Source organism: Erythranthe guttata, chromosome 5 (genome assembly GCF_056151865.1).
Source record: "Erythranthe guttata isolate IM_541 chromosome 5, IM_541, whole genome shotgun sequence".
NCBI classification, from domain to species: Eukaryota; Viridiplantae; Streptophyta; class Magnoliopsida; order Lamiales; family Phrymaceae; genus Erythranthe; species Erythranthe guttata.
In genome coordinates, this window is record NC_142537.1 from 10147952 (window position 1) to 10220040 (window position 72089).

Below are 72089 nucleotides of genomic sequence, written 5' to 3' on the forward strand. Positions count from 1 at the left end.
CCATGGAAAAATCCAAGAAGAGGTTCTAGCCAATGTCCCATAGAGCTCGTCTCTCGAAATCTATGTGTCCCCATACACCTATAGAAGTCGATGAGATGAAAAGGACACCACATGCTTCCGCCATAGGATGTATTATGCATGACATTCTATGTATTAGACCTGGTATTGCGTATGCTGTGAGTATCACAAGCAGATATCAGTCTGACCCCGATCCAGCTCACTAGAAGGCCGTAAAAGATATTCTCGAATAATTATGAAGGACTAGAGATATATATGGTCTATGAGGGTGTCGAGTTGAAATTAGATGGTTTCACCTACTCTAGTTTTCAATCAGATGTGGACAACTCAAAGTCGAACTCGGGATTTATATTCAAGCTTAATGGTGGTGTCGTGTGTTGTTAGAGTTCTAAGAAGATCACGACAGCCGATTCCACTACCAAAGCTTGCAACCTATAAATAAAGGGACATGGATACGAAAGTGTTGGGAATTGGCCATGTGTGCGCAATGGAATTTAAATATTTCATTTTACTATATTTATATAAACTATTTTATACAAACGAAATCACGTGTACATATACCAAGTAATTGCAACATACCTTGATTTTCGTGACGAGCATAAAATTATCGTGGATATGAGAACCAATTTGCAATATAGGAATTTCCAAAATTGGAAACTTCCCAATTTAGAAAATCCACTAAATTTTTGTTGATTTATTTTCTTCTACTTATTCTCATCCTTAATCAAGAATTACGAATGCTGGAATAAATCAGATTGACTTCAGATTAAGTTAAGGTTAACTAATTAATATTAACTTGATGCATTTAAGGATCTCATGTATACGAGAAGTGTGACCCTCGATGGTTCAGATGTAAGCTAGCCATGGGCCCACAACTTAAATGTCATTCGAACAAAAAATTGTTCTTACACGAACTTGTTTCTAAAGTTCTCATTAAGATGAAACACATTTCATGTTAACCACTGTTTCAACTAGGGGTGTAAACGAGCCGAGCTCGAGTTATTTTTTTTGGCTCGAGCACGAGCTCATTTTGATTTTTTTTTCAACTACTAATTTTTGTATTAAAAATCATTTATGGTATAATGAATAAAATTAGAAAATAAATAATGAATTGTGGTTATATTTTTATTTTAATTTTTTTTAATATTATTTTTATATTATTATGCATTATCTAAGTAATATAGATTTGTTTATATTTAAATACTAGTAATAATATATATAGCAACAGTTCGCGAGTTGTCGAACAACTGTATATTGGGCTCGAACTAGAGCTTGTCCAAAGCTCAAACTCAAGAGCTCGACTTCGAGCCGGCTCGACTCACTTACCACTCATAGTCTCAATAGTATATGCCTAATGAATCAAGATTGGCGCCTATCAACTACGCATCATGATTCCCAAGATAGAAATGAAGTGTCTGCAAGAATCGTATGATATAGTTCACCTAAAGTACGATCCAGTTGATACATATATCCCGATTGAACTACAGGCATTGGTTCACCGAGACCTCTTTTTGAGTTCAATAATTGCTTGGACGTTCTTGATTATATAAGAAGTTCGTGTTTAACTTAGAGAAACACATTTCTCTAATCACGACACTTTCGGTTGTGGCCACAGACTTCATGGATTATAAATCGTAAGAATACACAGGATATCCATGACTGAGCATGCGATTGAATCCCCTATTACAATGCATAAACTTCACACTAGATTTCGGACTGCACGAACAGTGGCTCTTGGGGCGGCGTTCGATGAGACTCAAGGACAAGTCACGATACAGCTGGTCCTCTAGTGAAGCAACGGTGATGTATTGGTCTCAACGATTAATGGTGTACAACTATATTATAGAAACCTCTACTCAGTAATGGGAACCAACTTAGAGATCTGCAGATTGAGGGAGTTTAGTGAACTCATCAACTTATGATCAGCCAGTTATGTATGACGATGTCACAACACCATTGACTAATGAGGCACAGTACCCATACACTAAGTGCTAGTCTCAAATGTGAAAGACCGATATCCTCATCAGTGGCGTAAGCCGTTGACTAAGAACTATGTTTAAGAGTTACTATACTTAAATAAATAATCTCATGATACTAATAGATCTATTTATAGTAATTAAGTAACTGTAAAGACTATATCTATGGAAAGACAGATAAATAAGCCAAAAGGTATTTATCATTAATATGAAATACATTATTTACCAGTAGTGTGATGGCTTATTGGTCATCTCCTCTAACAAGAAGTTCACTCAAGAGCTGGGTGTTGTTCTAAATGCAAATGATTCAGTACAGCTGTACGACGACAACACCGGAGCCGTAAGGACCCGAGATCTCATTAGAAGTCCAAGCATATTCTGAGGAAGTATCATGTGATCATAGAGATCATTGATAGAGGTGAAGTCAAGGTCAAACGAGTCATCTCGGAAGAAGATGTAGAATACCCCTTTACGAAGCCTCTGTCCTCACCGGTCCACGAGAAACAACGATAGTCGATGAGATTACGATTTATGGGTAGTTGACTTTCGGTCAAGTGGGAGAATATTAGAGTAGGTGACCAACAAGCCAACTTGTGTCTTTGGTATTTCTTTTATTATTGTAATAAACAATAAATTTTGTATGAATGATAAAATTTATTTTGGCATTCTATAGATTTCTCCCTTGCACGCACATAGATATAGTCCTTGCAGTTACTCTAATTATGATCTAGTTGAATCATGAGATATTTAAATAAGTAATATAACTGTTATATCTAGTTTCTAGTCAACGGGTTACACCATTAATGAAGATACTGGCCTTTCCCAATATAGACTAGCACTTAGTGTATGTGTATTGCGTCTCATCACTAAACAATATTGTGATATCTGCATACATGACTGGGTGTTCATATAGATGAGTTCACCGAAACTCCCCCATCCTAGAAATATCTAAGTGGTTCCCAATAATCGAGTAAGGGTTTCTATGATATAGTTGTACACCATTAATCCTTAAGACCCAGACATCACCATGACTTCACTAGAAGACCAGTTGTATCGTGTCTTGTCCCTAAGTCCCACGGAGGACCGCTCCATGAACCAATGTTCGTGTAGTCCGAAATCTAATGTGAAGTTTGTGCAATGTAGTAGGAGATTCGGTTTCTAGACTAGTCATGGATGTGTGTGTTCTTATAGTGTATAATCGACAGAGTCTCTGGCCAGAGCTGATTGTGTGACGATCAGGGAAATATGTTTCTCTGAGTCATACACAAATAGATTATATATCTCAGAATGTTCACACAACTACCAAAATTTAAATAGAGGTCTCGGTGGACCAATGCCTCTAGTTGAATTGGGACATATGTATCGAATGTATTGTACTGTACGTTAACTCTATCACCCAGTTCTTGCAAGCACTTTATTTGTATCTAGGGAATCATGATGCGTAGTTTCTAGACGTCAATCTTGATTCGTTGGGCAGTTAAGTTGAAACTAGATTCATCGTAATTATAACACTAGGGACGAGTTTAAACCACAATGTGTTGTTGGCCCACGACTAGCTACACTTGAACCATTGAGTGTCACACTTCTCTTGTACTTCAGATCCTTAAATGTAACGAGATAAAATAATTAGTTAATCTTACTGTAATTGGAAGTTAATGTGATTGAGTCCAACATTCGTAATCGTTAATTACGGATAATAACGAATAAAGGAAAAGAATTCAACGGAAATTTAGTGAACTTTCTAAATTGGGAAGTTTTTCGATTTGCCGGGTCATAAATTAGGGTTTCCAATTTCGAAAATTGGAAAATTGCAAAGTGGTACTCGTATCGATGACAATATTGTGCTTGTCACTAAAATATAATTGTTATATTTTTGCGAGCATCCGTTTATTAGAATCGAGCTGAGAAAGAGAGTTGGCTTAAGTTGTTGGACTTGGTCCAACTTAAGCCCTATATAAATAGTGTGTTAGTGGCTCATTAACACAATACCTAACCCTAGTCTCTCCTCTTCCATCAACCGCTCCACCCTGCAGCCGAAACCCTTCTTCCACCACCTGCCACCGCACCGCCGCATTGGCATCTTCTTTTCCCCTCGTTCTTCTTCGTTGTAACTAGCCTGTTATGTATCTAGTGTTGCGTGGATAGTGGATTGAATATACGGGGTGAAACCTAAGAGGAGGAGGAGTCTTCTGTCACCATTGGCGCCACCAGGGTATTCTCCACCGCCACAAGCTGGTGCTGGGAGAAGGTAATCCTGAAAATCTGTTCTCAGGTTTTTTGTGCAGTCTAGCAAGCAAATTCACCATAAATCAAGTGATGATTTAGAAAAAGCTTTGCAACTCATGGAGATACAATACCACATAGGGAACTGTCCACCAAATCAATATTCATGGAGATATTGAAATCGTAGCAGACCTGAAATTTCAAATTAGGAAACAGTTCCAACATATGCGTCGCTGCACCACCGTCGCCGGTCGGATCAGTAGGAGTGGGAAGAGTAGCTAACCATCTTCTCGAGTCTTTGTTCGATTTACACTCTAGAGTAAAAAATCGTTTTCCCTAATTAATTATTTTTTGTTAATTGAGATTAATGTATGTTAATTGATTATTGTCACATGAATCTATATGTTTGATTATGTGTTTATGTGAATCGTTCGCTGATCATGTTCATTATTTAAATTTATTGATGCAAGCATGCTACTTGATTTATTTAATGTAATTTAAAAAAAATATAAACGAGTATGTTTGTTGGTGATTGCAAGAAATCATATACGCAATTAATTGAAATTATGTGCACGTGTTTATTTATACAAATTAGTTTGTATAAATTAAATAAAAAAATTATTTTCCACTGCGTACACGTGCACGATTCCCAATACTAGATGGGCCACGTTGATGGAAGAGCCATCTTTAGAGCAGCCACTATTTGCAAGTGGCCTATAACCACATCAAAAGTCGCGCATACCGTAGCATGAACCTCTAAGAGGCAAACACCTCAACAGGATTATAAGTCCTAGCCACACACTTAATGGGGCCCAGGAGCAGGAATACATAACGTCATTCTTTGCCGAAAGAGAGGAAATGTCTATAGGCAGACGAAAAGATTATCATAGCTTTAATGAAAGATACAAAGTCCTACGAGCCTGTTATATAAGACTGCATACTTCATTAAATTGAAACATTTTTCGAGAAAGTGTGCACGACAACATACCAAGCAGGTAAACCCACGCGCCTGGAGCAATGAGTCGCGTACTTTGCTCACCATGCGCATTATCCAGCCAACAAGCTGGGGGAGTAATTACTCCAGAGCTCTCAGACAAACTTAGTTTTCCCAAACGGTGCCTTCTTCACCTGTCTAAGCGAACTGGGGAAATTTTTTTCATAACATAATTTGCTAAAAAAGACTTCATAATAGAATTCGCTCCAAGAAACTGTGTTTATGAGCGATTGGGGGGGGGGGGGGGGGTTAGTTGATACAATACTTGATACGGACTCATGTGCCTTAAACGGGCCGTCTAGGTACAAGTCACTGACAAAAACGCTAAGGCCCAAGCCCACAACAAGAGAGGCCACCGCCATGCCTCCTACGTCCAGAGCAGGCGGCTGGTGGCTTGGTGGCTGATAAGACCGCATGTGGGGCTACGACAAAGCGGAAAGCCTGCACTAACGTGACATGAATGTTCATGTCCATCCTAGGAAGAGCGAGCTCATCCTTAAACACTAACACTGCTCGTTGACCTTAAATCAAGCTCGCCCCTATAGGAAAACAATTCAGAGGAGTCATGTCAACCCCCATGTATGACATGGGTAAAGGGAATGGAGGGTCCCATTATCTTACCAACTGGACAGGTATAAATATCAACCAACTGGCGTTGAAACACAAGTTACATTTCTTAATACAATTTAAACTATATGTTTTGAACTCTCTTTGATTCCGACTAATTTAATTGTCAGAGTGCTAACGCCAGGAAACCACCCCCTGCCACTCAATTTTTGTAGGTCACATGGACTTGCTTTGAGCTTGCACGGAGTTTCCTTATATCCACTTTATTATTCTCTCATAGTGGCCATTTAGGTCACGTCAATACCACATACTCAAAAGCCACAAAATCCTAACCACAAAGTCACAAATAAAACAAACCCAAATTCTCATTTTGTTCATCCTCCAAAAACCACAAAAACCGCTCTCATTCATCTTCCACAAATCCGCAAAACCTCAACCTTCGAAAGTCTCAAAGAGAGAAAGTATGGATTTAATTAAAATTAAAATAGAAGATTCTACGGTCGAAGAACCGAAGGAGGTATGCATTTATGTGTTTTTGTAGCTAATTTACCATTTTTTTTCGTTTTTGAAAGTTTTTCCGCGGATACTAAAATCGACATTTGCGAGCCCATTTTACTGCCCAAAAATGACAGTAACGTGTTGAGCATTATGCAAGGAAATCGACATCCTCACATTGTCGATTTTTTTGTTTCATAATCGACACCTTGATGTCAATCGTGTGCAACAAAATCGACATGGTTTTGTTGTCGATCTTATGTGCATAGTTTCGACCCCTTTGTGTCGACATTTGACATTATTTTCGACACTGAGATGTCAAATAGTGTATGTCACAAATTTAATTTTTTCCCCCGTTTCTTGCAGATTGAAAAAAATGTGGAATTAGTAATGGATTACTCAAGTAAATTTTGTAATCACATTATATTTGCAACAAGAGATAAATTATTGAGTTGAATAAAAGAAGTGGCCTAATAGGCGTCTCAGAATGGTCATTACTAGGAATATGTAGCTCGTGGTCGTTCGCGATCAACTGAGGCAACCGTGCACAATCAAAGTCTGAATCGTCCTCTATACCAATCCATGTACTCATCTACAGTATCTGACTCACTAGGTACTGCTAAAATAGGCCTCGCTTGGGGTACAGGGACATGATCCACCCATCTCTCTAATAATATCATAAGAAGTGTCTCAAAATCTCTGTACGATGGGCCTCGCCTTGAAAAAGGCAAGAACTGCATAGCGGTTGTCATATATGGTCGATCCGGTATATACTGGTCCCTATCGAACTGCCTCAGAACCCTGTCTGGATGGTATGTCTGCAAGTACTCCATTGACCCGAGCATCCCACTAAATAACCTCTCCATGGGCATGGGGGAATTGGTCATGAAGACTCGAATATGGGTCTTAAATAACTTGTGAGAAACAACAAATCAATAATCACAATACAAAAGTTCAATTTTTTATTAAACATTTCATTATTATTATTTCATCATGTGATGTCAAATTGTCTTTACATTCAAGCAAATCCCAAGCTCGATCAGTCCTGGCCTCACAGCCGGCATAAAAAATGGAAAATGCTCGTATATCCAAGGTTGGAGTAGCGCCAAACAAGTACAAGAAATCTGCCTCGTAGCCACCTCAGATGCATCCGTCAATGAGCGTTATAAAAGACAAAACATAGTAGTTCCCCAAGTGTAAGTACCAACGCTTTCCAAATCCTAAAACAATCACAGCCAACGAATAAAAATTTTGGTGCCCGTCTTGTCAGCAAATTAAAGATCCTACATCCCAATAGATAAATGATATAAACCCTCTCGTAGCAGCTCTACGTCTGTCCTCATTGTCAGACGATGTCATGGAACGAAATTGATCATGCAACCACTCTAACCAAACCGTCTATTCTTTTGTCTTTGGATGAACATCGAGCATGCAAAGAACAAACCATTGTGTCAGTTTATGCTTCAGAATACGCGCCGGAGATACAGGATGTTCGAATACAGGGAGACCAATCAATGCACTAGCATCATCTAGGGTGATGGTCATCTCCCACAAATTGCAAATGAAACGTGCAATCGCCGGCTGCCATCTCTCTATGAATGCCCCCACACAAAAAAAAAAACATTAATATTCTTTTACGAACAACATACAAGGGGGACAGTTCAAACTTACCCATTAAGGGTAAAATAAATAGTTTTTAGCAATTTTCAACTCAATAAAAAAGGTTATGTCAAAATTTACACTGTAAGGAGGATACTGCAAACTCTTGGTTTTTTGCTAATTATAAATATGTGAATTTTTGTAAATTAATCTTAGTTAAAGAGATTTCTTGCAATTTATTGTTTTATTAAAATTAATTATGTAAAAATTGTCAAAGTAAGAACATTAAAAGATTAATTAAAAATAATTTGTATTAATACATACCATCAACTTACGTCCTTTAAAGTTTAAACTACATAAATCTTAAATCACCCCATGACTTATATTTTCTTTAATTATGCCATTTCTTTTTATTTATTTTTCAAGTTAAGCTATCTCCCTCTTTATTTAAAAAAAAATGATCCGATGCAAAATGTTTTCTCAAATAATTTTTATTTAGTTTGTTCTAATTGTAGAAATGATTTTGATGCTATTAACTTGTAGAAGAGAGCCATATATACCAATCGACCAAATAGTAAACTTTACTTCCACCATTCAACCAAACCAAAATTTTCTCAAAATTCCAATAATTTCAAAATTTTACAATATTATATATATATACCCTCTCTCTCTCCGACACAAACCACGCAAAAAAGATGTCTTTCCAAGAACAAGGCCATGCATTACCCCAATCCCATGACACGACACCCATTCTTAATTCAAGCCTATGCCCTTACGCCCCGTTGCTCGAATCCGCCGACGCCAACGCCGCCGCTGATGCCCCACTCCGGCAGCGTCGCCGGCGGAGGACCTCCTCCGTGGTCCTCCTCCTGCTGACGGGGCTATTGGGTGGCGCCATATTTGTGGCGGTGGTGTTGCTAAAAAATGGGAATAATGAGCCGAACGAAGAAATGGCGGTGCCATTGGTGAATGCGGTCCCGGTGGGTCGTGGCGTGGCGGAAGGAGTCTCGTCGAAATCGTTCCGCCCGTTGCTCAAAGCGCCTGTTTTTGCATGGACCGCCAAAATGCTGGCTTGGCACCGAACCGCTTTTCATTTCCAGCCAAGAAAAAATTGGATGAATGGTCAGTTCTATTTGCTATATTTGATTAATGAAGGGATATAATTAATTTTCCCTATTTGTTATATTTTTTCCTAATAATGTTTCCTTTTCTTTGTTTGGTGATGTGGTCGGGTTTCTCCTCCGGCGCTGTTTAAATCGGAAAATGGGTTTTGGATTCAGATCCTAATGGTGAGTCTAATGTTTATGTTCCGTTTAATTATTTATTTATTTTAAAATGTTTATTTAATTTAATATTAGTTGAATATTTGCAGTATCAGGCAAATTAATTCTCCTTTTATTATGCTTCATTATCTCGGTTTATACTATTGTACATCGGGTAAAATACACCCGGTAAATATTTATCATTCATAAGCACACAAATACATACACATTCATATTGATATGTGTAGATCAACGATAAAAATCCTCCTGCTGTAACTTTCACCGAGTGTAGCATAAAAAATACCTGTTTTCTCTTATTGATTTTCTTTCCTTTTTATTTTTTATTTTTATCTGCCTCCCTCTTTTCTTGGTGGAGAGGTGAAATGGATTTGAATTTAGACAAATGAGTTTTTTGCAATTTAATCAATGACAGCTACTAATTTGTTGTCCTATTGAGTTAAATTTGGAAATGCAGCTAATTGCATCGTTTTTACTGTATTCTTGTCATAATATATAAATCTAGAAAAATCAATACTCCTTCGTTTTAATTATACGCCCTTTTATGTCTTATAAACTCATTAACCAATATATTAATAGAATATTTTCCTAAATTCCTTTATTAGTCACATGTACTGACTAGTTTAATATTGTTCAAATACCTTAAACATCGCTTATTTTGAAATAAATGACATACTATATATCAATTCTCTTCTAAAAAAAATAGAAAATAAAATACTATCAATTTTCTTTCGGTTTTAAATTACTTATCTTTAGAGTTTCTATACAAATATTTGTTGAATGACCATCTCAACCAAAAGTTTAAGCTATTAGTGAAATGTATCATTTAATATTAATATCTCCAATAATATTACCCCATCCATTTAAGAATGTGTTGTTTTTCATACATATTAGAAAGTCATCAAATATAGTTAAATCTTGGAAAACGACATATAACGAGTGTGAAAATAACATTTACCTTCAAGTGAGACGACGATTCGAGAGAGTTAAACGTTTCTGTTTGGTTTCTGTTTCGGTTAGTAAAATGCATGTAGAAATATTTTTTTTAATTTTTTTTTTTAATAAATAAAATTTCTAAACAATTAATAACAATTATTATTATTATTATAGGTCCATTGATATACAAGGGATGGTACCATTTCTTCTACCAATACAACCCGTACGGTGCCGTATGGGGCAACATCGTGTGGGGCCACGCAGTTTCAAAGGACCTGATCCACTGGCGCCACCTCCCCATCGCTATGGTTCCCGATAATTGGTACGATATCAACGGTGTATGGACCGGCTCAGCCACCATTCTAGAAGACGGCCAATTAATCATGCTCTACACCGGATCCACCAATGAATCGGTCCAGGTACAAAACCTAGCGTACCCATCCGACCTGTCGGACCCGCTCCTCGTCGATTGGGTCAAGTACCCCGGCAACCCGGTACTGGGCCCGCCACCCGGCATTGCCCCCCAGGATTTCCGTGACCCCACCACCGCATGGCTGACACCCGAGGGCAAGTGGCGTTTCACCATTGGCTCGCAAATCAACAAGACGGGCATTTCGTTGGTGTACGACACTAAGGATTTCAAGACGTTTGAACTCCTTAACGGGGCGCTCCATCGGGTTGCGGGTACGGGTATGTGGGAGTGCGTCGACTTCTACCCGGTTTCCAAGGTTGTCGAGAATGGGCTGGACACGTCGGATAACGGGCCGGAGGTGAAGCATGTTGTCAAGACCAGCCTTGACGATGACCGAAATGACTATTATGCCATTGGGACATACGACGGTGCTTCGGGGAGCTGGATACCTGATGATCCAACCATTGATGTGGGAATTGGATTGAGATACGATTACGGTTATTTCTACGCGTCTAAATCATTTTATGATCAAGAAAAGAAAAGGAGGGTTTTGTGGGGTTGGATCAAAGAGACTGACAACGAAAAAACTGATTTACAAAAGGGCTGGGCATCCGTTCAGGTATATATATACACTCGTAGAAAAATGATTTTTTTATTATGAATTTTTTTGCTACGGTAAAAAGTCGTAATAAAGGGTACGATTTACCATGGGACAATCTTGGAGTCGTAGTAAATGCTAGGATTTACCAGAACAAAAAAGTATGTGCTACGTCCATTTATCGTAACAAAATTTTTGTCACATGGCAAATTCGTAGCAACTGCAGAGCAAAAGCCTTTTACTACGAATTTAGTATATTTTGCTACGGTTAATGGTCGTAGTAAAAATCCATTTTTCTAGTAGTGATTTTCACCATCTTTGTTCTTTATTAATTAATTCTTACCAATATTAATGATTTTATTTATTGCAAAAAAAAAACATAGGCTATTCCGAGGACGATAGTGTTCGACAAGAAAACAGGTAGCAACATAGTACAATGGCCAGTGGAAGAGATAAAAAGATTGAGAATGAATAAGAATATTTTCGAAAAGGTGGAGGCCGAACCTGGTTCCATTGTCTACATTGACGTGCCTTCTGCTTCTCAGGTCTGTAAGAAACAAGTTCGATTATATTATTAATAACCGTACACCATAATATAACTTGATCAACGTAATCCTCGTACTATATATTACAGGTAGACATTGTTGTGGAATTTGAATTGGATGAAGAGGCCTTGAAGAGTATAAACGGAACCGATGACGACGAGGCCTATAGTTGCATGACAAGCGGCGGTGCTGCCGAGAGAGGCGCACTAGGACCCTTCGGGTTATTGATTCACACGCACAAGAGCCTAACAGAGCAAACTCCGGTTTATTTCTACATTTCAAAGGACACTCAAGGCAATTTCAAGACTTTCTTTTGTGCTGATCATTCCAGGTCAAAACCTATACTTATAGCCTAATATATATCTATATATATATATATATATATATATATATATATATATATATATATATATATATATATTACACCGAATGCGTCGTTTGATCATATAATTTCCATTGAATTTGTAGGTCATCTGAAGCAAGTGAAGTGGACAAAGCAATCTACGGTAGCACAGTGCCGGTACTGAAAGGCGAAAAACTATCAATGAGAATACTTGTAAGTTCCATGTCCTTATTAAACTACATATTCGATCTCCAGGCAAATTTAGAGATGACAATGGTATTGGAGATATTAATATTAAATGATACATTTCACTAACAGCTTAAGCTTTTGGTTGAGATGATCATTCAACAAATTAAATGGATCCATGTTAATTTATCGGGTTTTTTCAGATAAAGAATTGGTCCGTTTCGGAATAATTTTATAGGAAACAACCAAAACTAATTGGTATCGTTCGTAATTTACAAGACGAACTTTTAGAGTTGCTATAGTTTCTCTCTTTTTTTTTTTTCATGTATTTCTATTTTTCACTATCTTTATTTGCATTTTCGCATCATCTCGATGTAAATACATTAATTTTATTATCTAATGGAAATGCAATAGGTGGATCACTCGATAGTGGAGAGCTTTGCACAGGGGGGAAGAACATGCATAACATCACGAATATATCCAACGAAAGCAATATACGAAGATGGACACATCTTCTTGTTCAACAATGCTACCGATGCAGCCATCACCGCTTCCCTTCAGATATGGCAAATGTCTTCTGCTTATGCACACTCTTAAGTCCTTAGTTAATTTCCTTATATATAATTAATTAGTCTAATTAATGTTGGATTTTGATCAAGACCTTTTTCTAGTTTGAAGATTTATTTTACATTCTTTTTGTACTGTTGTTGATTGTGGAGAGCGATTTTATACTCGGTTTTGCTTTTTTTCTTTTTTGTTTCTCTATGAATATTTTGTTTATAATCTGGTGATGATGTTGGTGTACAGACATGCAGTATTTCTGTATGTGTTTTTGCATTTCTTTTCGTCATTTTCGTTCTTGTTTGAACTTAATCTCTGGGGCACTAGTTATGCACTTGTGTATGCTATTGGACTAATATTTCTTTTTTTTTTTTTTTTTTTTTTTTTTTTGCATCATATCTTGTATATTTTTTTTTTGTCGAAAATAATAACATTTTATATTTAAAACATCCAATTACTGTCAAGTATTTATTACTAAGGTTGTTCATGGGTCGGGTCGGTTGATTATCGGCCGATTATCGGCCCGACCCGACCAACCGACTCTTACAAATATGTAAAACTATTATCAATCCGACTATTGTGAGTCGGGTAATGGTTGGCAACCAATTTTGTCGGTTGCCGAAACGGGTCGGTTGAAACTTATCGGCCAATATCGGGCACATTAATTAAAAAAAAAAATGTTATTCCTCTATCAAAATTCAGCAACAAACATTTCAATATTTTATGCCAAAAATCAAATTTCAACAATATCACATATAACAAATTAAATTCCAAAAACAATATAAAATACTAATATTCACAACACAAAATTTGAGAAACACAAAAACCGTTACGTTAGAGTTTATAAAGAAATAGAGACGGCTGAAGGTAAATCTTTGGAGGAAACAATGGCGCGTCGGCGACGATGGGCTGATAGAGAGAGACGAGAGATACATCGGCGACTGTGGTTGAGAGAGAGAGAGAGTAGTCGAAGAGAAGCGGAAAATGAAGAGTAGAGTTTTTAGTTGTGTATTTTTATTCATATTACTGTCTTGGCTGCTAAATTATTGTCTTCAATAGTAATTTAACTGTTAATTGACCTTTTTTTTTCTCTGAAATTTTGTTTTTTCTTAAAAAAAATTATTTTAATTAATATTACTGTCTTACCTACTAAATTATTGTCTCCAACAATAATTTAACTACTAATGGACTTTTTTTTTTAAATTTTATTTTTTCTTAAAAATATTATTTTAATTAATATTATTGTCTTGACTGGTAAATTACTGGCTAGCACCAACAGTAATTTAACTATCGGCGACAGTAAGTTTACTGTATAAATTAATTTATCGTCTTGGGCTGCAATTTTGTTGACTTCGACCGTAATATTACTGTCTTCGACTGTATATTATTGTCTGATGCAATAATATTACTGTTTGGGACAGTAATATTAATATCCGGGAAACTAATATTCATAATATTACTGCTTGAGACAGTAATTTGAATATTACTGTTTTGGTATTCAATATTACTATTTCAGACAATAATTTTGTTGTTAACACAATACTTTAGCGGAAAACTAAAAAAGTCAACGCCGGAGACAGCAATATTAATGTCTCAGACAGTTAAATTATTGTTGGAGACAGTAATTTAACAACCAAGACAGTAATATTAATTAAAATAATTTTTTTTAAGAATTGTTCTTTTTTTAAGTCAACGGCGGAGACTGGCGGTCCACGGCCAGAAAAAAGTTTCAGAAAAAAAAATTCAAAAAATTGAAAAAAAAAAAAGTCAACGCTGGAGAGCCGTCTGGTCAACGCTGGAATCTGGCCGGAAAAATAAAATTCAGAAAAAGATTATTTTCTAAAAAAAATTATGAAAATGGGGGTTAATGTGATATACTTGTTTAAATCCATGGTCAATGTGTAATATTAAGGAAGTTAGAGTATAATTGATGGAATTGATAAAAATCATATTATGGAGGGTATTTTAAAGAAAAGACATGGGCATGGGTTTATTTGAAAGACTATTTTTTGTCTGAACCAATGTGCATTTAACTCCCTCATCATGTTCTCTCTGCCATTTGCCCATTTTTTTAGGGACAATTAGCCATAACCCTCTCTAGCGTTTTATTTTAATAAGGGGGTATCCAGCCATATTTTCAACACTAGTACAAAACCCACTATTTTAATGATTCCCGAAAATAGCCTTCTCGAAGATACACATACAAAATCCGGAAGTTTGAGATCCCTACAATCGTGTGTGATTGATTATATCCCAAAAAAATCGCTTCGCAAATCTTTCCATAAACTTCCATATGCAAACTTTAATTTTTTCTATATATAACTTAAATAAATTTAAATTTTTGTTTTTTTTATTATTTTATTTAAAAATTAACAATAATAGCTTTAAAAATATATTTTTCTTTTAATTTTTTATTTAAAATATATTTTAGTTTTTTTTAGTCTTTTTAATTTCCGTAACCAACTATAAAGATTCTGAAACCAACTATAATATTTCCGAAATCAACTATAATTTTGATTTTTTTTATTTCATTTTTCTTAATTTTAGTTTTAAGTTATTTTTGTCAATTTTTCCAGAAAAAAAAAAACTATTTTTTTTGCCACTTTTTTTAATAAGAAACACCTATAAATTTTAAAACAACTATTAAAAAATAACTATTTTTTCAACTGTTTGTTTTTTTCGCCATAATCAACTATTAGAAAACTGTAAAATAACTAAGTAAGTCTGGCATGCATTAATTTATTAGAGTTATCTACACTCTACACACCATTTAATTTACCTCTTAAATTTAACAAACTAATTAAGCAAAATCTCAATATAAATACATTGGTTTAAACTAAAACTGTGTAATTTTATTTAAAATTTTGTTAAGCTTAAACTTAAAAAGGGTGAGAATTTGTAAGCCCGTCTGCTTATTTAAACCATAAAATTGGATGCAAATCAGCATTTACCAAAGTACTTGCTAATAATTCTTTTGGACATGACTATTAGTTGGGTACAAGTTTTATTGTATTTTTAATGTTTCGTTAAAGCTTTACTTGCGATTTATTTAATTGTTTGATTCAAATATTGCAGGTGGCAAAATATGAGTGGAATCTAATCTAATTATTGTTGATTTTAAAAGTCTATAAAAGTCCACTCATCCTATTGAGACAGATTAATTGTTACGACATTAGGTGTGATAACATAATTCTTGTTTTGTCACAGTAAATAACCTACTAAAAGCAGAATAAAAAACACAAGAATTTAATGTGGTTCGGATACAAACGTACCCTACATCCACGAGTACTTGCAAACTAGTTCAAATTTACAGTGTACATTAATAGGACTTAATAAAGCACAAAAGACTCCCTCTTTATGTTATACGCCGTTCTTGCACACGACTCGAACTTGTTTATAATCAATGCAATTCCTCCATCCGTATTCTTGGACTCCTTCCAATGTTGAACTCCCTTCAAACGGCGGATCAACCTCTCCCGAGATCTTTTAAGCACTTCTGGCGGATCAATCTCTCCCGAGATCTTTTAAGCACTTCTCCCGAAACACCGATCTTCTTTATGGCCTGGTAGAAAAAACCTGTCATGTTGCCACACCTGATGTACCAACAGGGTTGCACCCCTCAAAGCCTTTATGCTAGGATTTTTCTTATTAAAGCTCCATAAGACTCATATGGGGTTGAGGGCCTTATATAGGCACGAAACCACCACCATAAACCTACCTTAAGCCCTAAGAAATCGATTTAACTAGGTAATATAATCTTAGTCGATTTCTACTTCTATTCTAGATAACTACAAAAGATACATAACTAGAATATAATACATGGAAATAAATCTAAGTCCTAATAACAATATTCCAAGAATAAGACTCTAATTAATTCCAAAATAAACATAGAAAACAAATATTTGCCAAGCTTTAAGTATCACGTATGGCGGATTTCTTCAATCTTCACCAACAGAAATCTGGCGCCAACAATCTCCCCCTTTGGCATAGATTGGTTTGAATCCATGGTTAACAAGTACTCCCCCTGCAGATGAGATTTACTCCCCCTGCAACATAGATGTCACTTTTCTTCACCCATATTCGTCTTCTATCAGAGTGTCCCATCACGTGGCATGTTACAACGCAGCGGAATTTGGTGAATGTCGTGACAGACTTTGTCTCAACCTTCCTTGTGAACACACGTCATCCAATAAGCAAAGCAAATAAATCAAAACCCAAAATCAGACACAAAATATATCTAGTGACCCGCTCTGATGCCAATTGTTGATTTATATGCCTATAGAAATCAATTAACCTAAGTTGTAACAGTTAAGTTGTGGAAACATTATTCAGTTACAACTATAATTCTTGTGTTAACACAGTTATAAACTACTGAAAGCAAATAAATGAACACAAGAAATTAATGTGGTTCAGACACAAATGTGCCCTACATCCACGTGGACCTGCAAACACGATTTCACTAGTTCAGATTTACAGTGTACATTAATAGGACTTATTAAAAATAATAAAGACTCCTTCTTTAATTTTTACGCCGTTCTTGTACACAACTCGAACTCCGTGTCTCTCTCTACAGCAGCTCCACTCCGCGTGCCATGAATTTTCTTCAAACCTGAACTCCCTTCAGAAAACGCGCCTGATCTCCCTTGAGATCTATACAGCATATCTGTATATGTTGGCACCACTGATGATGGCACAGTGCAACAATGACACAGTCCTGCTCCGCATAACGTCTTAGCAAACCTTTGATGCTATGAAGTGGTTTTTCTTTTCCAAATAATGCACACGGTTCTTTAGTCTATATGTGTCATATATAAGTATAATTCAAATGGATTATTTATAATCTATATGTTTTATGTATAAGTATATATTTATATATATATATATATATATATATATATATATATATATATATATATATATATATATATATATATCGACCTACATTGTTGTAAGTGTACTTGATTCGGGTCGATGAAGCTTGCAATCCATGGTTTATGATCTATGAGTAATAAGAAAATATACGAAGATAAAAACCGAGAACAAGATTAATAAAAATGGAATTTTGTGTGATTAAATTGTTGATGGTTCAAATATCTTTGGAATGACTTTGAGGAAAATGTTTAAATTGCTAATGAATGTAGTAATTACAAGAATGAGTATTAAAATCTCTTAATCTTATCTTGCATGTGAAGATCTAGAAAGAAAATGAAACAAATTTAAATTTGGTGTTACTTTGAAAGAAAACTTCAAGTCTCTTGAGAAAGAGGGCTTGAACTTTAAATAATAAACTTGGAGGTAGTAACTATAAATAACCGAATGTCGAGCTACTTTTGCTATAAGTGTAAAATATGTGATCTATGCTCTTTGCTTGAGTTGTTATGTCTCTTACTTGATTTTGTGATTTTGTGCCTAAACTATGTGCATTTGTTTAATATGTGGAAATATGTGTACTAATATGCTTATGTATAAACTAAGTTTGAATCTGTGAAAAGCGTTTAATATACGACATAAACTTCGTGAACTTAGTCATGCGTTAGATGTCATAGCTTCTACTCTGGTAATGAACATATTTCTAGCTTTGAGTTCTTTTATGAGTTAACACATTTATGGTTCATATTTTGTTCTAAACTCCGTTTATTTTTTATTTTTTATTTTTATTATGCAGTCTGGGGACATGGATCGTGAAGAATTCCTTATGCTAATCAAGAAATAGGTAAGATTAGCCAAAATAAGAGTATACAGTCTTATGTTAATTCAATTTGAGTTTTACGTCCATTTTTTGTCGATTTGAGTTGTTTTCAAGTCCCTAATATGATTACGAGCATTGATTCAAGAACAGAAATTATCGGGTTTAAAATTGCCAATCGGACAGCTATTTTGGTAAAAATTCGATATAACATGGGGTATTGCATTAAACTCATGATTATACGTTTCTTAACAAACACCATATATATATATATATATATATATATATATATATATATATATATATATATATATATATATATATATATATATATATATATATATATATATATATATATATATATATATATCTCGATTGGAGTAAGACGGGTTTGTTGTACAACCTATAAGAAGACAAGGGCGTCATGGTGGGTATATTTTTTTTCTTTATCAGTTTTTTTTTATTTAATACAAAATAAAGTGCATAATTGTCCATTATTATTTATTATAATTATTTTTTTGTGCTTTTCTGCAAGATTGTTGGGCCCATGCCATTATCGAGGTCATATAATTTCTCCTCTTGATCAAAACAGAAAAATTTTGTTTGCTGTCAGTCCAAGAACTCTTGGAATGCGATAAGGTGAATTCTGTGTTGTGGAAAAGCAAATACGGGGGTTCAATCGTCCACGCTTAAAATTAGTTTTTAGCGAATGGGATATCATACCAAGGTTATTACCCATATGCGGGGGAATACGACTGTGAATGTAGACGACCAGAGGTATACTTTTTTTTTACTGTTTCTTTACCCTTTCTTTTATACCAACACGTATTTCGCCTCGTGCGTTGCACGAGCGAATATTGAAAAAAATATAAGATAAGCAAAATTAGAAATTAATAAACATATATGTAGAACAATATTTGCTTAATTGAAAATCAACATTTTCTATTTTTGTTGAATAATATTATTTGGAGAAAAATGGAAATATATATATATATATATATATATATATATATATATATATATATATATATATATATATATATATATATACCGACATACATTGTTGTAAGTGTACTCCCTTCGGGTCGAGAAAGCTTGCAGTCTATGGTTTATGATATATGAGTAATAAGATAATATACGAAGATAAATAACCTAGAACAAGATTAATAAAAATGAAATTTTGTGTAATTAGATTGTTGATGGTTCAAATATCTTTGGAATGACTTTGAGGAAAATGTTTAAATTGCTAATGAATGTAGTAATTACAAGAATGAGTATTAAAAACTCTTAATCTTATCTTGCATGTGAAGATCTAGGAAGAAAATAAAATAAATTTATATTTGGTGCTACTTTGAAAGAAGACTTCAAGTCTCTTGAGAAAGAAGGCTTGAACTTTAAGTAATGAACTTGGAGGCAGTAACTATAAATAACCGAATGTTGAGCTACTTTTGCTATATGTGTAAAATATGTGATATATGCTCTTTGCTTGAGTTGTTATGTCTCTTACTTGATTTTATGATTTTGTGCCTAAACTATGTGCCTTTGTTTAATATGTGGAAATATGTGTACTAATATGCTTATGTATAAACTAACTTTGAATCTGTGAAAAGCATTTGATAAACGACAGAAACTTCGTGAATTTAGTCATGCATTGGAAGTCATAGCTTCTACTCCGGTAATAAACATATTTCTAGCTGTGAGTTCTTTTATGAGTTAACACATTTCTGGTTCATATTTTGTTCTAAACTCCGTTTATTTTTTATTTTTATTATGCAGTCTGGGGACATGGATCGTGAAGAATTCCTTATGCTAATCAAGAAATAGGTAAGATTAGCCATAATAAGATTAGCCATAATAAGATTAGCCAAAATAAGAGTATACAGTCTTATGTTAATTCAATTTGAGTTTTACGTCCATTTTTTGTCGATTTGAGTTTTTTTCAAGTCCCTAATATGATTACGAGCATTGATTCAAGAACTGAAATTATCGGGTTTAAAATTGCCAAACGGACAGCTATTTTGGTACAAATTTGATATAACATGGGCCATTGCATTAAACTCATGATTATACGTTTCTTAACAAACACCATATATATATATATATATATATATATATATATATATATATATATATATATATATATATATATATATATATATATACACACCATATTACAAGAATTTTTATATCGATTGGAGTAAGATGGGTTTGTTGTACAACCTATAGGAAGGCAGGGGTTTCATGGTGGGTATATTTGTTTTTTGAGTTTTTTTTATTTTATACACAATAAAGTGCAGAATTGTCCATTATTATTTATTATTATTATTAATTTTTTTTTTTTGTTTTTTCTGGAATATTGTTGGACCCATGCCGTTATCGAGGCCATAGAATTTCTCCTCTTGGACTGCGATAAGGCGAATTCTGGGTTTTGGAAAAGCAAATACGGGGTTCAATCGTCTATGCTTATAATTATGCTTTAGCGAATGGAATGTCATACCAAGCTGATTACCCATATATAGGGGAATACGGCTGTGAATGTAGACGACCAGAGGTATTCTTTTTTTTATTGATTCTTTACTCTTTCTTTTATACCAACTCGTATTTTGCTTCGTGCGTTGCACGGGCGACTATTGAAAAAATATAAGATAAGCAAAATTAGAAATTAATAAACTAAACATATATGTGGAAAAATATTTGCTTAATTGAAAATCAACATTTTCTTTTTTTGTTGAATAATATTATTTGGAGAAAAATGGAAATATATATATATATATATATATATATATATATATATATATATATATATATAGATATATATATATATCGACCTACGTTGTTGTAAGTGTACTCCCTTCGGGTCGAGGAAGCTTGCAGTCCATGGTTTATGATCTATGAGTAATAAGATAATATACGAAGATAAATAACCTAAAACAAGATTAATAAAAATGGAATTTTGTGTGACTAAATTGTTGATGGTTCAAATATCTTTGGAATGACTTTGAGGAAAATGTTTAAATTGCTAATGAATGTAGTAATTACAAGAATGAGCATTAAAAACTCTTAATCTTATCTTGCATGTGAAGATCTAGAAAGAAAATAAAATAAATTTAAATTTGGTGCTACTTTGAAAGAAGACTTCGAGTCTCTTGAGAAAGAGGGCTTGAACTTTAAGTAATGAACTTGGAGGTAGTAACTATAAATAACCGAATGTTGAGCTACTTTTGTTATATGTGCAAAATATGTAATCTATGCTCTTTGCTTGAGTTGTTATGTCTCTTACTTGATTTTATGATTTTGTGCCTAAACTATGTGCCTTTGTTTAATATGTGGAAATATGTGTATTAATATGCTTATGTATAAACTAACTTTGAATCTGTGAAAAGCATTTGATAAACGACAGAAACTTCGTGAATTTAGTCATGCATTAGAAGTCATAGCTTCTACTCCGGTAATAAACATATTTCTAGCTGTGAGTTCTTTTATGAGTTAACACATTTCTGGTTCATATTTTGTTCTAAATTCCGTTTCTTTTTTATTTTTTTATTTTTATTATGCAGTCTGGGGACATGGATCGTGAATAATTCCTTATGCTAATCAAGAAATATGTAAGATTAGCCAAAATATGATTAGCCAAAATAAGAGTTACAATCTTATGTTAATTCGGTTTGAGTTTTACGTCCATTTTTTGTCGATTTGTGTTGTTTTCAAGTCCATAATATGATTACAAGCATTGATTCAAGAATTCAATTTATTGGGTTTAAAATTGCCAATATTTTGGTAGAAATTTGATATAACATGGAGCATTACATCAAACTCTTGATTATACGTTTCTTAACAAACACTATATATATATATATATATATATATATATATATATATATATATATATATATATATATATATATATATAAAACCATATTACAAGAATTTTTATATCCATTGGTGTAAGATGGGTTTGTTTTACAACCTATAGGAAGGCAGGGGTTTCATGGTGGGTATATTTGTTTTTTGAGTTTTTTTTTATTTTATACACAATAAATTGCACAATTGTCCATTATTTTTTATTATTATTATTTTTTTTTTCTGGAATATTGCTGGACCCATGCCGTTATCGAGGCCACAGAATTTCTCCTCTTGGACTGCGATAAGGCGAATTCTGGGTTTTGGAAAAACAAATACGGGGTTCAATTGTCCATGCTTATAATTATGTTTTAGCGAATGGGATATCATACCAAGCTGATTACTCATGTACATGGGAATACAGCTGTGAATGTAGACGACTAGATGTATTCTTTTTTTTTGTTTCTTTACTCTTTCTTTTATACCAACTCGTATTTTACCACGTGTGTTGCACAGGCGAATATTGAAAAAAATATAAGATAAGCAAAATTATAAATTAATAAACATATATGTAGAAAAATATGTGCTTAATTGAAAATCAACATTTTCTTTTTTTGTTGAATAATATTATTTTAAGAAAAATGGAATTTTTTTTCTTATTCATCCCTCGATTTTGACCATGGTACAACACAAGACCAAAAAATTACCTTGAGTACAACTCTTCTCTAGGTGAGTCCATGTGCGTTAAAATTTTCCTCTTTGGATTTTTTTTTCGATAGTCAAATAAAATTGCAAAGCATTCCCTGTAGATGATTTTTAAGTTTGCCTAAATTGCAAAAAGACCACTCCCTCATTCTTAATCATTAAGCATGCAAGTACCCCACAATCCTATAAATAGAACCCAAGACTTCATATATTTCTTCATCTTCTCTACACATCATGAAGATCAAAGATCAAAATCTCTTTCTCTTCCTTTCCTATTTTTTAAAATTAGTGTGTAAAAAATCCCCAAAATCTCTCTTCCAAGAGTAAAATTCTTGACCAAAGGAGTAAGTCTTCTTCCTCTTCTTTCTTTTCTTCCTTCCTCTTTCTTTTCTTTTCTTTTCTTCCTCTCTCTCTCTAAAATTACTTCTTCTTCTCCTTGTACAGAAGAAAAAACACCCTTCCAAATTTTCTTACAAGAACAAGGTGAGAATACTAGAAGTGTGAATTCTTAAGGAAACTTTGATCCATGGTTTATTTATAATCTATATATATATATATATATATATATATATATATATATATATATATATTTATGGCCGAGCCGTAGAATTCATTATTCCTCAGTATTAGAAAAGAGAGGTAAACCATTGCAGAACAAGAAGAAGAAGTCCAATATCCAAACAAATTTCCCGACAAATTATTATCTCCAACATCTAAAACCCGCAACAAGGTGCAATTCTTTAGTGTCGAGGGAAGTTGGCCAATAAGGTTGTTATTGTTTAAATGCAACTACTGCAAGGAGTAAGCTCCTCCAATCGAGTTTTGAATGAAACCTGTAAGCTGATTGGACGACAATCTCGCGATCAACAGAGGTTGTAAGTTGGGCCAACATTCGGGAAGGGCACCCAAGAAACGGTTGTTTGAGATATCCAATTTGTACAAGTCCTTCATTCTGTAGAACGAGTCAGGTATTTCCCCCCCAATTTGGTTGTAGGACACATCACATGTATGCAACTTCACCCGTCGACCCACGGAAACTGGGATATCCCCGCTCAGTCGGTTCCCATTAAGGCGCAACACTGACAAGTTGTCCAAACTCCCAACCGATGAAGGGATTGGACTAGATAGCATGTTGGAAAAGATTCTCAACAAATAAGACCGGATAGATTATTTTCAGAAATATCCCATTCGGTTAAGGAAGCCAGTTTCCCAAGAAATACTGGAATAGTACCATTGAAGTAATTACCCCGCAAATTCAGGTTCCCCAACTTATTAATCCAACATCCGGTCATGACTTTGAAATATTGCCGTAGAGTTGGTTAGCGTTGAGTTGCAATGACTTCAAGCTGCATTTTTCGGAAACTAAATCGGAGATCCAGTTTGTGTTGTGGTAAAGGTTATATGAAGAGAGGTCGCCGTGTGCAACGTTCTTTGGAAGAAGAAAATGGGGGTTGTGATCAAACGAAAATTTATATTCGTTTTGTGAAAGATCAAGATATTTTCAAGCCAATTCATATTTCCGAGAAAAGGCGATTCCCCGGTGAATGAGTTACGGCTTACATCGAGTACACACAACCTTGACAGATTGCCAAGATCGTGAGGGATAATGCCAGTAAAATTGGCATGAGAGAGATTAAGATGTTGGAGTTGGTTCATTGAAGTGTGAATTATAGGGGTGTTTTTCTTCAATTTTATGAGATTTCAAGGTCAATTAAGTAATATAGCTTAATTATTAATTAAACCGGGTATATAATAAAAACGGGGTTGGTATTAGTATTAGTAGTAGTACTAGTACTTCACCCGTGCGTTGCACGTGCGTTGCACGGAGGTCAGTTTCAAAATGAGAAAAGTAATAACATGTAAACGACAATCTGTTTATAACAACATTAATTCGTAAAATAAAACGAACATAAATCAAAAAACATAAACATATGAAATAAAATTAAAATATTAAAACGCAAAACGCGATATGAATTCTACTAGAAAATCACGAATTAGCGACGGACATTAGTGACTACTTATAGGTTCGTAGATAAAAGGGCTAAATACAGTTTGCACCCTTAAAGTATAGTGCTGGTAACACTTACCCCCTTAAAGTTACAAATGTAACACTTACCCCCCTCATTAATGAATTTAAAGGTAAAACTTTGACTTTGAATATGTGGCATTTTTTCTTCCCAAATTATCCTTCTAGCCATTATATAAATAATGAATATGTAATAATAAAAAAATTCGGCAACTTTGCAAAAACTTAATTTTATTATTTCAATATTGTAAATTTACGAATGAAAAAAATTGAATTTTAGTTTCATTTTTGTTTTACCTTGTGTTCATTTGTAGCTAATAAAAAGTTAAACAATTATTCGAATTTTAATAATAATTTTATAGTTTATATAGTTATATTAATGCGTATATGACTCTAATATAATCCTCCGACTTTTTACTTTGAGAATCACAATATGTATTCAAAAGTTAATAAGAAATCATAATTTAAACGTCTAAATATTTAAATATTTTTTTATTGAAATTTATATTTAAGTAACTGAAATAAATTTTCAAATCAATAATTATTATAAAAAAATTGGACGTTTAAGTCTTGAAATTATTTTTTTCTTGCAAATGTTAACGTATTTTAAATATTTTTTAAAAAATATTGAGATTTTTATTTATATTAGGGTCTATAGTAATTAAAATGTGGGGTTCAACATAAATCAAAATATTTTTTTAATAATTATTACATTTTATAAAATTTAGTTTTTGAAATATTATTGAAAATATATTATTATATGCATTAATATAATGGTTAGAAGGATAATTTGGGAAGAAAAAATGCCACATCATTCAAAGTCAAAGTTTTATCATTAAATTCATTAATGAGGGGGGCAAGTGTTACATTTGTAACTTTAAGGGGGTAAGTGTTACCAGCCCTATACTTTAAGGGTGCAAACTGTATTTAGCCCTAGATAAAATAAAGAAGTAGCGATAGAATTTGCGACGGATAGCAAATTCGTCCCTTTACTTTTAAAACTTCATTTATAGCAACGGACATTAGTGAGGGATATGAAATCTGTTTCGAAAATAAATATTTAGCAACATCTGTTGCAACATATAATAGATCCCTCGCTAAAACAAAGTATTTTAGGCAAACAAAAATTAGCACCGATAAAAACCATTTTCCATTTCTAAAATAAAATATTTTAGAAAAAAGAGTGCATGTTCAAAAATTGTTGCATTAAAAAAACATTTTTATTTTCCATCTATATATATATAAAAAGACAATCCTTGGCCTAATATGTTGACACGTGGCACATTTTAGGGTTAGAAACCCTAGGCAACCCTAGGGGTATTTTCTGTAATTCTTATAGTCCTAAGGACTGTTTTTGTAATAATTGTTTTTACGGTTCTTCATATGCCCAGATCTAAAAAAACACCGTTTCATTAAAAAAAGAAAAAAAAAAAAAAAACTTATCTGCACAATACACATCTCCTCAACTGCATCAACACATCGTTCACAGAAATCTTTACAGAAAATTGAAGATTTCAAATTCCGTCGGAGGTGGGAGTGGAGCAGCCGCTCATTGTTTGCCGGTGGAAGCCTCTGCCGACGTTGCTCCAAATTTCAAGTAAGAGTTTAAACTTCCGGGAAAAACAGAGGAAACACAAATTTTGGGAACGAAACAAAATTGTTGAACTTCCATCGGACATGATTTTTTCCATAAATTTGAGTTTTCTTTCTTCAAATCGGAAATCTACATATTTCTGCAAAACCTTATTTATAATTGCTTAATTTACCGATTCAATCCCCTTTTAAGATAGAATCTCCAGGTTATGGGGCAAGAATTCATTGCCGTTTGTTGGTTTCCCTAGAGGCTTTTCTGTCATTTGCTTTTGGTCGTTTTTATTTATTGGTTTATTTATTTTTTTATTTTTTTGTAAATGATCTAAAATCTTCTTCTATGTTTCTCGACGACGGTTTGGTTTTTTTCTGTATTTGTTCATCTTCTCTTTTACGTTATCCAGTTTCCTCCGCTTCTTGCTTATTACATCATGTAAAATTCCTTAAAAAATTCGAACGAAGAGCAACAAACAGGTAGTGTTCTGCATCCAATTGTTTCTATAATCAACGAAGATCATAGACGAGTGGAGTTTTTCCAATTTCGGGATTTGTGAAGACAGACAAATGCGTAAAATTGGAGAAATATCTAGGTGGTATGTTTCATTTTTATTTTTATTTATTTTGTGTTTGAACTCTGATATTTTTTTTTGATAATTTGCAAATTAGCATTGAATTATGTACGTTTGTTTGGAAGTATTGATTGAATTGACGGAATTGGTTGAATTAGCATATAAATACTTATTCTTCTATTGTGTAATATATACTGTTTGTGGTTAAGATGATTATATAGATTTTTTTTTTTTTTTTGTGTATGTTTGGGGTGATAAAATATTATCTACTTTGATCATAAATGTGAATTCAGAAACCACAATTGAATATATATATATTTTCAAGTGTGTTTGCATATTTATATCTATATGGATAAAATGCATCCCAAGCCTTTTCTCCCACCTCTTCTCTCATCAATCCTCGATAAGTATCCCATGGATCTATTCCTAGAACAATAAGGACTTTATTGTGTCATTCTATCTGATTGAATAGCTGCAAATATGTGTTGTCTGGTTATATAAAAATACTTATATGTATATATGAATATATATACTCTTATATATAAATAAGAATACATTTTTTCCTGGTGCTGTTTAGAAACAACTTTTGTACTCTTCGTAGTTTTTCCGTATCTCCAAATAATTACACTACACGATGATCCCCTTATATTTCTATGCTATTTTCTCGAATTTTTAAGAATATAATCGTTTCAAAAGCTGTAGCATTACCAACCCTTTTTTAGTGCAATAATTTTCAATATATAGTTTTGCTGCATAAAAAGATTTGCATAAAAATTGTTCCTCCCATATACGAGGGATAGTTGCAATTTGTAATCAAATAAATTGGGTTTATCTAAGGTTTTTCTTTTAATTTGTTTAGTAATGAGTTATGATTTTATTTGCTATAATTTAGGTTTAAAAAGCAATAACATTCTGTTGAAGCGAGAAATTAAATTAGTATTTTGACATGTAATTTCAGTTAAATGCTATGTTTGAAATTTAATTAAGCAACGTGGAATCTGGACATAGTATTTTGAATTTACATTTCGAAGAAAAGTTTGAGTGACCATTCTGCTATAGTGATTTCCAATACTTTTCCGATGTTTTTTATTGCTTTCTTTCGAGGTCCTTTTAATTTATCAATGTCTTTTATCTTTTTCACAGCTTAGCTTTATTATGTGGTATAACCGCAGGTTGTATACATTTCAATTGTCTGACAATTTAACATACAAAAGAGTAGGAAAAAGCAAGTTTTTTCGGGTATGAACTTTTTAACTTCCGCGTGTTTTTTAAAAGCAGTAGCGAAAAGCAATAGGGTTCTTATTTTCAATTATTTCTTCATATAAGATATGAAAGTGTGTGCGCTAATGTGTTTCGTGCAATGCAATTTATATGTGTGTGATGTACTGTGTTTATGTTTGTGTTTGTATTTCGTAAGGGCAGATTTTATAAATGCATCTCATTGGATTTTTTTCTGATTTCTTTAAGAAGTTAGTAATTCTGGATTTTAGATTCATAATTTTTTTTACTGTATTTTAGAATTTTTTTTACCGCATTTTAGAGTATTAGTGATAGTCTTTTTAAGTGTTTTGCTGCAGTTAGGTGATTCTATTCTGTCGGCCACATTCATATCCGTAGTAGGATTGTTAAGTTGGCTTCAGTATGCTGTCTTATAGGTTCTTTAATTGATAGTCAAGTGTTTTGGTTATGCCATCTTATGTTTGTTACTACCCTACCCCTTTCCAGCATTACACAAACACACACTATTTTCCTTCAAATACTATTAGTTATATTTTTTGTTGCTTTTCTTGCAGATGATAATATTGGCCGATTTACCAAAATTCTCCCCCATATAAGGTTAGTGGATCGACCATGCACTATATTTACGACTTTATGTTCTTCCAAAAATCAGGGTCTTATAATGATTATCGATCGATGGGAGCTTTATGGTTTTTCAGGTCTCCGAAGGTTTTCAAATTTCAAATTATTTGTAGTTATTATGATTTCACTGTTAGCACCCGTGTGGGAACTATCGAATTCAAAAAACAAGTTCTTATTTTGTTATAGAAATTTTAATTAAGGGAAAGGAGAAACTTTTTTGTATTCTTAGTGAGGTTTATGCTCATTATACTAGATTATATTGACATTCATCAATTGATTACGATGAAGCCTATCATATATAAATGTGCTTATATAGGATATTTTTGGGTACCAACATCCCCTTACTTGTGAATTTCGGATTATGTGGAAATTTAAGTATAACAGTGACATATAGATGTGCTTATGTATGAAATTTGGGAAACAACAACCTGTTACTCACATATTTCGAATTATGTGGCTATTTAAGTGTTATATTGATGCTTTATTTAATGATTTAACCATATCTACCATGCTTTTGTATGTATGTGTATTTTTGTCATTATTTCAGTATCATAGTATTTTATATAGAATTTGAAGCAACAACTAGCAGATGTCAGCTAGCAGAAGTCATTCAGGCTTATGAGTTCCGGACTGAAGTTATTAGGAAACAAAAAAGACGTGCAAATCAAGCAAATGAAGAGGGAATAGTCCATCTTCTGATTATGCCTTATTGTAAACATATGATAAACTATTTTAAGAGTTGGTCTATAGTTATGTCTTATTTTTAAACTTATTTTTTTAAATATTTGGATAATGAGCTTATAAGCTATTTGGTATGCATTATGAGATCCCGTTATGTTTTATTTTTCTTAAACAATATTCTAAATGATTATGAGTAAAATAAGGAGGTTGTAATTATCATTTTGAGAAAAAAAAAGGGTACTAAATGGAGAGAGTAGAACCTCAAATGGATGGTTGTTATTGTCCATACAAGGATCATTTTTCGTAATCCAACACCTTTAGGTTGTTTGTACTTATATCAAATGAGAATCTAATTTTGTTTACAGGTTACTTACATGTAATGGTTGATTTGAACTAAACATTTGTTTTTATTTTGTTATTATTGTGTTATTATTTGCACTGATGATGAAAGTGCATTGAAGAGAAATAGTTGTATTATTTGGTGGACAATATTTTGTATTTTCAGTTGGAGATAATACAATTTGTTTTACTTTATATAACTATTATTTTAATGATCATTAACAAAATTCACTCCATATGTTTTCCTTTTTTTTTCCGATAAAACTCCATGGGTTTTCCTGAAATTCTTAGAATTATTTTTTCCCACTCTATTCGATTATGTGCCATAATATAACACAACATTCTTCACTATATTCACCGTGCAACGCACGGGTGTATTACTAGTGTTTTTTATTCCGAAAGGCCCACTACCACCATAAGTCCCCATCACAAACTTAGACCTATTTCTTTCTCCCACTCTTCTACACGTCTTCGTATTGAGATTTCAGGGTTCAGACCATTTCCCAGATTCAATTTTTCATTCTTCAGGTCGTTCCACTCCCGTCTCAGTTTGTTCCGGCGGTGATATTACTCGGATTTATTTGATTTTCAAGGCGATTTATTTATTTTAGGTAATTCTTGGTTTTATCTTTGTCTCAAACACACTCACCCTTCAATGTTAGGGTTTTTGCTAAATACCCGTAATTGATTATGTATGGTATTTATTATATATTATATTTTGTTTATGAGTTTTTAAAGATTTTCTTGTGTGCACCATTTTGATTGATATGAACTTAATTAATAATCTGTAAATTTTATTTCAACTGTGAATATTGGATTTAAATGGAATGAAGTCCGAACTATTGTTGAAATTAATTTTCATATACCAAGTATAGAAAAAGATGTTATACAAATTTTCTGGTATTATTCTTAAAATATGTTAATTACAACAGTTATTTGCCATTTCTTTTTGTTGATACTATTCAGATTATGATGGGGGCTAAAGATAACCAACCAAATATCACGATCATCCTACTGCAACATTTGCCTCTGGTATGTTATTTTAATCATATCCTTTTACTTTTTTTGCGATTAATGTGTTGAATTTATTTAACTATCCCTACTTTGTTTATCTTAATATTAATTCAATATATTGCCTTGTTCTGAAAGAGGATAAAATTTATGTTTGTGCCCTTCAATGATATAATCACTCGTATAGAATTTTATTTATTATTGGGATATTCTATGTTAAAATTCAAAATTATTAAGGAGTTCTTGATGTTTGATGTCTTATTTGTAATTTTATTCTCATCCATCAACAGGTACCTTGCAAGATCATAATATAAAACTGCTAAGGTTAACTATGTGATGGTTGCAGGTATGTGAGCTTTTCATCTTACATAACTGGTTGATTTTTCGTACTTTGTCATTCTGTCTTTTAGTTCTTTAATCAGAGGAGTTGAGAGAACCCCAATATTACGAGTAGCCCATTTGATAGTTTTAGTTTTTAGTTAGACATCTATTTAATTTCAATATTGGACCTATATAACTCTACATGCTTTGAGAATGATTATATATGAGACTCGCTAAAATTTGATTAAGATACAATTAATTACTAATTGCCTGGAATGAATTTTGAGTGAGTGATTGCAAAAATAATGCAAATACCTAATATTATGATTTTGCATCATAGTCATAAAGCATCTGCTACGTGATCAAGTTATTCAGAGTTTTAAATATGAGAAGTTGTTTTTCATCTTCACTTCTTTTTCTACCCGTTCAACTCAATGCAACTTGCTTTGTTACCCACTATGTTGTTTCTTCTTTTCCCTTTTTACTTCTATACCACTCATTATTTTCCTCGTCTGTTCTCGTAAAGGTGCTAATGGAAGGCCTCATGAAATGGCTATTAATTAGAGAAAGTTGTTGATGATACTTGGCTTGATGCAGTTGGAGGACCAATATGAAGGAAGAATTTTTCAAGAGCAATTGCAAGCCATCATTCAAGCAGCCATAAGTAATAAATCAGAGTCAAGCACAATGATTTGTTGGATCTGCTAGTGCTCGACTAGTGAATAGGGTCAAATTATATTTGTAGTATAAAATTTAAATATTTATGATGATGTTGTAGACTTTAGAAGTTTATTAAGGCCTGTTTTGGTTGGATGTGATCATAAGATTTTAATTTGTAGTCAAACTTATAGGATTTTGTACTAGATTGAATGGTATGAAATGGAAAATTGTTAGTTTTGTGAGATTAGCATCAATGTGTTTTAATTGATATATATATATATATATATATATATATATATATATATATATATATATATATATATATATATATATATATATATATATATATATATATATATATATGGGCATTTAATATTGGATATTTATTTATATTTGTCGATTGAATTATTTCCAATGAAATAGTGACGGGTATTAGCAACGGACAATGATAGAATTGGTGATTAGTATTAGTCTCAGATTTGGCGATATTATAGTCTGTTACTAAGTTAGCGACGAGCATTGCGACGACTGCCTCTGTTGCTACACATTAGCGACGGAGTTGACCATTTCGAAGCTAAAATTAGCGACGCGGCTTTTAGCGACGGATTAAGCGACAAGCAGAATACGTTGCTAATTTCTCATTAGTGACGAATTTGGACAATTTAGCGATAGATATGTCCGTTGCTAAATCGCAGTTTTCTAGTATGTGAAATCATTTAAAACATACGGTATGACATATGGTATAACTCTATTTCATGGAATGCAATCTACTACACCATGTGAATCTTCTGCAAAATAAATGCGTTCAATTAGTGATGCACATTAATCAAACAACAATACAACTTATAAATACAGCAAAAGAGATAAGAAGTATATGCCACTACCGTGACATAACGGTGTATAAAACATGAAAGGAAGAATACCACATATTACTAATACTTATATTAATACTAATACTAATAATAATACTAAGGTTACTACTAATATTAATGATAATCCTAATACAGATCTTAAAGTTAATCCTAATTCAAATCCTAATACTAATCATAATCCTAATACTATTACTAATCACTAATCATAAACATATTACTGTACATGTGGTAGAAAAAAGAAAACAAAGCCAATATTTACAATATAGTAAATTCGAACATGTATCTTTATTTTATAGAAATAATATTAATATTTAATATTAGATTAGTAAAAAAAACATATTATGGCCGTGTTCATGTAAAATGTATAATATCAAATGATTTATTCTACAATATGTTTTTCTTACAAATCCAAGTTTATGAATTAAAATACAAAATTTTCATAACACCACCAATAATGAAATTATAATTAGGGAATATTTTGAATTGAATTTAATTAAATTCAAATTAAATTAATTATTATTAAAATTAAATTCAAAAATAAATTTATTTAGAATTTCCAAGAAAGTTGATATATTTAGAGCGCTTTATAAGTGGTAGGATATAAATATATTAATAAATCAATTAAATATATGTAACTACCTGTGATTTTTGAAAAATGGTGACATATTTTTCGATGATTTATTTTCACCAATCAATTTGTCACATGTGATGAAATTGAATACATGTCACCAATTGAAATTGCCAAATGTCAAACAACTCATGGTGGAATTCAACTTTTATATATTATATAGATATAGAGATTAGTACTAATATCAATACCAATACTAGTACTAATACCAAAACTAATACCGCCCCTTATACTAATGCTTATACTGGTAAAAATAAATATTGGACTACTGTTGAATTTGTAGCACCATATACCAGTTTAAGAAAAAGAACTACTAGCACATTTGCTGCTTATTCCCCTAGATGTATATAGTCATTATTCAATCCACAAACCAATTTAAGAAACACAAGTCCACCCATATTTGGTGTTTATTCCCTGAATATAATGATTATTCAATAATGCTTGAAGAAAGGTGAATAATTGCTATCAGTGCATTAACTATATGTACTCTAATAAGCTCTCACTCTATGTTTTCTTAATAAAGAAATAGTAAATAACAATAAATAAAAGTAAAATAAATACATAATAGTAAAGTATAGATTTAAGGTCAATTAAGTAATATGGATTATTTATTAAGTAATTTTTAATGCATATTAATTAACAGTTTTCGATTCATTAAATAATGTGACAACTAATTTCGACTTATATGGAAAAATGGAAAGGAAAAAAAAAAGCTACTATCCTTCCTATGCAAGAGTTTGGGACAGAAATGTGTATATAATTAAAACGGGGGGTTTACATAAAAAGGAAAAAAAATCAACCCTACGCAATATAAGATGGGTTGCAAATTTACCAACTGCAACCCGACCCAACATTAAAAAAACTTGAGGGATAGCCAAACATTTAAATAATGGGGTGTAAATTAAAAGGGGAAATTGGCTAGACACCCCTTATTCTAGACTTATATAGGTGGAGATCCAATTTGTTAGATGAATATAGGTGTAGGTCCCTTGACTCAAAAAATTAATATAAATTAAATAATTTTACAAGTTATTAGACATAAATACCCTCAAATTATGAATCGTTTTATATGGAATTAGTCTTTTACGTAAAGAAGTGAGAAAACAAATCCCCCATATCACTATCTTCCTTCCATAAATTTCTCTCTCTCCCCTCCCTTCTCTCTTCTCTTCTCACGTATTTCTTTTTCTCTCTCTCTCTCTCCTTTCTCCTCTCTTCTCACGTGTTTTTTCTTATCTCCCTCCTTTCTCTTTTCACGATTTCTCTCTCTCTCTCTCTCTCTCTCTCTCTCTCTCTCTCTCTCTCTCTCTCTCTCTCTCTCTCTCTCTCTCTCTCTCTCTCTCTCTCTCTCTCTCTCTCTCTCTCTCTCTCTCTCTCTCTCTCTCTCTCTCTCTCTCTCTCTCACGTTCTCTCTCTCCCTCCTTATACTCTCTTTGATTTTTCCGATGGAATACATAGCGAAACAAAAGAGAGTTTCCTTACATTATGAGATTACATGTTGGTGAAAGAGTTAATAGCCGACAACAAACAACTCATTGCTTACAAAAGTTAGCTCTTTACTTCTTCCTCTCTGTATTTATTTGTAGTGATTTTATAAATTTTGTTTGTGTTTTCTAATTGATTTTGCTCCAGCAAACAACAAAAAAATTTTGCAATGGCAAAATAAATTTGAAGCATATAACAGAAAACTGCAAATTGCAATCCATAACAGTTGATTTTTTGCAAACTGCAAATCGCAATTTTAGACATTGGAAGATTTTGTTGTTATTTTTTACATTTGTATTATGTTTATTATTTTGATTAATGTTGTTATTGCGTTTGAATTTAGATGGTTTGGATCATATTTTCAATTTGTTGTTCGCAATTAGATGAAATAGTTTGTTGTTTGCATTTGGTCGATTCATAGGCAGTCTACCGTTTGCAATTAAATAATGCAAATTATATTTTTCAGTTTGCTGTTTGCAATTTGGTGAAAGCATTGTGGAAGTTTTTTTGAGCGTCTGCGTTTTTCAGCAAATATTTCTTTTACGACCTGATGTTGTTCTTTTATTTAAAATTGAGAGAAATATTTTTTGGGGAATTTGATTTGATAGAGAGATTTTTGGGGATTTAATTTGATAGAGATATTTTGGGGTGGTTTGATTTGGATTGATTAAGGGTGTTTTTGCCATAATAAATACAATTAATTTATTAAAATACAGGATTTTTGACTAGGATTTATTCACATAAAATTTAACATAGAGGGACTTATAACAAATTGCCCCAAATTAAAATAGCGTTCGTAGAAGCAAATCTTGAAATTGATTCTCACAATCATATTACATTTTGGGTGAATGTATAAATGAATTATTTTGAGTCAATAAATTATTTAAGATAAATGCCTCCCTATTTACTCAAATCTTGAAAATGATTATTTAAAATCATATTTCACTTTGCAATCCTTGTTGATATATATATATATATATATATATATATATATATATATATATATATATATATATATATATATATATATATATATATATATATATATATAAATGCTTCCGACTAAAATCTTTTTTTTTTAATTCTTATAAGATCTTGAAAATGATTCTTAATATCATAGTACGCTAATTGGGTCAAGATATCAATGAATTGCATTCTTTTTGTTATATTATATATTACGTGATATATATATATATATATATATATATATGAATGCCTTCCATATATACTACCAATAAATATTAAGATTTTATTCTTATAATCATATGCCATTATTGGATGTAACACGCGCGCACACACACACACATATATATATATATATATATATATATATATATATATATATATATATATATATATATATATATATATATATATATATATATATATATATATATATATATAGGTGTGTGTCTTCTTGTCGAATTAAATCATTATTACATATAGAATTATCATTGAAAAAAATTCTTTGGAATTGTAATAATGAATTTGGTGGGAAGCTTTGTATTTGTGCGATGATGGTGATGATGTGTGTCCCCAAGTAGTTAAAGGACAAACAATTAGCATAGATCTGGACCCATGTGACGTGGCAACTTGTATGAGGAAATGCCACATGATTCTAGGTGACAACAATGTTAGAGACGCTCGTTGCTATGCTAATAATAGGGTTTGCTATTGTTTTGAAAATCCATGATTCCCAAATCTTCTTTCTCTCACTAAAATATGGATAAGTAGAGAGAGCAAGAGAGATCAACAAGAGCTTCTTTTTTTTCATTTGTTCTTGTTGCAAGTTTAATGTGATAATATGTAATAAGATTTAAAAGCAAAGTTGTACATTTTTACATCAACTTCACTGGATTTGTTGTTCGACTGTGCTTCAAGAAAACGAAAACATTAATTCAAACTAAATTTCTTAAGAACTCGCAAAAGTTATAAGATGTTACACGTACGTGTTTCTCATTGTACTAGTTGGTTCGAAAGCATATATCGAAAAGCAAAACTGTGAGGAATCCAATCAACTTTCTTCGACAACTTTCCTTGATGAAACCTATTCACCAAAGAGTGAGGCATTGAGTGGTCGAGCATTTCCGCTAAAGCCAATTGAGATAATCCCATTTCCTTTACGAAACATTCCACATTCTTCGGCACAAGCAATCTTTGTTCTTTATATATCCTCATATTCATTTGAATGTACTCTTCTTTCGCCATTTCTAGCTCCTGAAACACTTTCTTGGCCGTATAAAAACCAACCTACACATAATCAAATATCTTATATTTATTACTACATTGTTACTTTTTTCATCTATTGTATATTATTAATTGTTGCAGAAAAAAAGAAAAAAAAATTGGTGGCTTACTAATGGATAGGATAAACATCCGGAACAAATTAGTACGTTAAAGTATATTTAGTTTTACTATAGCGAAATAAATTGATTTTATAATGATCGTTTTTGTCATTACCAAAGCCGGACGAGGCAATCGGCACCCTAAAATCGAACTTTGTATTGTGTCTATACTAATGGTGGTTTGGCCTCCAATCTTGAATCTTTTCGTATTGATAAATGATGAAAAAACAATGGAAAAATGGACAATAATTAACGTAACCTTGAGTACTAAGGAGATTCGTTTTATGCTGCAGAAAATGGTACGGTTACATTTTAATATTTATGCATTTTAATGTAATTATATACTATATATAAATAATATTTATATGATTAAACTCTTACATGCATTACTAATGGTGTAATGCATTGTAAACATTAATCCAGAATGCTAATTTAATTTCTCTTCATTCTTCAATTTCCCTGGATCACTTTGGCTCCGTTCAAGTGCGAGGGCTGCAAGGAGGCCGGCATCGGCTCCCGCTGGCCACTACAGGTGCTGCGGCGGCGGAGGGCCCTTCCCCGTCAATCAGCCACCCGTTCTACACGAAATGCTCGTTCCAGTTCATGAGCAGGACGCCTGGTGCGGTGGCGCGTTACTGCAACGCGTGTGCGAAGGACGTGGTTGGGTTCGTCTACCACTGCAACTCATGCGGCTTCGATCTCCACCCCTGCTGCGCCAAGCTCTCGATGGTCCTCGACGACGGCGAAATGATACGATCTCAATGTATAGATCAATAGTTCTTACGGAAAAAAAACGCAAGAGCTTTTCAAAGAGAAAATATTATTATGCATAACCATAATTATACAACGTTATTGTTCCTACTTATACTCAAAAAAAGAATCCTAATGACTAAGGAAATAATAAAAGACATTAAAAAGAAGTTGGCAATGACTAGAACTCATGCACTAAGTAAACAAGAAAACTATGCAATTCCAACTTCTCTCATGACTCTATCTCATGCAAATAGCGGGGATATTTGACTTGGGTGTTAGAGAATATTATATTATAGAACTCTTGTAATATTAGGATTCTAGTATGATTGAGTTACCTAGATTAGTTAGGATTTAGTTACCTAGTCAAACTCTATTACCTTGCAATATTTCTCTATATATATTCCATGTAATCAACCCATAACACAATGGGGGTTTCTATTCTATTACGTATTATTTCTCTCATTCTCTATTCTTCCTATATGGTATCAGAGCGCCAGGTTTAGGTTTTTTAACCTAGCCGCCTTTCTTCTCCATGGCGGTGACCACCCAATTTTCTCCCTCCCCCGGTGGTGGTACTCTAATATTTTTCTTTTTTTTTTTTCTATCTTTTTTATGAACACCACCCAATTTTCTCCCTCCCCGGTGGTGGTACTCTAATATTTTTCTATCTTCTTCGTCTTCTTCTTCTTCTTCATGGCCTAAAACCTAGCCGCCGCTTCTCTTCTTCTCCATGGCCGGCGACACCAAACCGAAATTTCTCCCTCTCTCGGTGGTGTATCTTCTCTATCTTTTTCTTCTTCTTCTTCTCCATGGCCTAAAACCTAGCCGCTGCCTCTCTTCTTCTCCATGGCCGGCGACCCATCTCATATCTCCTCCCTCTCTCATCTCTTCTCTCTATCAAAAAAAAAAAAAAAAAAAAAATTATCTCTATTGTTATTTTTTTTTTCCCTATCATTTTGGCAGATATTTTCACCAATGATTTCACTACTGCTGGATTTCGTGAGTTTTCTGTCCAGTCTTCACTTTTGGAGTATATTCGTTCCGACTGCAGGAGCGTGTTAGCAAGTGATTGTCCAGTCTTCACGTTCGTCACGTTTCGACTGCGGGGGCGTGTTAGAGAATATTATATTATAGAACTCTTGTAATATTAGGATTCTAGTATGATTGAGTTACCTAGATTAGTTAGGATTTAGTTACCTAGTCAAACTCTATTACCTTGCAATATTTCTCTATATATATTCCATGTAATCAACCCATAACACAATGGGGGTTTCTATTCTATTACGTATTATTTCTCTCATTCTCTATTCTTCCTATATTGGGTATTTTACTGCTGTGTCGAATCGTATAATCAAATTGTACTTGTACAAAAAAATCAGCTCCCCATGTCACAGGCAAGCTAATTATATTAAATCGTCATCTCTTTCTCTCTCTAGATATCATGACACTCTCTCTTTGTCTCTCTAAGTTTATTATTTAAAAATTATATTATATAGGTGTGGGAGAAAGGGAGTTAGGACTTGGGAGCTGGAGCTACAGATCGTCATGCAAAAAGTACAACCTACACGTGGCGTGCGTGAAGGAAATGCTTGTTGACAGCTGGCACCAGATATACCACTGTGCATGGGGAGCACCTACACCAGCAGGAAATTAGAGGCTACGCGCGACGAGGATCCCCAGCTTAAGAGCTACCCTGGAGACGCACAATCACAAGAAGAGCAGCAGCAGTCGGAAAACAACAGAGAAATGCAATGAGGTGGCTAGTTTGGTTTTATTTTATTTTCGTTTTTTTAATGTTTTGTTTTCTTAATTTCGATTTTCTTTTTAAATGATTATTTTGATATTTTTTTCTCAGTTTTTTTTAATAAAAAATATTTTTCTTAATATTTTTTTTTATTAATTCTTTTATTTCGATTAATTTTTTTTTTAATATTTAAAAAAAATCCAACAGGTTTATCAAAGTGAAATTCACTGTACACTTATCGAATCTGCAATAAATTTGTTACCACTATAAATTTATCGAATACCACTACGAACTAGTCGAAATCCACTATAATTTATTGAAACCCACTATAAATTTATCGAAACCCACCACGAACTTGTCGAATTCCACTATAAACTTATCGAAATCCACTATAAATTTGTTGAAATCCACTATAAACTTATCGAAATCCACTATAAATTTATCAAAATTCATTACAATTAGTCAAAATCCATGTATAGTGGATTACACTTTGATAAACCTGCTGATTTTTTTTTAAATATTAAATTAAAAAGAATTAAAAATTTTAATAGAAATATAAAAAAAATAATAAAAAATAATTAAACAAAAAAATTTGTATTAAAAAAAATTGAAATCAAGAAAAAAAGCACTATTAGAAAACGAAAAATAAATATAAGACTATTTTTTTCAAATCAAAATGAAAAATATAAATAAGAAAAAATAATTTAAAATAAAAACTGAAAATACAAATAAAAAAATAAAAAAAAATAATCAATATATGTTTTAATCGAAATAAAGAAAACTATTAAAAAATCAAAAAGAAAAAAGAAAAACAGAAATTGACTTGAGATGGGGAGACATTAGAGGGATTTGCATATTTACAAAAAAAGTAATTGATTTTCCATGATAATTGATATAAGGGTATAACAGTGAAACTTAATTATTTTTGGCTTAATTCCACTTTGCACCCTTCAAATATACAATTTTGACACTTTGCACTCTCAAAACAAAATAATAGCACTTTGCACGCTCGAAACACAATAAATCATGCATAATGCACCCCAATGATTTTTTAAAGCTAAAAATGTAATTTAATATTTTTAGTGATATTTTTTAGGATGCCAAATTTCAAATATGTTTTTTATTCATCAATCATTTTTGAAACTATAAAGTGCAAAGATAAAAATATATTTCATCAACATATTTAAAAATTATATTTTTTTTTTATCAAAATAAAATATTTTACGAAAAAAAAATCATTCACCTATTCCGTTATGAAGTTATCTGAAAATCATGTTTTCTTCCAAATATTTTTACCTAATATTTTCAACCAGTTACAATAAAAAATCCATTAATCGAATAATTTAGTGATAAAAGCTTATTTTATTTTATTTTTGTAAGAAAGTGTAGTTTTTTATAAATAATCCGGTGTAATTTTTGTTTTTTCGCACTTTGTCCGCTCGAAATTATGTTGAAGGTTCAAGTAAATAACAATTTATTTTTTTTATTTTACACCCCAAAAAAAACACCAATGAAAAATAAAATTGCCTTTATTATTCAATTAAGGGTGCATTGTGAATGATTTATTGTGTTTTGAGGGTGCCAAGTGCTATTTATTATTTTTCGAGGGTGCAGAATGGAATTAAGCCATTATTTTTTATTAATTAAAAATATTTTGGACTTACCTTAAAAATCTAATTTTTTTTTTGGTGATTGTAACTTCACATGTCTAATAAGGGGTTGCCAAAATTTCTCATTTTATATACATAACATTTTTGTTGGGACCCCTTGGGGGGGGGGGGGGGGGGGGTGTCCGATTCATATATATGCACGTCGATCTCCAGCAATACGTATTTCGGAAGATTGACCTTTCTATAGAGTTGATTTTGGAGATGGGATTGTTAAAATATGAGATTTATTGTTTAAATTTTAAATGATTAATATTAGTTTAATAAAATAATTAGTTAAAATAGTATTCCGTGATTATAGGATACTTAGTTAGTTGTAACTTGTTTGTAGCGAGTTAGTGTTCCCCTAAATTAGGATAAGTTTGTTCAGTTGTTTTCTATTTAAATTGTAGTACTTTGATTACATTAAATGAAAAACACCGTTTATCGGTTATTCCAACATGGTATCAGAGCTTGGATCCTGACTTGTGATCCAAGTTTTTTATCATGTAATGTTTTACGTATCTTCTCTGTCTCTAGGGCAGCACCTCTGTTTTTATGAGATTAAAAAAAAAAGAGAAAGACTGAAAGAGAGATATATATAGGATCGAGGGAGAGTGATTCAAAACCCTCTAGTTTGGCGAGAAAGTTTTGCAAGAGGAGAATGAATAGTAGATTTCTACAGTTCATGCTCGAACTTCGTGGTCCATCTCTCTCGACGGGGCGGAAATTTGGGCAAGAAAAGTTACAAAAGCTCCACCTTTCATAAGTAGACTCTAGGATTCAAGGCGAAAGCTTTGGGTGGCCGACGACAACACCTAGCGCTCGGAGGAGCCGAGCCATACGTGGTTGATGATACCCGGCCCGCAATGGAGCACAATTGGAGCTGCATCAAGTCTGATAAGTTCTTGAATAATGAGCCAGCAACAACAACATGCAAACCTCGATTTTCGTGGCGAACACTCGGTTATCTAGATGAGGCGTCTTCTCAATTTCAAATTGGGCAGAGCAGCCTAGATTTCGCGGTTATGAGGTCATACAAGGTGATGCAAGGCGAGAGTATGTTTGGCCTGGTACAATTCGGTGAGAGCAATAAGGCAGATTGCTCTTTGAGATGTACGTGGAAAAGATATGGAAGAAATGGAACACGAAGGGCTTACAACGGAGACATATACCCGATTAGAGATGGGAGTGTGCACGGGCAGCCGCTTCATGACAAGGAGGTCTAGTTAAGCCCAAAAGATTTGGTAACAGATGTCCCAAATATCTATAAGCATTGCTTGCGAAAGCAATGAGAATCAGACTATTTCAAGCGGTGTTGAGGCGGCCCAATTGATTGTCGGCTGCAACAAGTGGTGGAAATTTCGACAAAATTAAAGCCACACAAACTAGCTGATCGGACATGGGGTGATGGAACTGTTTTCGGCATATGAAAGCATGTTTGGTGGTGCGTCTGGTCAGGCCCGGTAGATATCAGTGGTGGCATGGCAGTGTTGGGTTTCGGGCACGTGTACGCAGCGGAAAACAAAATTTTAATGCGATTTAAACGACTTTAAAGCACATAAGCACATGCCCGACAAATTAAAATCAATTAATTGCGTACCTTTGCGCTTCCAGCGAAATTAAAAGCAACATACATGCTAAAATGTTTACTAAATTTAAACCAATTAACATGCTCGCGTTTAAACCAACTAACATGCTCGCAACGATTAGAATGATTACACATAATCACATAAAATCATACGAAAGCAAACATGAATATTTAGCTTAAACGTAAACGAATCGAAACAAGGGATTCGTGTGTTTACCTCTTGAAGCGTGAGGTAGGAGCGCCAAGCAAGTCGAGATTGCTACGGAAACCAATCCGTACAATCGGGGCAGCAGCGGTGCAGCGGCAGCAGCGGCGAGACGGTACGGCGGTGCGTGTATCTCACGCGCGGTCTTCGGGGCGGCGCGTGGGTTGCGTGCGTCGTCGGCTTGAGGGCTGCTCCTCGATACTTCGATCTTCCTCCTCTCGGATTTCACCTCGTATACTTCGATCTACTAAAACGTGGCACTAGACACGAAGTAGTTAGAATAAAACGGAAGAAACGAAAAGAGGAAAAGATTACCGAAAGGGATCGGCCAACGGATGGCCGATTCCGGTGATTCTCCGGCGACGACGGCGCGGTGGCCGAGGAGAGAGGGCCGAGAGAGAGAGGGTGTGAGCGGCTAGGGTTAGGGTTTTCACTTGTGTGTGCAAGACCTATAAATCTTGTATTTATAGTGTCTTGCATAAAACCCTAGCGGGCATAAGTTGGACCGGGCCCAACAACTTAAGTTCGCTAGTACTTTTACTTGCTCGTTTCTCTCAATCCAATGATCGGAAAATTGCAACAATTACATTTTCGGAATCATTATAATATCCTCGTCATTACGAGTGCCATCTTTCATTTTCCAACTTTCCAAAAGTGGAAACCCTAGTTCAGTGCATTTTCTAAATTTGGAAACTTCCCGATTTAGAAAGTTCACTAACACGTTCGCCTATTCTTTTCCTTTTCTTATTCTCATTCATAATTCCAAATTATGAATGTTGGATCCAATCATATTGACTTCCAATCATGCAAAGATAAACTTACTTTATCTCTGACCGTTTATTCAAAGATCTCATGTGCACGAGCAGTGTGACCCTCGATGGTTCAGGTGTAAGCTAGCCGTGGGCCCACAACTCTTTGTGGTCAAAACTCGTCCCTTAGAGCTACGATTAAGATGAAGCTCGTTTCACCTTAATCACCCAACGAATCAAGATTGGCGTCTAGCAACTACGCGTCATGATTCCCTAGATACAAATGAAGTGCCTGCAAGAACCTTCAGATATAGTTAACGTACAGTACGGTCCCTTCGATTCATATGTCCCGATCGAACTAGAGGCATTGGTTCATCGAGACCTCTTTATATGTTCGATGACGGTGCGATCGTTCCAAGTGTTGTAATCGTCACGTGCATGACTTAGAGAATCGAATTCTCTAATCATCACTTAGTCAGCTCTGGCCAGAGACTTAGAATGATTACAAACTTTCAGAACACACAGGACATCCAAGACTATTCTAGCGATCGAATCCCCGACTACAATGCACAGACCTCCCACTAGATTTCGGACTGCACGAACACTGGCCCTTGGGATGGTCCTCGGTGGAACTCAGGGACAGGTCACGATACAGCTGGTCCTCTAGTGAAGTCACGGTGATGTCTAGGTCATAAGGACTAATGGTGTACAACTATACCATAGATATCTCTACTCGATTATTGGGAACCACTTAGAGATTTCTAGGGTGAGGGAGTTCAGTGAACTCGTCAACTTACGAGCACCCACTTATGCATGCCGATATCACAATACCGTTTACTGATGAGATGCAGTACACATACACTAAGTGCTAGTCTTAATGGGAAAGGCCGATATCCTCATTAGTGGCGTAACCCTTCGACTAGGAACACGTTTAACAGTTATAATACTTGAGTAAATATCTCACGATCCTAACGATCAATTACTAGTACTTGTAATAACTGTAAGGACTATATCTATGCTTGTGACAAAGGGACAAAGATATAGAATGCCAAGGTGTTTTATCATTAATACGAATAAAGGTTCGTTTATTACAATAATAAATACGAAAGACCACAGTCACATGTTGGCTTGTTGGTCACCTACTCTAACAGGCAGGCCATTCAAGAATGTTTTAAAGGAGACAACAATCCCGAACAAAAAAAAGGAAAAAAAAGGAGAAGAGGTGAAGGAATGCTGAAATCTTGAAAAGAATATTAATGGTTTGGCGTCTAGGATTTGGATGAATTTGAATCATTTAGGAAAAGTATCTCAAGTAATTTTAGGATGGGTCATCTTTCCAAGTGAGACATGCACTAAAGATGAGGTTACCTGTTTGTTAGAGGAAATAAAGTCTTTGGTATAACGTGCATGAAGACAATCGTGTTGTTTGAAAATCAAGGGCTAAAGAGTGTGGTAGCTAGAATCAACCTTAGCTGATGAATACAGTGTATGAAGATGAGAAGATTGTGGAATACTTCTTTGAAACAAAAGTGGTGATATTAGCAGCAGCTAATAAAATTCTTGAGTAAAATAAATCATTTTGTTAGTTAATGAAGATCGACTAAGGGAGACGTTCGAAAAGTTGCGTTCGACCAAAATTGATGAAGTGTCAATCAATGAAGATTGGCGGAGAGAGGCGTTCGTTCGTCCAAAATTGATGGAGTGTCAATCAATGAATATTGACGGAGGCGTCAATCAGTGAAGATTGATGGAGGCGTTCGAAAAAATTGGCATTCGCCCGAGTTGGAGTGTTTGAGGCATTGATTCTCAAATGTGAGGAATTTGATATATGTTCTTTCGCAAAAGAATATATTGAAGCAGAAGAATCTCATTGTAAAGTGAGTTCTGCATAAATCAATTTAAGGGAGGGCGTTAAAATATGAGATTTATTGTTTATTTAATAAAATAATTAATATTAATTTAGTAAAATAATTAGTCAAAAAATAGTTTCCCTGACTATAGGATACTTCGTTAGTTGTTAATAGTGACATAGTGTTCTCCAAAATTAGGATAAGTTTGTTTTGTTGTTTTTTATTTAAGTTGTAATACTTTGATTACATTAAATGAAAAACACCGTTTATCGATTTTTCCAACAGGAATGAGTTGAGGGTAAGCAGAAGGAATGGTGAATTCATCCTATAAAATCTTAGAAGACTTAAAACAAAAAAGAAAAAAATGAAAATGTCATTATTTGAAAGAAAATTAAAGTAAAGGGATGTATAGCAAATTAAATTTTATTTTTTCTTAAAAAAGTAAAAATGTATATCTTTAGATCAGTATATAAATGGAAAAGAAAAAGTGATTCCTGTACAAAAACAAAGTTTGTTAAGCTATGCGTTGGCATGATCGGTTTATATCCTGGCTTGTGGACTGGGCCAGCTCAGATTATCACGTGATCATTCTAGCTAGATGCTTCACAATGTTATACTTACTGTGTTCTTCATTTTAATACTTATTATTTTATTAAATAACAATAATCTTTTCAGGGAGATTCTCAAATTAAATAACTAATTTCAGATTTTGTTACTTTTCAATTTTTTGTTTCTTCTGTAAGAGAAATTAAGGCTAATTTAGGGTAACCGATTGATACTTGATAGTCTGACCCTTGGAGCTATTTAATCAATTTGAAAACTTTTACATAACTAACTAAACAAAACATTTAAAATTAATTCACCCTTATTTTGTTTTTATTTAAAATTTCAATTATTAGGACAATTTTGATAATTCGTCAAAATAAGCTAGAAGTTTAAATTTATTTGCCAATATTCTAACTCATCTATTGTTTGTTAACCACTGATTTTTTTTTGATGAAATACATCAAACACCCCCTACTTAAAAAAAGAACATATTCTAAATTTAATATAAAATTTAGAGTAAATTACGGTTACTCCTCTGAGGTAAGATCAAATTACAAAAAAAATCCCTCATGTTCGGGTAATTACAACCACTCATTTAACTATGAATATTCTTATACGTCCACCGTTACAGTGTTAAATTTAGTGGAATCTTCTAGATTTTGTGGAACATTCTCCAGTTTGTACTCGTCTTACCCCATTCAAGCTCCTCATTTTGAAACAAAATAATCATAAAATTTGTCTATTGACTTGTAATTATCATATTGTGGTGCATTAGAAACTGTTTTTTGCACAGAACGAGTACAAACTAAAGAACATTACACAGAATAAAAAAATTATGTTGAATTTTACTCGATAAAAATTGAGTAATTTTAATTATCCAAAAACTAAAGTTTTTTTTTTTTTCTTCATAATTTGACCTCACTTGAAGAGTGAGTGCAACTTACCTTAAAAATTACTAGAAAGCCCACCCAGTGTTTCCACGTAAGAAAAAAATGATTAGAAGATAATTGGTGTTTAATTAAATAAATATTCCGACATATCACACACCTCTGATTTTGTATGGTTGAAAAATCTGTACCCCTCGCATGTACAAAGACCATTGTCGTCTGACTAATGGGTCACAGCCCATTCCCACACATTAACACCCTATAATAAAAATAAATTAAAATAATTCCAACTATTTCAAATAAAAAAAAAACTGTACCCAAAGCCGTTTCTCTCTCTACTCTCTCTCCTCTTTTCAACACACTCATAACTCATTACACATCCTCTCTCTCTTTATTCTGTTATTATTACTTCATCCTCTTTGCCCTTCTCTCCATCTCCAAACTAATTATGTAAAGCCACCAAAAGCAAGAAAAAAGGCTTTCCTGTAAAAAAAAAAAAAAAAACAAACTTCAAAGGAAAGAAAAGAGCTTGTGCCGAACGAGAAATGGCAGCAGCTGCCATTACTAGTACCCTTTTCTCAGTGTTGCTAATCAACATTTGCTTATTACTTGGCTCCGCTTTTGCCGAAGATCCTTTTGTTAACTACGAATTTGTAGTTTCCTACATCACTGCTTCTCCGCTCGGAGTTCCTCAACAGGTCTCATTTCTTACACTAACTCATAATCAATGTGTGTTTGCCTCCGAGCTTCCAGATCTGGGAATTTTTTTTTTTTTTTTTTTTTTTTATAAAATTAGAAAATAAATGTGGTTCTTAAAAAGTTGAGCAACTTTATTCTCAAATGGGCATATGATTCCTGAATACTGATGCAGGTAATTGCTGTAAACGGCAAATTCCCAGGCCCCACTATTAATGTGACAACCAACAACCATCTTGTTGTCAATGTGAGAAACAAATTAGATGAAAATCTCCTACTCCACTGGTATATTTGAATTTGAATTTGAATTTTTTGTTTTTTTTTTTGTTTTTTTGGAATGGTGAGAAAGATATTGAATTTGGTTTTGTTTGGGGTGAATTAGGTCTGGAATACAGCAGAGGAGGAGTTCATGGCAAGATGGGGTACTCGGAACAAATTGCCCAATCCCTCCGAAATGGAATTGGACTTACCAATTTCAAGTCAAGGACCAAATTGGAAGTTTCTTTTACTTCCCTTCACTCAATTTTCAGAGGGCTTCCGGCGGTTTCGGCAGCATTATCGTTAACAACAGACCGGTTATCTCTATCCCTTTCGACACCCCGTATGGTGACATCACTGTTGTCATCGGTGACTGGTACACGCAGAATCACACGGTCAGTGTGTGTCTGTGTGTGTGTGCATGCACGCACGCTTTATTAACAATTTAATATTTACCGAGGCTGATTGGTGTTTACTTGTTTGTTATGTTTTAGGCATTGCGGAAAACTCTTAATGCGGGTAAAGAACTTGGGATGCCGGATGGTGTTCTTGTTAATGGCAAAGGACCTTACAGATATAATGACACTCTTGTCCCTGCTGGCATTGACCATGAAAAAATTACGGTCGAACCAGGTGCGTAATAATATCCTATGTTATTGCTATCACCGATTTGAGTTGACTTGTTGGTAATGTGGTTCTTGTTTATATATATATGTTTACGTATTCAAGATCAAGTTGAATGTTTAGTGTAACAATTTTTTGAAGAAGGTGTTGATATCTAGTTACCTATTATGGAAGTAGTTGAATATGTTAAAAGATTAGGGTTTATTGCAATTAGTACCTTTTTGGTATATCGAATTGCTAAAAAACTACTCCATGTTATTTTATTGGCAAAAACCCCTAATCAGGAATACTAATTGTTAAAAAAAATTAAATAATAGGGATTTTTTTGGCAATAAAATAACATGGGGTAATTCTTTAGCAATCCGATATAATGCAGGGGTACTAATTGCAATAAACTCTAAACAAATATAGCAACATAGAAAGATGAAACTTGCCAATTGAAAATAAAGTGCAATCTTGTACATGTATTTATTAATATTTAAAATATTTTTGCAGGCAAGACTTACAGGATTCGAGTGAGCAATGTTGGAATATCGACGAGTTTGAACTTCAGAATACAGAGCCACAACTTGCTACTAACAGAAACAGAGGGGTCTTACACTGTACAGCAAAACTACACTAGCTTAGATATTCACGTCGGACAATCGTATTCTTTCTTGTTGACAACTGATCAAAATGCAAGCAGCGATTATTACATTGTTGCAAGTGCAAGATTCGTTAATGAAACCACCTGGCAGAGAGTGACAGGTGTCGCCGTTCTGCACTACACTAATTCGAAAGGAAAGGCATCTGGTCCTCTTCCCGATCCACCTCAAGACCAGTTCGACAGAACCTATTCCATGAACCAGGCTAGATCTATCAGGTAAATTCAATTGTGACCCTTTTAATATTGAGTTATTGCATTCAACACCCCTGTGTTATATCGTATTGCTAAAAAAAATCCTTGTGTTGTATAAATATTAACAAAACCCCCCTATGATGCCTTTTTTTAGTACACAACCTCCTTATGATGCATTTTAGGGGGTATTTTGCTAATAAAATTAAATTATAGGGGGGATTCTGCTAATTTTTATAACACAGGATTTTTCTAACAATTAGGCCTTTAAAATTTAAATATTGGACTAGGGAATATAAATTAATTGTTGTCCTTTTTTAGTTTTCTTCGATGACTGAAAACTAATGGTACATTGAGCACTTTTTGTTGATGACTATTCAAATTAAATTTTATCTTACTTTTAGTTAATGCTACTTTTTTTTTTTAATTATTTTTTGTAATACAGGTGGAATGTGTCGGCTAGTGGTGCTCGCCCAAATCCTCAAGGTTCATTTAGATACGGTTCGATTAATGTGACTGAAGTATACGTTCTGGAAAACAAACCGCCAGTGACTATTGACGGAAAACGGAGAAGTACTTTGAGTGGAATTTCGTTTGCGAATCCAGCTACACCTATAAGGCTTGCAGATGAATATAAAGTGAAGGGTGTTTACAAACTCGACTTTCCAACTCGTCCACTAACAGGTGCACCTCGGATAGGTACATCGGTGATTAACGGTACTTACAGAGGATTTATGGAAGTTATATTGCAGAACAACGAGACTAAGATGCATACCTATCACATGAGCGGATACGCCTTTTTTGTCGTCGGGTAAGGTTTTGTATTTCAATTTCTTCTTAGCTATATTTATTTATTTAACATGTGTTTAATTTAATTTATTGTCTTAATTTAATTTTGGGTTTTGGGTTATAAAAATACAGCATGGACTATGGTGTGTGGACCGAGAATAGCAGGGGCACGTACAACAAGTGGGATGGGGTTGCTCGCTCTACAACACAAGTAAATAACTGTACTCATATTGCATTTTATGGACATCAGTAACTAAATAATAATTTTTTTTTGATATAAATTAAGGTATATCCCGGGGCGTGGACTGCTATATTGATATCATTGGACAATGTGGGGGTTTGGAACCTGAGAACGGAAAACCTCGACTCTTGGTATTTAGGACAAGAGACGTATGTGCGCGTTGTTAATCCAGAGCCCAATAACAAGACGGAGTTTCCAATGCCGGACAATGCACTCTTCTGTGGCTCTCTTAGCAAACTCCAGAAGTAATCATTATTTTTATTTTTTATAATCACCTTCTAACTTACTCTTGTTTGATTAAACTTGTAGCAATCCTAATACAATGTGTTGTTTGTTTTAGGCCACAGGACACGTCTTTTGCAACCTCGATCAAATACCGTGGGCTTAACTTGGTCTACACATCGATGCTGATGGTGTCTGCATTGATTTCGATGTTCTATTGATAAGTTGAAATTGGTCTTGCCTGCTTTATTGTTTTGTCGGAGCGGGAGCCTGTTTGCATTGTGCCCTTTTTCGCTTACTGAGGATTGGTGATGGTGCATGTGTGATTCTAGTATAAATTGATATGAATTTTTAGCCAATTTTTTTTCTCTAAGTTATTTGGAATTATCATTCTTTCATCACTTTTTAACTATATGTAATGTCTGAGGATTCATCAATTTTTTTTTTCTTTTCCATTTAACTTGTCTTGTTGCTGCAGAACTTGTGCTTGTTGATTTTGTTCACATTTTCTTATAACACCTTTTTCTTTTTGGGGTATACTTTAAAAAAATAGTATTACTCAAAAAATTCAAATCAGAAGGCGCGTGGAAGGAGAGATGAGGCATGTGTAGATGTAATAATTCAAATTATTAATAAATTGGAAAGTGAGACAAAGTTTTTGGCGATCCACTATACATGACATGTGATGTACAGAAAAAGAAAAGATAATCTTGAAACCTACCTGCTTTGATGCCAACCTGTCCTTTATTTATTTATTTAAGGCAAATTACCAAAACCCCCCTGAGGTAAGCCTAAATAACGAAAATCCCCCCCATGTTCTCGTAATTACGAAAACCCCCCTTGACTAACGGTTGACCGAATTTTTTTAACCGAAAACGTGAAATGTCTATTATATCCTTCTGTTAAATATGTAAAAAATAAAGGGCAAATTACCAAAACCCCCCTGAGGTAAGCCTAAATAACGAAAATCCCCCCTGACATCCCTTTCAGTTGATGATTTATTGCTTTTATAAATTTATTTATTACTTTGTAATTTGTATTGATAATTTAATATTATATTTTTTTATTTTTTTTATTTATATATTTTAATTGATTTTATTTATCCAGAGGAGTATTCATACGGATTTATGCTTTTAGCTTGAATGATGCATGGTTGTATTTCTCGAATTGTAAAATATTTAATTTTATATATAAAAAATAATTAAATTTTGAAATCTCATTCATTGTTTTTTTTAATCCAATAAAAATACATTGTACATTCATAATGATTGATTATATTTGGGTTTAATTTAAGAAAAATAAGTATTTTGTACATTCATAATGACCCCTCATTAAATAAAATGCTTACAATTACCCCCCTAGGGGTAATTTCGTGTACAAGGGCAAAATTGGTATTATCGGAGGAATATTCGGGAGAATCAAAAAGATTCTATCGAGTCTAACACCGTTAGAGCGATTTGTAAGACGTCTGCATACCTCAGGGGGGTTTTCGTAATTACGAGAACATGGGGGGGATTTTCGTTATTTAGACTTACCTCAGGGGGGTTTTGGTAATTTGCCCATTTATTTATAATAATTATCAATTGATGCCAACCTGTCATGATCATGCTACTTTTTAAGATTGCATGAGCATGGTCGGAAATGAATTATCACATATTCTATGATCTCTATATCACATATTCTATAAACATTGGGTCACACCCAAAGTTTATAAAAGTATTTTCTCATACTGTGACTACTGCTTCTTTAATAGTATAAATATTTTTGGGTCATACTGTGACTACTGCTTCTTTAATAGTATAAATATGGGGTTTACTATTCATAGTGCAATTTTTTTTCAGTTACAGTGCGAAATAATTCATTTGTCAAGAATTCATTTAACTTTTTTCCAAATTCTCTCAACCTCCGAATTTTTTAACTTTTCGAATCGTCAAATTTTTTCGATAATATCAATTAAAACACAATAATTATCAATACGAAAGAAACCTACTTCGATTTTGAGATAAAAAACGTATTTTTTTATCGAATTTTGACAATTTTTTATGCATTTCGTGTTGTATTGCACGAAATGAAACACTGCATTCCGTGCAATATACCACGAAAAGCCTTTTTTTTTTTCATAAATTTATTTTATTTCGTGTAAATTTACACGAAATGCAAGCTTGTATTTCGTGTAAAATTATACGAAATAAAACAAATTTGTGTAAAAAAAGGCATTTCTTGTTATATTGCACGAAATGCAGTATTTCATTTCGTGCAATACAACACGAAATGCATAAAAAACTTAAATTTATGGTTTCGTGTATCGTGAAAAAACACTATTTCGTGCTTCTTTGCACGAAATGCCTTCATCCATTTCGTGTTAGGGAATACGAAATGTCCACGCAGGAAATACAGTTGGGAAAGGATTTGAGAGGATTGTGGTTTTTTACTTTGAAAATTACAAATGAAATAAAGTCGCACTGCAAGGTGGTAAAATATGTTCAATGAATAGCATTTCAGTATAAATATTTTTGGGGTTTTTTCATCCATATTTGGTCAACCATTTTTATTATTCTAGGTTCAGGGATTATATCTTTTTCGCCAATAAGCTCATCCCTTAATATATATTATAAATAAAGATAAAATTAATATATGTGACAAAATTACCCCCAACCATTTACACTCAATTCTTAATTGTAATCTCAATTTAATCAATTTTGACCACAAAAATTCAATTTTGAGTTTTTTTAAAAAACATTTTTTTTAAGAAATTATTTTTTTGCAGTCGGTTTCCGGCGTTGACTTCGATTTTTTTTTTCTCGTCTGTTTTTTCCGCCGCCAGTTTCTGCCGTTGACCATCAGTCTCCAACGTTGACTTTTTTTAGTGGTTTTTTTTTTACGCCAACTTCTAAACGTTGACCGTAATTGTGTTGTCATTAACAGTAATTATACTGTCACTGACAATAAATTAACGTAATTATACAGTCGTTGATAGTACATTAACGTTATTGTACTGTCGTTGACAGTACAATTAGAGTCAACGTAATTATTATTATTTTTTTGGTTATTTTTTTTCATATTGATTTATTTGTTGACAAGTCAACATAATTATAGTACTGTCGTTGACAGTAAAATAACTGTAAACACAATAATATTACTGTCAACCACATCAATATCTTTTTTTTTGGTTATTTGTTTTGTTTGAGTTATTGACGAACTAACGTAATAATATTACTGTCTATTATTGTAATATTACTGTAAACCTATGCTGCACAGATACGGATACGTGGACACGCCGATACGAGGATACGGATACGGTGATACGGCATTTCTAAAAAACTAGGATACGGACACGCGGGGGATACGCGTAAATAAAAAAAATATAGGGGTTTATTTATAAATAATAAAAATATATGGGTACATTTATAAATCGTAAAAAATATGTATAAGTCGTCATCGCATAAGAGAACCGGTCGCCCTTGTTGCTCGTGTTCTTGGTCGCCGTCGCATGCTAGACTTTTGGAGTTTTGGGTGGACTCACAAAGAAAACAGAGGAAATATGTATACAAAAAAAAGAAAATGCACATTTTTTTTATTAGGACTCTTTCTTAAAACGTAAGAGAAGTGTCCCAACTTTTTTAAAATTGTGGACACTGCCCGACACGGATGTCCTACTTTTAGCGAAATTACGACACGGCCTGACACGGGTGTCCGAGAAGTGTCCGGGTGTATCCGAGTGTCCAAGTATCGGATACGGGGACTTTTCACCTTCTAGAAATGTCCGTGCAGCATAGCTGTAAACACAATAATATTACTGTGGTTGACGGTAGTATTGTTGTTACAGTAATATTACTGTCAACCACAATAATTTTAATAAGCTCCAAAGTGTAAACAAATTCAATCATTTTTTTTTAATATATTCTTTCATCTGATTCATCTGCATATACATTGAGATCCAATTATTGTGAATAGTGGAGTGTCTTTCGTAACAATTGTTTGGGGAAATTACAAGAAGTTTTGAGTGAAATAAGCTCAAATTGTAGTGAGTTTTTGTAGGCTTGTGAGACAGTGTGTTTACAATTTAAATTGACACTTTCCACACCATGTGCTATTTAATAAAAAGTTTCGAAAAAAAAAAATTATTGTAGAGCAACATAAACATGAATACCAACTACAAACACACTTATTAAATTGCATAATAATAAGAAGACATAAATTAAAGCACAAACACATTATATCGTTGAACCATAATAACATGCAGATGGAAATTAAAGTACCTTGAGCAGCTTACCGTCTGTCGGGGCCCACTCGGATAGCACAAACTCTACATTGTTGCGATATTATCCAATTTGGGTCAAATCCAATTGGTTTGCTCTTAATTTTCTCTAAAATGGCTCATACCAATATAGTTAATATCCCCTCTTTATAAAGGAATGGTCTTCCCAAATTAAAACGATGTCGGACTTGGTTTGCACATCAATACTGTCTTTTTTAACTTATTAGATCTTGAATGTCAAGCCAGATGAGACTTGTAATTTGATCTCCATGGAGATTCTTCATGCGCTCAGCCATGTCTGAAGTCAAATAATTGGTCCAATCTCCGATTTCTCCCTTCCTGCAAATTAAAATGTCCTATTCTTCAATAAACCATCTACAACATATCCATTCTTATTGACTTCCACATTCTTCAAATTTTGAAAGCTGCACATATTTGAGATTTCTTGTATTAGCCCTTGTTTCTTCCTCAATGAAAACAGGCAACCAAGAAAAACGGCAATCTTCTTTACATTGAAAATGACATCATCTTTCATATCCTCGTACTTGGGAAACAACACTTTCCTAGCTAGGATTCTCCAACTGGGCATTCCGGCTAGAGGTGTAAATGAGCTGAACTGACTCGTGAGCTCGATCAGTCGACTCGACAAAAGATCGAACTCGAACTCGAACTCAAATTTTTCGAGCTCGAGTTCGTGCTCACGAGCTCGGTATTTCTCACCTGTCGAGCTCGAGCTCTTATTCTTAACTATTCGTAAGATCGCGAGTTTTTTTTTAAATATAGCTTTATTTTTAAATTATTCTATTTGTTCCTTTATAATTGTCGTTTTTTAGCATTGCACAAGGATTACGAATGTCATTAAATGTGACTTATTTTTGGAAAATGTGTATTTATAGACAATGATGTCCTTTCCCACAAATTAATAAGAGATAATGTAGGAGACAGTGAATAGGCGTAAAATAGAAAACTGTTGTAAATAATATGGAAATATGTATCTTCCTATCCTAACACGTGAGAGGTTGTAACCTCCATTCCACTATAGATCCTCAACTTCCCACTACCCCATTATCCCACAATTATCTCTCTACGGATTGTTGTTCTTTGCATTCTCTCTTTCTCTCTTTGTCCTGTTATTTACATTCTTATGTATTTCCACAATCACAAACCAAATAGCTAGATTAAAAAGGCGATTTTACAATACGTTATCAGCACGAAGTGCTCGTCGTTATTCTAGAAAGACAATTGTTCGTGGAGCGAGGATACTGGTAGAATTCAAGGTGCTCGTGGAAAGGTAATTATTCGTGGGACAAGGTTACTTGTAGAACTTGTGACCCAGGTTTATATGTGAAACGGTAATCTCGCAAAAATATATTAATACCCTTCGTAATATTTGGATTTAAGCATTTCAAATAAATTTTAATCTTCTTGCAATGTTGATTTCGTAAGAGATGCATGCTAGATCTATTTAATGGCATGAAATATGTGAATAAACTTTATGTTCGAGTCATTACTTAATTTATAACGTGGATAATTTGAATATATGATCTGATTGGTAATATTTATTCTATAATGTGATTAAAATGTCTTGTTTTGTTTCATATAATAATTGTTCTGAGCATGTGAAATGCTATCTTATTATTCGGCAAAAGTATTGCATGTTCAAGTATGAAATATTGTCATGAATTTTGCCGTCTCAGTCATGCTATATGATTCTATGTATTTTGCTATATGTGATGATTCTATGTTTGAGATTCAAAGTGATGAAATTTGGTATATATTCTTTTGTCTCATGCTCTTAACGTATTATCACTTATGCCGAATGTGATTGTATGAATTCCGCATTATGGATATGATTAGGTAATTGGTAATTAACTATCTTAGTCATTTCAAATTGGTTCATGAAATTTGTATGAGTTATAATACATGATAATTATGATTTATATCATGACAAGTTATACGGTTTTGGCTATCTTTGATACCAATATTAGAGCATGCTATATGTCTTTAATGTTTGGCAAATTTTCATTGCCTTAATTGCATGAAAACTTTGGTCTATCTATAATGAAGAATTCTATTCAATCGATCCATTATTTATCTGCCATATATAATTTTGTGATACAAAAAAAATGGTAAGCAATATTTTGTTTGTCGTTATGGTTTATCGTATGAAATCCATGAATGTGTATGAACATGTGGTGTATGAATTATTAGACCGGAAGTTCTAATATGTGCAAAATATTCATGAGATTGTTTATGGAGGTTACATTCCCATAAACAATATTACTCCTTATTCTATTTGATTGGAGATGAAACATATGAGCAAACTCGAGTTTACCCAACTTAATGTATTTGGTGAAAGTTTTGTTAGTTGGAGAATGGATGTTAAAATCCATACTCTTAGTGAGCAATTGAGATGGTTGTTTTCGAGGATAATTTATTAGGTAAAGCCCGGAAGGCTGAGACTATATTTCTTATTACGAGATAATTAGATGAAGTTCTTCATATGGACTATTCATCAATCTAGGGTCCCCATAAAGAATGGGATAACCTGACTAGTCGTTTTGATTACCAAAAGACAATACACTTGCCGGAAACAAGGAACAAGTGAATTCATAAACGATTTGTATATGAATTTTAAAATCCGAATAGAGCTCAAAATCAGAAAATAGATATATGTTTTATATATGGTTGATCTAAGAATTGGTCGCGCACATGAAGTGCGAGGAACGTTGGAGCTGGAGATGCAAATAATAATGCACCAGCATAGACTGAGTTGGTAGATGTAAATGTTTTCAATGTATAGCGTGTCACTCAACTTCCATACTTGGGCATATCTGACCGAATAACCCATGTTGGGTTACGATTGAACTGTTGATTTCATGCATTATGTTTACTTTATTACTCGGGTTTATTGGTTTATTGAATTTCAATCATCTTACTTCATATTCTCATATTATGAACCATATTCGTATTTTGATTATGTTTAGTTTATGCCCTAGATCATATATTTATGTCACTATATGTTGTAAGTTAATTGTTATGTTATTCAGAGGTGTTTGCTTGATGAATTTATTTAGTATCTGAAGTACTGAATATATATATATATGATTAGATTTATATAACTCTGTAGACATGACATGTGGGGATAAATGTCTGGCAATTAGTGCGACAACACATACTATCCTGAGAGATAAGTCGTACTTTATTAATTTCATGTCTACTTGTAGCAAGACCGCTTTGATAACTAAATGAGGCACATGTAGTTTTGATAGATGGTTATGGTAATGTCCACATTATATTATCTAATGGCACAATATTGCTCATTGAAGTAGCTCAATTTGTCTCCACGTTCCAGTAGAACGTTGTTAAACTTTAAAGATATTTGAGCTAATGGTTATTATGTTGAAACCATTGAAGACAAGAAATTGAGTATATGTGCATCATCTCTAACGTGTACGGCCAGAAGCGTACATTGGGAAAATTAGAGGAATTTTCGACACGGTTATGTAGAACCACAAGTTGTATGCCAGAAGCATAAGTTGTCGATTGCTCGAAGTTAAGTAATTTGATTAAATGTCAGCATACGCACATACATATAATGATTCAATTCCTTTATTGGAATTAATCCAAGAAGATATAGGTGAAATATGTACCACCATCTATAACTTAAATTTAGAACCTTAGACATGCGATATCTTACCCGCTCAAATTGCGAACTGTCACTTTGATGAGACTGTCTTCCCGCCGTTAGGGGGAGGAAAGAACGTCCACACTAACGTTCCTGGAGAACGGCGTGAAGTCGTGTGGGACGACCCCACCGTGTCTCATCAAGATCCCCTACATCAGAGAATTGCTACAGAGATTAATAGATCATCCATACTAACGTTCATGAAGAAAGACGTGAAGTCGTATGGGATGACAATATAGATTTGCAAGTAATATCCATAGTAACGTTCCCGAAAAACGGCGTGAAATCATATGGGACGACTTAGAAATCTGCAAAGAACGTCCATACTAATGTTCCTAAAGAACAATATGAAGTCGTGTAGAACGAATAATGCCAGACTCATTCTCTGATTTGAAAAAGTGACGAAATCTCAAATAAGCCAGCAATAACAGATGTCCAAGAAGGATAAAATATGGGTAGGCCATCAATCCCTAACCAATCTTGCCTCCCTACCCAGAAGAGGGGGAGAGCAATGGGATCAAAGGATTCTCATCTCCAGAAGAGAATAATGCCCAACATCGAATCCGGTTAGCACAAGTACCAATGGGATCCCACCTGACCCATCTCATAAAATAATTCTAGAATATGGATTTGTCTAGAAGACGAAGTCGGGGGACGCCTCGACATCAATATCCATTCCCGAGAATAGGAAAATCTCGGTTAGTTATTCATGCAAATGAGATGTTGTATCAGGCTGAAATGATCATCGATGACAAATTTCCTTACACAGTAGCTACTGAACTTTTTATTGGGTGATGATATATAACATTGATCAAATAAGTGTAAACAAAGGGATGATGGGCCGAAATGAGAAAAAAACAATACGAGCTGAATTTGATTCCTTGATAAAATGAAGAGTGTAGAGACCAGTAGTTCCTACAACTCCTTGACTTTCACCGATGGAATATAAGTGAGTACTCACAAAGGAATGAAATGAGATTGGGAACCAGAAGATTCATCTCATAGCTTAAACGAGATTGGGAACCAGGAGACTAATCTTATAGCTCAAATGAGATTGGGAACCAGAAGATTCATCTCATAGCTTAAACGAGATTGGGAACAAGAAGATTCATCTCATAGCTTAAACGAGATTGGAAGCCAGGAGACTCATCTCATAACTCAATCAATGAAATGAGATTGGGAACCAGAAGATTCATCTCATAGCTCAAATGAGATTGGGAACCAGAAGATTCATCTCATAGCTTAAACGAGATTGGGAACCAGGAGACTAATCTCATAGCTCAAATGAGATTGGGAATCAGAAGATTCATCTCATAGCTTAAACGAGATTGGGAGCCAGAAGACTCATCTCATAGCTCGAACGAGATGTGGAGCCAGAAGACTCATCTCATAGAAAATGATTTATGGGCAAATGAGATTGGGAGCTCGAAGACTCATCTCATAATTCAAGGATTTCCTCAACAACCTGAGATTGATTTACTCTCTCATGATGAATGTTATTAAATACGTGGACACAAAGTATCTAATGGGAATCTGGATACAAGTATTTATATGAAAGTTCCAGAAGGACTTCGATTTCCCGAAGCAATTAGTTCCAGATCACGGAACATAAACTTAGTTGGGCTGAGACGTTCACTTTAATCATGACTAGAAACATTCCAGAAGAATATAGGATAATTTCCTAAGTGAACAATTGCTCGAAAGAGAATAGGTGAACAATAATTTGTTTTGATTGTTCCTATTACTACAATTTATATTAAGGACATAAAACTTGATATTTAGACTAGAAGTCAAGTAAGAAAAACTCAATTGTTGAAGATTTGAGTTCAAGATCAAAGATCTAAATGAGACTAATTTGTAGTCTCTACCAACTTAAAATTTATCATATCAATTATATTTATGTCCATCAATCGAATTACATCGAGAAGATGTTATTGATAAAGAGAAATTATCGAGTAACACCTATGGGAGTTGGAAAGTGGAATAAGTCCAATGATTCATTCCGTCCCATGGAGAAGGACCATGAAGTGTTAGCACCTGAAGTGCCATATGTAAATGCAATATATGCATTATTATGCTTAACTCAATGTACTCGATATGATTTAGCTTTTTCGGTAAATTTATCAGATAGACTTATCTCACCTTACCGACACGCCCTATGCATCAATGAATGAGGCGAAACTTGTGGTTTATATTGGCATTGACTAGAAGTCATATCCACACAAAGCTCGTTCCCAATCCATGGTTAAGTATTGGGAAACTAGATATATTTTGGGGTTCTATGAAATGTACCTCAGTTGTCACTAGATCATATCATGCATGTTGTTTGCTTCACGAGATAGTGAGTGAATGCACATGGCCTGAAGCCATGATTAGGCATGTTCGAGATTCCTGTGAATTAACTAATACAGAAGATCCTACGGGATAATATTTTACAATAATACAGTATGCATTGAGCAAATGAAGATGGGCTTCATTAAAAGTGAAAACTCCAAGTGCATACCTTTGAAGTTTTCTTCAATCAACAACAACAATATCTTAAACAAATAATGATCCCACGGACCAAAATTCGAGATAACTGCTCCAACTTTTAGACTAAGTTTGGCCTAAAGTCAATTTTTGAAAACCATGTTAAGGCTATTGACTTGCGTATATTATACGAACTTGCTCCCTTGTAGACATCATGGGGAGTTAACTTGAGGGGGAGTACCCTGTAGGTACTCAGTATCCAGAAGATACCCTAGTGCCCTGTTGTACTCGTTTTCCTTTGTGCGAGGTTTATTTTTCCTACGGGGTTTTCGTTACTCGCCAAGGTTTTAACGAGGCAATACATACTGATTAGAAAGATTGTGCGTTGTACTCTTTTTCCTACCCGATGTTGTTTTTCCCACTGGGTTTTTATTACTCGGAAGGTTTTAACGAGGCAACATGAAAAGCACATTAGTGTTTTGATAGGAATCCCCAAGGGGGAGTGTTGTAAATAATATGGAAATATGTGTCTTCCTATCCTAACACGTGAGAGGTTGTAACCTCCATTCCACTATAGATCCTCAACTTCCCACTACCCTATTATCCCACAATTATCTCTCTACGGATTGTTGTTCTTTGCATTCTCTCTTTCTCTCTTTGTCATGTTATTTACATTCTTATGTATTTCCACAATCACAAACCAAATAGCTAGATTAAATAGGCGATTTTACAACAAAAACTATGTAATTAATACAGTATTGGAATTTTAAAGTGACATATAATATTGAACAATTGTATTTATCAAAAGTGACATATTTTTGGAATGAATGGAGTAATATATAAATAATATAAAATTTATTAAAATACATGTAAATGACTAAAAAATAAGTACAATTCATTTTTTGATTTCGTTATTTTCTATTATAATTTATTATAATAAAAACATAATAATATTAATAATTTTTTTTTAACATAGTAGGAGCTCAGGCTCGAGCTCGACAAACGCGTCTCGATGAGCTCTAGCTCGAGCTCGACATCGCCGTCAGCTCGAGCTCAACTCATTTACACCCCTAATTCCAGTAACCAACAATATGATCCCAAAAGGGCCCATATGGGTAAATTCTCTCGTAAAACGTGTCAAAAGTCTCGTCTTATCCGAATGTAAAGTTATATACATATGCACAAACCCTTTGAAATGGCGGAGTGAGATGAACCGGTCCAGAGAGATTCTACGTATTTAGATAATTTTACATTCGAATTCACGAATAAAATCAACTAGGGTTTCGATATGCACGGGGGACATGGGGGCGAAAAAAGGAAAGAGAGGGATGGGGTTTCTCTCGCTTTTGGCATAGCGGACCCCAGTGGGAGGCTCGCACAACGGGCTATTAGCTCAGTGGTAGAGCGCGCCCTTGATAATTGAGTCGTTGTGCCTGGGTTGTGAGGGCTCTTAGCCACATGGATAGTTCAATGTGCTCATCGGCGCCTGACCCTAAGATGTGGATCATCCAAGGCACATTAGCATGGCGTATTCCTCCTGTTCGAACCGGGGTTTGAAACCAAACCCATCTTCAGGAGGATAGATGGGGCGATTCGGGTGAGATCCAATGTAGATCCAACTTTAGATTCACTCGTGGGATCCGGGCGGTCCGGCGGGGGGGGGGGGGACCACTATGGCTCCTCTCTTCTTGAGAATCCATACATCCGTTATCACTGTATGGACAGCTATCTCTCGGGCACAGGTTTAGGTTCGGCCTCAATGGGAAAGGAAAATGGAGCACCTAACAACGCATCTTCACAGAGCAAGAACTACGAGATTACCCCTTTCATTCTTGGGTGACGGAGGGATTGTACCATTCGAGCTTTTTTTTCATGCTTTTCCCAGAAATTTGGAGAAAGCTGCTGGGCAGCCTAGATTCTTGGAGTGGGTTGACTGAAATGAGGATTGTTTACTTCAAACATAATTATAAAAAGCACAACTATGTGAATATTGCACTAGTAAATAAAGGGTTTTCACCAATATTGGGATAAGTACTGCGATTGGGCTTTCAAATCATGGAACTCAATACCCTCTTTTCCATTATTGTTGTTTCTCCACTTTTCAAAGAAACAACTGAATCTCGTGTGCATTCTTTTAATTTAGCATGGTTATTTTCAGCATTACATAACAAATTAATTCGTTGTAGCTTAATTAATTAACAAGCTTATGAATATTTATTTGTTAGGCATCTCTAGGAAATATAAATTAATGAACAAGCTTATAAATTAATTAACAAGCTTATGAATATTTATTTGTGAATGTAAATTAATTTCTTCATTGCGAGGGAATTGCAAGACAAGTTATTTCCATAACCAATCCAAATTACATAACTATTGTACGAAATACACACATGTAAGGATGGAGGGACGGTGAGGTGATGGGATTTTGATGGTGGTTTGATGATGGCGGAAAGCCGGTGGCGAAAGGCGGTCGGCGGCGATGTGGGACGAAAACCAAATACAAGAGATGTTTCGTTAAAGGTGTTTGTTGCTTGCTTCATCAGACATCACATTTCATAATTTGCTATTTTTTGTTTTTTCCCTTTTTTTTTTTCCCTTCTCTTTGGTAAGGATATTTTTGTCATTTTCCTTAAGTCAACGGTAAATGACTAAATTCTCAATTAAGGAGTTGTGTGCTATACTTAACACAAAATAAGGGGTTTCTTGATAATTCTTTTATCATAGGGACTTTTTCGCCAATTAGAAATAACACAGGGAGGTTTGTGCTATTAGCTCATATATATATATATATATATATATATATATATCCATTACCGATGGGGTAAAACCGGAACTATACTAAAACGGTGATAGTTTGTATTTCTTTTACCAAAACCAAAACCATTACCAAACCTTAATGGCTTCGGTAACGGATTTTAAACTCGGCAGATAACCATGGGTAGCTAGCGGATCGGAGTTTTTTACCATCCTTACACACATGGGCCACAAAATGAAATAATTTTGCGCAAAAATAAAAAAAAAATAAAAAATAAAATAAAGGAGGATTTTAATCGAATAAATTGAATTGAACTAATTTGGTGCTAGAATTTTCTTTAATGCATGTTATTCTTGGAAGTTAACCCATTATATTATTGAAGATGCATTTAACAATTAGACTCGTGTGCATAATTAAAAATATTATGCATGGTGTATATATAATTATAAATATTTAATTTTTGTATATAGTTTATTTTTAAGGGGATAATTAGTGAAAACCCCCACATCATTTACATATATTATGGTGGATATAACCCCTTTTTCAATATTAGTCAAACCCCCCTTAATTATTAAATTTAATTATTCTTTTTAAAATTGCTATGAATAATATCTAATTTGCCATTAATGCTATATTATTTCACATCTGCCCTAATTTTATTACGCCATTCAACCGCCTCCATCTTCTTTTCTATGATTTCTGTCATTCTCTCAATGCCCCATTTCGTCTCTTTTCTCTCTCCTGAATAAATCCATGGTGAAGGAAAGAATCACTCCATCATAGCTTCCACCACCCACCATTGAAAATCATAGCATGAGCCGATGACTTTAGGAACAGCCTCAAGGACGCGCTTGTATCGCTCTCCACTCCCTCAACATTGATGTCCAAGCCGCCAGATCTGAAGTTCTCGTCCCGCCGCCGCTGCCATCGCTCCGATCTCGATTTAGTTGTAGAAGACGACATAAAAAATTCAAAAATCCCTCCCTACCTCCACCCCTCAACTCCACCGTCGATATAGAGACTTTGTTGCCCCCGCCTCTGCCCTGTCGTCGCCATAGTTCTGATTTTTTCGATTTTTTTTATGCTTTTGATGTTAGGTTTTTTTTACAGCAAATAGTTGTTTTGTTATTCGGCTATTTTTTATAGCTGTTTTCGTTATCCTGCTATTTCTTTTAGTTGTTTTTGATAGTTTTAGTTGTTTTCGACTTTTTTGGTTGATTTTAAAGTTTTTGGTAGTTGATTTTGATATTTTATTTTTATATCCAATTATATGACATGCTGGAAAAATAAAAATCAAAAAAATATGAATTAAAAAAATTAGTTGATGTATTTTTAGTTGTTTTCGACATTTTTAGTTGATTTTGATTTTTTATAGTTATTTCAATAATATGTAGTAATTTGTCAATTTGGTAAATTAGTTGGGAAAAAATTCGTTTTGGATTCAAAATAAATGATATGAAAAAAAAACGAATCTTTTGGTTGATTTTAAGAAATTTTTTAGTCGATTTCGAAAATATTATAGTTGATTTTGGAGAAACGAAACTAAAAAAATGTTGAAAATAATATTTTTTAGTTATTAAAAAATATTTATAAAAATTATTTAAAAAACTATTTTATGAAATAAACAAAACGAAAATTAAAATGGAAAATAGAAAAGAAATAAAAAAGATATGTGCAAGAAATAGTAGGGAAGGGTAAATTTGATAATAAATAAAAGTTGGGTTTATCACTAATAAAGAAAAAGTGACTAGACCCATCTTTATTAAAAAAATGCTTGATGGGGTTTTCACTAATAGTCCCTATTTAATAATAAAAATTAAATTAATAAAGTTATATACAAGACTTAATATAACACATTAAAGCACAAACAATACATTATCATAACTACTCAATGGTTATTATTAATCTCTTATCTAGAGATGCAAATTATTTTCGATATATGATTTCCACCAACTAATTAATATCTGAACCCAACGTTCCAGCCTCTTGATCCAGGGAGGAATTCACCCTCTAATAGCGTCAATACAAAGTACATCAATCAATTGTGTATGTCAAGTATATAGAGATTAAGAGAACACGTAACTTTTCCGATACTTGAAATAATATGGTTTCGTTATTCTAAAAAATGAAACAATTGTTTCATACGGTCCTGTTCAACACATGCCAGGAGTGCTAGCAAAATAAGTCAAAATAATAACTACAAAAGTTATTTTTTGTTTATTACAATCAAAATAGATCACTTAAGTTTCTGCTACATTCATTATTCCAATGGATTGCCATATCCATCTAGATTGTGAGTACTTAACTGTATATTCTATAAGAGCAGATGAAACGATCTTCGGATGAACTAATATTCACTCATTTCGTCTACGAATATAGTATTAGACGACGCATTTAACTAATAAATAAATAAATGCAAACAATTGACAAATGCAGGTTCTCATAAAAGAATAATAAAACTTTATTTATAAAAGATTGTAGTACATAAACACAAGTGAGACTTTTAGTCTATTATCCTAACAATTATGTCATAACAATACCAAATAAAATCTATGTATGTATGACATAATTAAACCTGAGTTCATTTATCATAAAAAACCTAGCCCAATGTTAACAAGCCTTTATGGACGACTCGTTAACTTTTATGTGGCACCTTTCGTTAAATAAACATTGACAGTAAACTATCATGTCAAACAATAAATTTGCCTTAGGGTTAGGGTTATAAACTTAAAATTCTTGCAGTTGTCACATATTTGTTGTCGTGTCAATCACAAATTTAAATGATATTAGTTTATAAATGATATCTTGGCGTAGTAATCAAACACTTATAATAACAACACATCAAATAATAATTATACCTTAGGGCCGGAAATGTTATTCACATGCAAAAATCAAATAATCATCACGTGTTTACCACCACGGGTGTGCATGCAATTTTGCATAGTATTGGCCTTCCTTAGAGCTGACGCAATACCCACGTTGTTACATGCAAAAAAACCTTTTGTATTTCAAACGTAATTAACTTTCAATTTTAATCATGCTCGAGCAGCCATGGTGTTGTCGGTCATAAGCACAAGTAGAGCTGGGCTACTGTAGAAGATGGGATAAATTTCTTTTGTACAATTTTTGGCTTAAACACCTTAGTTTTTGATTTTTTTACATCTCTTTTTGGGCCTTTTTGTAATAAATTGTAGTAGGGTGTTTTCTTCCCCGTTTTTATTTTTGTCGGTTTAGGGGTACATGAACCATACAAGTATTTGAATTCCACCCAATTTTACGCCAATAAACTTTCTCCGAAAGTCTTTGTCAAGGCTTAATTTTTTTTTTATTTTTTTTTGGCCGAAGAGATTTGATTATTCCATTGGGCCTCGTTAAAACTTTGTGGGCCTACACAAGGAAAAAGAGTGCCCCTACAATGACAATAAAAAATCGAAAGAGGCCCTATCTTGGCTATTACAACAAAAGCCCAGCAGGACTTTCAGAAATTGCATAACAGTGACCAGGCGAGGGTGAAAGTGCAAATAGCACAGGAAGATCAATTTTAGCCACTAAGAACAACCCATCATTGTCGAAAATTAGCGACACCCAACTTATCCCAGATATATGTAGCACGAGCCTCAATCGGTAAGCTATTTCCGGAAAAATAATCTTGATATGACTTGTGAGTGTACACCCAATTTGCCAAGGGATTTGCCACTTGGTTTTTTTTGCCTCACAGCGTGCTGGAAAGTAAAGATAGGCTGAACCTCCTTTATGCACAACCTGTGAACGTATTCGAGATCCCATGCAACAATTTCAGACCCGATAGCATTTATTACTAACAGTGAGTCACTCTCTGTTGGAAAATTGGGTGTAAATTCAATTGAAAAAAAAATATTTAAGTGTTGAGATGCAAACAATGTCCCACATCGGTTTAATATGGGAAAGATCTATGGTTTATATAGAGGGGATAGTAACTCCATTGGTATGACGCCTTTTGGGGAAACCCAAGAGCAAAACCAGTTGGGCCCGACCCAATCTGGACAATATCATACCAATATGAAGTTTGTGCTATCCCGGCGGGCCCAACAGTGGTATCAAGAGTTTGGTTGCTCGAAGATCCGCTTGAAGAAGGCTTACAGAACCTAACTTGGTTCTGACAAGGTATTATCTCTCTGAAACTCTAGTTTTTCCGTTTCCTATTGAATTCCTGTGGAGGTTGGGAGCCCTGTGTGGCGTGGAGGCCCTGTGTGGCACTACTTGGCCCTGTGTGACAGATGTGCTCATATGTGATTTATTTTTTTCAGCTCCCTATTTGGTTTAATTTTCCGCATTTATTCCTTCTCCATAGAGAACCTGGACTGCCTCTACACCAAACCTCCCTTGTTTGGACCATCTAGTGAAAGGAATCTGGGGAGGGGGGGTTGTCCAGGTCTTAGGTTGTTTTTTTTTTTTTCAAGACTTTGTGTGATCTTGAGTGGCTTGTCTGATCTGTGTGAATCTGCTTGTTCTGATCTGTGTGTGAAACCTTTTTTGCTGACACTCTGTGTGCATCTGTGTGAATTATGAATGCATATCCTGTTGCTCCTTTTGATGGGAAAGGTGACTTTTCCATATGGCAACAAAAAATGAAAGGGGTTTTGGTTCAGCAAAAATGTTTTAAAGCTATTACTCTAAACTATGAAGATACCACACCTGCTGCTAAGAAAGCTGAATTTGATGAACTTGCATATTCCTTGATGATCTTGAATTTGAGTGATTCTGTGATTGGGAAATTAGGAAAGCAAGATAATGCTAAAGCTTTATGGGATAAACTGCAAGATCTGTACACTGAAACCTCTTTGCCCTCAAAACTATTTTTACTTGAAAAGTTTTTCAGATTAAAACTGGATTTAAGTAAAGATATAGATGAGAATCTGGATATTTTTACAAAACTAGTTCAGGACATTAAATTAACTGGAGATAAATACATTGATGATTATACTCCTATTGTGCTTTTGAATGCAATCCCTGACACTTATAGTGATGTAAAATCTGCTATTAAGTATGGTAGAGATCAGGTTACTCTTGACACTGTCATAAATGGCTTGAAAAGTAAAGAACTGGATTTAAAAACCAATAAGGGTAACAAATCTTTTGGTGATGTTAACTTTGTGAAAAGGAAAGCCTAAATTCAAATTTCAAAACAAGGCCTCTTCCAGTAATAACAACCAAAACCAATCTTTTCAAAAACCTAAAAAGGGCAAATAGTGGAGTAAGAACAAGATCAAAGGCAGAAAATGCTATAATTGTGGTAAACCTGGTTATTATGCAAATGAGTGCACTGAACCTAAGAAAGATAAGAATAATGAACAGGCAAATGTTGTTATTGATAATCTGGGTGATGTTTTCATGATTGGTGAGTCTGTGCATGATTGTGTTAACTCTGTGATTTCATCTCTATGTGATAATGATTGGATCTTTGATTCTGCATGCACACACCACATGACACCAAATAGACACTTATTTACATCCTATGTGGAACTGAAAAATGGCAATGTGTCTATGGCTGATAGCAGTGGTATAAATGTGGTTGGTTTAGGAACTATTACGCTTAATTTTGAATCTGGTTTTGAACTTATGCTTCAAAATGTGAGACATGTTCCTAATTTGAGTAGTAATTTGCTTTCTGTGGCTGTACTTGAGGATAGTGGTTTGCATGGAAGTTGGGGAAATGGTTGCCAAAACATTATGAAAAATGACCAGTTTGTGTTCAAAGCTATTAGAATTCAAAATTTGTATGTGTGTTTTGCTGAACCTTTGTTGCATGCTAATTATGTTAAACATGATCATTCTAGCCTTTGGCATAGGAGGTTAGTTCACATAAGTGCTAAAGGGCTTGAGTTATTGCATAAAAACAATTACCTTGATAATGACTGTGTGTCTGATCTGCCCATATGTGACTCATGCATCTTAGGAAAACAGACTAAAGTCCAATTTCCTGTGTCTCCTTTCCCTAATTCTTCTAAATGCACTGATATCCTTGAATACATACATGCTGATGTGTGGGGCACTGCCCCAGTTCCTAGTCATGGTGGTAATAGATATTTCCTATCTGTGGTTGATGATTTTTCCAGAAAAGTGTTTGTATTCTTGCTGAATAATAAATCTGATGTGTTTCAAAGATTTAAAGCATGGAAAGTTTTAATTGAAAATCAAACTGGAAAGAAAATTAAAACCTTGAGAACAGACAATGGAACTGAATTCTGTAATGCTGAATTTGATGCTCTGTGTGTTGAGTGTGGCATAAAGAGGCATAAAACTGTAACTTACACCCCTCAGCAAAATGGTGTTGCTGAGAGGATGAATAGGACATTACTTGATAGAGTTAGGTCCATGTTAGATTCATCTGGCTTATCTAAAATGTTTTGGGGTGAAGCTGTTTTAACTGCTGCATATGTGATCAATAGATCACCTTCTGTGCCTCTATCTGGTGAATTACCTGAAACTAAGTGGTCTGGTAGTGCTGTTAGTTTGTCTAATCTTAGAGTATTTGGTTGCTCTGCTTTTGTGCACCAGAAACATGATAAACTTGATCCCAGGTCTGTTAAATGTGTTTTTTTGGGTTATCCAGAGGGGGTTAAGGGTTATAGGTGCTGGCTTAAGGGGGAACAGGGATATAAAACTGTGATTAGTAGAAATGTGGTATTCAATGAAAATGAATTTCCTTGTTTGTCTGTTGTTTCTTCTGAGTCTACCTCTGCTGAGGTGGAGACACCCCCTGTGATTCCTGCTCAACATGAAACCTTATCTGATTCTGAGAGTGAAACTGATAACAATGTGCCTGAAAGTGATATTTTTGATCAAAATGCTAATACTGATGTGCCTTATGTGGACAATCTTGGTGATTATCAACTTGCTAGGGACAGAAGTAGAAAGAACATCATCAGGCCTCATCATTTAGATGATTATCATTTTGCTTCTTATGTGTTTCATGTTTTTGAGTCTCTGGATGGTAATGAACCTAAGTCTTATAGGGAAGCTCTTAAATCTAATGAATCTGTCTCTTGGTTAAATGCTATGAATGAAGAAATTGAATCTTTGCATTTTAACCATACTTGGATTCTTGTGCCAAAACCTGCTGAATGCTCTTTAGTTGATTGTAAGTGGCTGTATAAGGTTAAGCATGAATCTGATTCTATTAGATATAAGGCTAGGCTAGTGGCTAAGGGGTTTACCCAAAAAGAAGGAATTGATTACACAGAAATATTTGCTCCTGTTGTGAAATTCACTACTGTGAGAATAATGGTTGCTCTAATTGCTCAATTTGATTGGGAATTAAAACAAATGGATGTGAAAACTGCATTTCTCCATGGTGAATTAGATAAGCAAATATACATGAAACTACCTGAAGGTTTTCTTGATAAGAAACATCCTGATTATGTGTGTTTATTGAAAAAATCCTTGTATGGTCTTAAGCAATCCCCTAGACAGTGGAATAAGAGATTTGATGCATGCATGAAGTCCTTGAAATTTTTGAGAAGTTCTTATGATCCATGCTTGTATTTCAAACATTCTGCCCAAATTCCTATCTTCTTGCTTCTCTATGTGGATGATATGCTTTTGACTAGTCCTTGTATTAAAACAATCAATTATGTCATTAAATGTCTTAGTGATGAATTTGACATGAAATTGCTTGGTAATGCTAAAATAATACTTGGCATGGATATAATCAGAGATAGAAAAAGTTGTTCATTGTTTCTGAATCAATCTTCTTACATTGAAAAAATCGTTGAGAAATTTTCTATGCAATCTACAAAACCTGTATCTGTTCCTCTTGCTGCCCATTTTATACTAAGTAGGGAACAGTCTCCCAAGACTGAACTTGAAATGACTGAAATGAAGAATGTGCCTTATGCTAATGCTATAGGGTCTGTTATGTATTTAATGGTCAGCACCAGACCAGATATTGCT

The 72089-nt window shown here is 33.8% G+C and overlaps 3 protein-coding genes, 2 long non-coding RNA genes and 1 pseudogene across 7 annotated transcripts; 5 read left to right on the top strand and 1 right to left on the bottom strand.

Moving 5' to 3' along the window:
- The first annotated feature begins 8547 nt into the window (after positions 1 to 8547).
- ATBETAFRUCT4 (Glycosyl hydrolases family 32 protein) lies at positions 8548 to 20243 on the top strand. Its single transcript, XM_088817916.1, is given in 9 exon segments — positions 8548 to 8994; positions 9153 to 9161; positions 10263 to 11119; positions 11482 to 11643; positions 11733 to 11974; positions 12112 to 12199; positions 12587 to 12769; positions 20047 to 20094; positions 20196 to 20243. Coding segments are annotated over 9 exon segments (2064 nt in total). The 5' UTR covers positions 8548 to 8567.
- Positions 20244 to 26364: 6121 nt separating this feature from the next.
- On the top strand, positions 26365 to 29278 carry LOC148770582 (uncharacterized). 3 transcript variants are annotated; one of them, XR_016031414.1, is made up of 4 exons: positions 26365 to 26587; positions 26985 to 27173; positions 28943 to 28985; positions 29087 to 29278. It is a non-coding gene; the product is annotated as an uncharacterized LOC148770582 (long non-coding RNA). The 3 variants fall into 3 exon arrangements; XR_016031415.1 differs by having other exon boundaries at positions 26367 to 26587; positions 27043 to 27173; XR_016031413.1 differs by having other exon boundaries at positions 26377 to 26587; positions 27059 to 27173.
- Positions 29279 to 30434: 1156 nt separating this feature from the next.
- Positions 30435 to 32271, top strand: LOC148770583 (uncharacterized). Its single transcript, XR_016031416.1, has 4 exons — positions 30435 to 30640; positions 30996 to 31061; positions 31331 to 31386; positions 31888 to 32271. It is a non-coding gene; the product is annotated as an uncharacterized LOC148770583 (long non-coding RNA).
- A 4691-nt stretch (positions 32272 to 36962) lies between these two features.
- LOC148770584 (uncharacterized) lies at positions 36963 to 37956 on the bottom strand (annotated as a pseudogene).
- LOC105965640 (uncharacterized) lies at positions 37955 to 39758 on the top strand. Its single transcript, XM_088817917.1, has 3 exons — positions 37955 to 38114; positions 39068 to 39169; positions 39601 to 39758. The coding sequence occupies exons 1-3, from the start codon at positions 37955 to 37957 to the stop codon at positions 39756 to 39758; spliced, it is 420 nt and encodes a 139-aa protein (XP_088674043.1).
- Positions 39759 to 47529: 7771 nt separating this feature from the next.
- On the top strand, positions 47530 to 51464 carry LOC105972160 (monocopper oxidase-like protein SKU5). Its single transcript, XM_088818786.1, has 9 exons — positions 47530 to 48020; positions 48194 to 48303; positions 48401 to 48671; positions 48771 to 48909; positions 49396 to 49762; positions 50181 to 50546; positions 50657 to 50735; positions 50811 to 51010; positions 51106 to 51464. Exons 1-9 carry the CDS (start codon positions 47868 to 47870, stop codon positions 51206 to 51208), a joined length of 1788 nt encoding a protein of 595 aa, XP_088674912.1. The 5' UTR covers positions 47530 to 47867; the 3' UTR covers positions 51209 to 51464.
- The last annotated feature ends 20625 nt before the right edge of the window (positions 51465 to 72089 follow it).

Coding starts and splice junctions, on each gene's coding strand:
- LOC105965640 (XM_088817917.1), top strand. CDS start 37,955: ATGAGCAGGACGCCTGGTGCGGTGGCGCGTTACTGCAACGCGTGTGCG. Junction 38,115..39,067: donor CGAAATGATACGATCTCAAT/GTATAGATCAAT, acceptor TCATTTTGGCAG/ATATTTTCACCAATGATTTC. Junction 39,170..39,600: donor CTGCAGGAGCGTGTTAGCAA/GTGATTGTCCAG, acceptor TATATTATATAG/GTGTGGGAGAAAGGGAGTTA.
- LOC105972160 (XM_088818786.1), top strand. CDS start 47,868: ATGGCAGCAGCTGCCATTACTAGTACCCTTTTCTCAGTGTTGCTAATC. Junction 48,672..48,770: donor GGTACACGCAGAATCACACG/GTCAGTGTGTGT, acceptor GTTATGTTTTAG/GCATTGCGGAAAACTCTTAA. Junction 50,547..50,656: donor TACGCCTTTTTTGTCGTCGG/GTAAGGTTTTGT, acceptor ATAAAAATACAG/CATGGACTATGGTGTGTGGA.